Source organism: Artibeus jamaicensis, unplaced genomic scaffold (genome assembly GCF_021234435.1).
Source record: "Artibeus jamaicensis isolate MK-2021 breed Jamaican fruit bat unplaced genomic scaffold, CSHL_Jam_final contig_718, whole genome shotgun sequence".
NCBI classification, from domain to species: domain Eukaryota; kingdom Metazoa; phylum Chordata; class Mammalia; order Chiroptera; family Phyllostomidae; genus Artibeus; species Artibeus jamaicensis.
Window position 1 is genome coordinate 5,928,850 of NW_026521936.1, and position 63,754 is coordinate 5,992,603.

At 59.0% G+C, this 63,754-nt stretch overlaps 2 protein-coding genes and 1 long non-coding RNA gene across 7 annotated transcripts; 2 read left to right on the forward strand and 1 right to left on the reverse strand.

Annotated features, from left to right (window-relative positions):
• The first annotated feature begins 8,535 nt into the window (after positions 1 to 8,535).
• On the forward strand, positions 8,536 to 22,898 carry NOM1 (nucleolar protein with MIF4G domain 1). Of its 2 annotated transcripts, none has more exons than XM_037131950.2 (11): positions 8,536 to 9,605; positions 11,455 to 11,582; positions 12,647 to 12,842; positions 14,411 to 14,734; positions 16,200 to 16,310; positions 16,445 to 16,612; positions 16,743 to 16,864; positions 17,804 to 17,936; positions 18,365 to 18,496; positions 19,844 to 19,953; positions 20,242 to 22,898. In XM_037131950.2, exons 1-11 carry the CDS (start codon positions 8,553 to 8,555, stop codon positions 20,414 to 20,416), a joined length of 2,652 nt encoding a protein of 883 aa, XP_036987845.2. In that variant the 5' UTR covers positions 8,536 to 8,552; the 3' UTR covers positions 20,417 to 22,898. The 2 variants fall into 2 exon arrangements, with proteins under 2 accessions (XP_036987845.2, XP_053527880.1); XM_053671905.1 differs by having other exon boundaries at positions 11,458 to 11,582.
• Positions 22,899 to 36,324: 13,426 nt separating this feature from the next.
• Positions 36,325 to 41,257, reverse strand: MNX1 (motor neuron and pancreas homeobox 1). Its single transcript, XM_037131983.2, has 3 exons — positions 40,606 to 41,257; positions 37,694 to 37,854; positions 36,325 to 37,180 (listed from the first exon to the last, which is right to left on the reverse strand). The coding sequence occupies exons 1-3, from the start codon at positions 41,255 to 41,257 to the stop codon at positions 36,827 to 36,829; spliced, it is 1,167 nt and encodes a 388-aa protein (XP_036987878.2). The 3' UTR covers positions 36,325 to 36,826.
• A 260-nt stretch (positions 41,258 to 41,517) lies between these two features.
• Positions 41,518 to 47,359, forward strand: LOC119039286 (uncharacterized). 4 transcript variants are annotated; one of them, XR_008392767.1, is made up of 5 exons: positions 41,518 to 42,498; positions 44,131 to 44,222; positions 44,670 to 44,805; positions 46,118 to 46,216; positions 46,314 to 47,359. It is a non-coding gene; the product is annotated as an uncharacterized LOC119039286 (long non-coding RNA). The 4 variants fall into 4 exon arrangements; XR_008392765.1 differs by having other exon boundaries at positions 41,518 to 42,105; positions 42,345 to 44,222; XR_008392766.1 differs by having other exon boundaries at positions 41,518 to 42,077; positions 42,345 to 44,222.
• Positions 47,360 to 63,754: the final 16,395 nt, after the last annotated feature.

A 63,754-nucleotide genomic window follows, 5' to 3' on the forward strand; every position in this document is an offset into this window, starting at 1 on the left:
CATGATACTGAGTATTTAAAAATTAGTTGTGCCCTGGCCGGGTGGTTCAGTCGGTTGGAGCGGCGTCCTAATGGGCCAAGGTTGCAGGTTCGATCCCCGGTCAGGGCACATACCAGAAACAACCAACAAATGCATAAATAAGTGGAACAACAAATTGTGTTTCTCTCTCTCTCTCTCTCTGCCTTCTTCTCACTCTGAAGATAAATAAGCTTTTTAAAAAAAATTAATCAAGTGTAGATCTCATGTTAAGTGTTCTTACCACCAAGAAAGGGGGACAGGAAGAAACTTTTGGAGCTGATGGAATCACAGTGTACACACACACACACATATGTCCACACTCGTCACTTTGTATACATTAAATATGTGCCTTTTAACATACCATTATACTTCAATAAAGCTGTTAAAACAAAAGTAATAAGGTGACCCTCATCAACTTACTCCAAGTTATTTTTTGAAAAGAGACTCCCATGTTTTAAGTATCAGCATCCCAGGTATTGGTATTCGGGCAGCGAGGGTGAAGTCGTACTTCGGATGGTCAGCGTCCGATTTACCTTCGTCCTCAGGTTGGCCGGCTGCGTCTTCCCACGGGACAGGGTTGCCAAGGCACCAGAGGCGGCTGGAAGGCTGCGGAAATGCCCAGCGAGAGCTGGGTGCAGAGCCAGACAAACAACACTCCTCGACTGTTTTTGGCATGTGCCCCGATTGGGGACAGATGGCACTGACCAAGCAGCAGGGTTCTGTCAGCCTTGAGCCCTGTGAGGGCTTGATGAGGACATTTTCAGGGCATGAAAGGACAGAGGCGAGGCTTCTGGCCCAGCAAATAATCCAGCCAGTCCATCCGTGAGCCATGCCTGCTCCGTGTAATGAAATCAGAGGCCAGAGTTAGCTCGACCAGACGACTCTGTGGGTGTTGGCGTGACTGATGTTTCTGGTTTCTCTTGACACGAGCTGACCAGTGGGTTTAGCTCTTTCTCGAGGCCTCTGGGAACATCCCACCCCTTCTCCCTTCTCAGGATGAGGGAGAACCTCCCCTTTACTTACTATCAGGGGCCTTGCGACCAGCCAGGCGCGCTGGCCAAAACTCTTCCAATGTACAGGCCGAGCGAGACACAGCCATCCTCACGTAATTGCACGCGGAATTTGGTGTCAGGAGGCCATCCCTGCGCACTCCGATTTTGTCTGTGACATTATGATGAAGGCGAAAGGTGCATTAAGAGCCTTGGATCTATATGGAGGCCATAAAATCTCGCCCCGAGACAGTTCCTGTCTAGGGCTCCTGCGCCAGAAATGGATCGATAGTCGCTGTGAAAATCCTGCCGAGCTTCCGACCAGCGGCCTCCTCCGCACCAGGGGGCGCGCACCGGCGGGACACTCTAGCGCCCCCCGCCCTCGGCCAGCGCCAAGTGCCCAGTTTACCCAGGGAAGGGGATCTGTTTTCCTGTTGTTTTCTTGGGAAAATCAACTGAGAAATATTAAGTTTGTTCAGTCTTCCGGGGCAAAGGTCTGACCATAGCTACCAGTCTACACCAACCGCGGACCGGCGCCCTCCCTGACCACGGCCCCACCCCCGCCGAGGCTGAGACTTGACGTCACACTTTAGTGATGGCACACTTTGTCATCAGAGAAATGTGGCAGAAGCCAGCTATTGCCAACTGACCAGACAGGAGAAACAAGCAAACGTGACAGGTTTCCGTGGTGAGCACACAGGTGGCAGACACGCGGATGTTCACGAGTCCCCAGGTGAGGGGACTTTTTGGAATCACGCCCCATCTCTCCACCAGGGGGCATCATTGTTCGGCAGCAGGAAGTTTAATCACACATTTCACAGGAGACTTGGAGGACGGTGGTATGGCTCCTTGATTTACAATGGCCTTCTGATTTACCACTGTAAGTGTACTGTAAAAGATTTTATTTATATATTTATTTATTTATTTTTAGAGAAAGGGGAAGGGAGGCAGAAAGAGAGGGAAACACCAGTGTTGTAGTTGCCTGTTGTGTGTCCCCTGCTAGGGACCTAGCCTGTAACCCAGGCATGTGCCCTGACTGGGAATTGAACTGGCAACCCTTTGGTTTGCAGCCTGTGCTCAATCCACTGAGTTACACCAGCCAGGACCCACTGTATATTTTTATTTTATTATTATTATTTTAAAGATTTTATTTGTTTATCTTTAGAGGGGAAGGGAAGGAGAGAGGGAGAGAAACATCAATGTATGGTTGCCTTTTGTGCGTCCCCTGCTGGGAACTGGCCTGCAACCCAGGCATGTGCCCTGACTGGGAATCGAACCGCGATTATCTGATTCGCAGGCCCGCGCTCAATCCACTGAGCTACACCAGCCAGTCCCACTGTATATTTTTAAACCACATTATGGAAAACACAGCTCATTTAAAGCTAGTGTTTAAGCACCTTTTGATTGTTGTTAAAGAGTCCTCTGGGCTAATAAGGAAGTTGTCTACATTATCCCAGGCCATGGTCCAACCTCCAATAAGACTGCTTATCGGGTGAAAGACACTGGCTTTCTTCTGGGTAGTTTCTTAACTAGAAATGTAGCTTAAATGCTACAGAAGCAACATAGGAAAGCTAGTTTGCAGCCCTGGCTGGTGTGGCTCAGTGGATTGAGCAATGGCCTGTGAACCAAAGGGTCACTGGTTCAATTCCCAGTCAGGGCACATGCCTGGGTTGTGCGCCAGGTCCTCAGCAGAGGGCATGTGAGAGTCAACCACACATGGATGTTTCCCCCTCTCTCTCCTTCCCTTCCCCTCTCTCTAAAAATAAATTAAGTATTTTTTTAAAAGAAAGCTAGTTTGATGGATGAACGTGAAGGACAAGTAGCCTTAAAGTGGTTAAAGGCGTCCTTTCTGCTTCAACAGCCCGGTCAGGTCGACCTGGAGCCGGCAAGGCAGGTTCGGCCAACACCGTCCTTTGGTGGGCGGTACACAGACTGGCGCCCTACCCCACCCCTTCCACCGCCGCCCGCATCAGATGAATTGATATTCTACAAAAAGCTTAGAAGAGGGGCGGATTCATGGCAAACATATCCTCCTTATGATGAACACAGACAACTAACTTGTACCCAAGGCCATTGCACTGAGTAGCATTAGCACAGGACTGCAGCACAGGCATCTTTGCAAGGACCGGTGAAAACGAGGCTGCCGTGTGACTAACTGAAACCATCAACATGCTTTCCCAGAGCAGCCTCGAGATCCCAGAGGCGGGACCAGGGACCACCGGCCCTGCTGCTGGGCACCCTAAAAGCACCTCCCCTTCAAGTAGCCGAGGGCACACAGACCCGTTTCCGAAGCCTCGTGCAGCCCTGCAGGGGCACGAAACTGCCCGGCAGCAAAGCCTCTCACAAGAACAGTGAAACAAAGACAGTAAGAGAAGTCCTCCCTGACTAACGCAAAGGGCTCGGCTTTGATCAAGAAAGTGAGTGTGCCGCTGTCAAAATGTAACTACTAAAAAAGAAAAGTAACTACCAGCCCTGACTTGCGGGAGTGTAGGTGACCCCCTCGGCCAACAGGGGGCAGCCTCTCCACATATGGGACAAATATTCTGCTCGGGACAGAGAACAGGAAGGGCTCAGGAAATTCAACATGCAGCTGAGGTGGGGCCAGGACAGCCGACTCTGCATCGGTGGGACGCGTGAGAGCTGCCGGGCGAGCGGCACCCGGAACGAAGGGTTTGCAGGGGCTTTGGTCATCGGGAAACAGATTGATAGCCATAACGGAAGCCACGCCGTTAATAAAAAGGGGACCGATGACACAGACAAATATATTTACAGATCATTGCCTCAACTCGGGGCCCGCCAAGGCTCAGACGCATCACCGCTTTCACATTTATTTATAGATCAGCGTCCTACTGTGATAAACAGTCGGCTCCTAACCTAAAAATACTGAAGATCGCAACATGGAACTGAGACTTTTTTTACTTGTCTTCACCGGGCCAGAGACGTCAGCAGAGGTCTGTGACCCAGCACCCTCTCCTTAGTCATCTACGTACAATAAACTACAAGCACCAGGCGCCGGTAACAAGCTCAGCGCACAGCCAGGCTTCGTTGAGAGCCTCCCCCAGGACATATCCTTCTCCGGGCCTCAGCAGACAGGTGGCCGCAGGTGAGAGCCATCCGAGCCTCACCTGGGCCTCATGGCTCTGGGCAGAGCTGCCCAGCAGGTAATCACACACTGGAAGGAGCAGACTAAGGGGTGGCGCTGGAAGTTCATTTCTGCCCAACATGATCTCGGTCACTCATCTGCTCCCTCGTTTCTTTGCCCATCAAACGCCTGAGCGCCTACTGGGCACCAGGAACTGGGCCCTGGGGGCCGAAATACACTGCAGGAAGTAGAAGGGACCGAATTGGTGCTCGCTCTGGGGAGACGGCTGATCACAGACTCCCCATTGCTTGAGGGTGACTAGGGGGAGGCCCACTGCCTTGGGGACCCAGGGGAACTGTGTCTGAGCAAAGCAGGGTGGGCCACCACTCAGGGAGCATGAGCGGCATCTGTCCCGCCACATCCCGGGTCCCTGGGGGGGCCCAGGCAGAAACGCATGTGAAGAGCACTTGTGTTCCGAACAAGGTTGCGTGCTTGGCTCTGTAGCCACCGGGAGCCACAGAAACATCTGTGGCAGGGGACGGCGTGGAGAGGTGCAGGTTCGAGTGGGCGCTCCCACGGCTGCCGTGTGGGCTGGAGAGGACCCAGGGTGGGCTGCACAGGGGCTGTGGTCAGAAGGATGGGAGAAAACAGACTGGGCAGTGCCCAGGGTCTGACCGAATATTCTCCATCAGGGAGAACCGGGCTTGGCTCGGTGGCTGGCTGGCAAAGGAAGCTGAGGAAGGTAGTTGGGTGACCCTGTGCCCCAACCTCCCTGCCCCCCAGTGGAGGGCTGACCTTTCACCCGCAGATGGGCAAAGACAAATACCTGAGAGGAGTCCACGAAGGAGGGTGGGCGTGGGGGACAGAAGACTCAGTGTGAGTTTAAGCTGGCACAGGGAGGGGTCGGGGACGGAAATTTGGAGTTGTCTGTTCACTAAAAAAAGCACATTTACACACTTTCCCTAAGCAGTTTCTAGGATGCCAGCCAGTAAAACACCGGCATGATTCCGCACGCGCGCGCACACACACACACACACACACGCACGTTAATAGGGGAAAAATGTGTTTTTTAAAGAAAACAAAAACTAACCATTAGCAGGTTGGTTACATAAATTATGCCTGTAAAGCCCCTGGACAGAGGGACTGATCCAGACTCAGGGATGCTGCTCTGTCCTCAACGTGCCCGACTTACAGTGGGGGGTGGGGGGCTGTCACACGCGGATCCTGAGTCGGGTCTGGGGAGGGCCCCGAATGCCGAGTCCCTAACAGGCCAGCAGCAAGGCTGCTGCAGGACGAGACTACAGACCAGGCGGACACGAAACAGCCCTAAGCCCTCCCTCCCAGAGCAATGCATCCCTGTCGGGAAGAAGTCGCTGTTTTGAGGTCCTTGTCCGCCTGCGTGTCCCGAAGCCAAGTTTGCACGGGAGCTGAGGGAGGGGCCTCCTTTCCGAGTTACGCCGACAACTGTCATCTCTCTGCGGATTATGATGAGCAGAGCTAGTTTAGGATAAGAAAAAAAAACTAAATAATCAGTAAATTGATGCATTGAAATGAAAAAAGTTTGTAGCCCTGGCTGTTGTGGCTCAGTGGACTGAGTGCTGGCCTGCAAACCAGGGGTCCCTGGTTCAATTCCCAGTTGGAGCACACGCCTGGGTGGGGGGTCAGGTTCCAGGGGGGGGGGGTGAAAGGCAACCACACACTGATGTTTCTCTCCCTCTCTTTCTCCCTTCCTTTTCCTCTCTCTAAAAATAAACAAAATTTTAAAAAGAAAAGATGTTTGTAAACCTAAATGCTATGGGCTGAACGCTTGTGCCCCCAAAGTCTCATGCTGAATCTTAACCTGCATAGTGGGGGTGTTAGGGGTCGGACTTAGGAAGGTGTCATGAGGGGGGAGCCATTGTGAATGGGGGTTAATGCCCGTGTAACAGGGACCCCGGAAAGCTGCTTTTGTCCTCCCAGTGTGTGAGGACGCAGCAAGAAGACGCCGGCTGTGAACAGAGATGAGGGTCCGCACCAGACACAGAATCTTCCAGGGCCTGGACCTCGGCCTCCAGCCTCCAGACAGTGAGAAATGGATGTCCACAATTTGCGGCATCTGTTACAGCATCCTGGCCAGGCAGAGGCACTGAGTGCAAGGTCGCACTTTAAATTGTATATTCTATATTACATTACTCTTAATAGATCATTCATGCTATTATTTCTAAAGAGCCATCAGGCAAAGCCCCAACCCACATTTTTTTCCCCAAGCTGAGGGGACCAGTGTCTGATATGACAGTTTTTGCTCTGCTGCTCAGTTCTGACCCGCTTGGGTCAGACCTGCGAGCAGCCGGGCCTTCTTTTCCAAAGGCTGATCGATGGAGGTCACTGCCCCCCACCCCCCACTCCTACCCACGTCTCCACTTACAACACTTCCGGGTGCTCCCAGAACAAACACAACACCCAGCACGCATCACCAGCCCATCTCTTTCATGGACAGACACATGCAGGAAAGCACACTTATGCACACACACACATGCGTACATACCAGCACCCTGGCCTTACCACTTGCTGTATTCCACATGCATCCACCCATGAGTCATTAATGGACTTTTATGTTTGCAAACAGCCCCTTCTTGGGGGCCAGAGAAACAGGACTTCCTGTCCACCAACTGCCCTGACTGCCTCAGGAAGCCTTGGAGGGGGGGTCCTGGGTGGTGGTTCTGGGGAGGGGACAGTGTGCAGGCTGGGAAGTGTGTAGCTCCTCCAGTTGAGAAGCAGCCGGAGTAACGCCCAGAGGCCGCCTCCACATTAGGATCTGCAGGCTCAAAAATATTCCCCAAGATTTGCCCTCATCCGTTCCCCACAGAGTCTGACCGGTCCCGGCTTCGGGGCAGAGAAAGCCCTGCCCTGGGCAGCAACCAGGGCTCGGAGGAAGGTTCATGGAAGCCAGCTGAGAGGGAGGGTGCTGCCGTTTACTGAACATCTACTGGGTGCCAGACCCCTTCTGAGCCCTCAGCATGAGTAGTGGATTTAATTCATTGGGGTCCCGTTCAATGAGGCAGCAGCCAGAGCGGCGGACTCCCCTGCCCCAGTTAGCACCAGAGACATCATTGAATGAGGGAGAAGCATAGGCTCCAGGAGAGACCTGCAGAGGCGTGGGTGGGGGCCCCGGAGGGGTGCTGCTTGCATGCTGTGCTGGGGTGGGGACAGGCAGAAGACAGCTCCGCAAGGCCTGCTTGGGCCTCTTCCTTGCACAGCCCTTCAAACTCAGCCCCAGGCCCTGCGGGAGGGCAGAAATTAGCCTTGGGCCCACCAGCCAAGGTTGGGAATAGGAGGTACCCAGGGAGGCAGGGATGGGTGCCACTGACTTCCAGACTGGGGGCTGCAGCTGGGAGCCTCTTCCTCCCTGTTGCTTCTCTCCAAGAACTGCGGAGGCAGCGGTGTGGACAGGCGGGCGGCCGGGGGAGCCCTCCACACTGAAGCAACTTTTGGGGCCTGCAGAGTTCCCACCGCAGCCTAGGAAATTTTCGCTCCTCGAAGCCAAGGTGTGGCCAGAGCTGGACAAAGGAATCGGTCCAGGTCTCTCCCAGCTTTTGGTGGTGGCCAGCTGGCCTCGGGTCCTCCCCACCCCCCACCACTGTGTCCCAGGTCACATGGCCTTCTCGCTCGCTGTGGGTGAGTTCCATTTCTCTCTTGCAAGAGCACCCCGCATTGCAGTCAGGGCCCCCTGAGCCCAAGACCTCCTCTGAACCTGATTATACCTGCAAAGGCCCTATTCCCGAGCAAGGAATAGGTCACGGATTTGGAGGGCAGGGACTTGGCGACAACGATTCACCTCACCCTGGTCTGTCAACAGAGGAACAAATCAGAAGCATTACAGCACTCTGAGACATTGAAGCCTGAGGGTGAATGAGTGTGAAGTGTGAGTGTATTCACCCACACATACTTGTGAATATATGCAGAAACCACAGGACACACTTTCCCCTGGGGTGTGTTCACACCCAGGTAAATGCACCCATACGTGAAAAGAAAATATTCACGCCCTGCTGCCAGGCGCGGTTCCTTCCTTCCCTCCCTTCCTTCTGTGGCAGGTGGTACAGAGGCCTCTTGGCCTTGATCTGTAGGGTGTTTATGTATTTGCCATGTATAATGTGCATTTTTTTGCCCAAATTTTTAGGGAAACATAAGGATGTGCATTATACATGGGCTTTAAATGATTACACTACATACCATGAGTACGATAATGGACGTAATAGTCATCCTTTGGTTTATTTACAACAATATGGTGCACAGTATACACGACAAAACACGATTCGGGAGAAGGTACGTCTGCACTCCTGCAAGTAGGAGACACCTGGTGGCTGTGCGGTTCCCTGAGCTGCCACCCTCCGGCAGGCAGGGGGCGCAGCCCGCCCCACGCAGCGCTCCGCTCTCCGCCCGGAAGCCCCGCCTCTTCCGGAAGTCAACACCAGTGCGCCCGGAAGATGGCGGCGTCCACGAGTGCGGAGTCGCGGGGCCCAGGCGGCTGCCGGCGACGCGTGGGTCGCGGGAAGCGTCCGGGCAGGCGCGGGCCTGGGGGCGACGGGGCCGGAACCCTGAAGCGGCTAAAGGTAGCAGTGGAGGAGTTCGTGCAGGCGGCCTCCGAGGGCCAGCCCCCAGGCGGCCGCGAGGGGCCCCGGGCGGAGCGGAGTGCGCCGCCGGGCGGCAAGAAGAAGCGCAAGGAGCTGAGAAAAGAAAAGCGACGACTGAAGAAGGCGCGCCGGCTGCAGAGGACTGGTGGCCCCGCGCAGGGTCCGGGCGGCGGGGCCGGGACTGCGAGCGGGCACCAGGTGGAGGGCGCTAAGGGGCAGGGCGGCCTGCCGTCCCCGCCGCGTCGGGCCCCACGGCAGCCACAGGCCCCGCCGCCTCTCCCGGCCCCAGCGAAGATAAAGACCGCCAAGGTAAAGACCGCCCCGGCCAAGGCCAAGGCCGCTTCAGCCAGGGCCGCCCCCGGGGACACCCGGCCCTCGGCCGCCGCCAACGCCGCCCGGAAACGGGCGCTCCTTGCGGCCAACGAAGAGGAGGACCGAGAGATCCGGAAACTGGAGCGCTGTCTGGGCTTAAACAAGCGCAGGAGGAAGGATGACTCCAGCTCTGTGCCTCTCAGCTTCGCCCGCGACGGGCTCGACTACATTTTGGGAGCCCTGGGGTCCGGGGACGGCAGTGGCTTGTATGACAGCAGCAGTGAGGAGGAGGGGGACCCCGGACAGACTTCCCGCGAGAGCAAGGGAGAGAGTGTTGCCGGGAGCGAGAGCGACACCAGGGATGGGAGCGACCAGGAGAGCATCTCCGGGGATGAGAGCGACAACGACAGCGACTCCGGGGACTGGAGTGGGGAACAAGAGGACGAGCAGGAGCAGGAGGAGGACGTACAGAAGGAAAAGCGAAAAAAAGTAGAAGGGAGCGCGAAGGGGAAATGCGGGACGAAGACGGTCCGCTTTGCGGAGGATGAAGTCAGGCATGAAAATCCCCCGGAGGATGTTGACACGGCACAGCAGGTATCGTGGGAACAGGTTCAGCCCCTGGGACTCCCCTCAAAATCATGATGGGGACAGAGCGTGGGACACAGGGGCACAATTTGTGTTTGAGCTGAGTGTGGGGAAATCTGCTAATCTACTTCTATGTTTGTAAATTCCCATCGTGAAGAGTTAAGGGAGAAAACCTCTCAGGGCCTTTTATCCCAGGGACTAAAAGGCCATTGGCACCGCTTGTCCTGAGGGACATCCCCATTCCCGGTTTCCTGCCTCGCTCTCCAAACCAGACTGTGACCACCTCCCCCTTGCTTTGCCCCTCGCCCCCTCTTCCTTCACCTAGGTCTTTTCCTTTCCTACCACTGCAGGAGTCTTCATAAAACACTAAACTGATCTATAACACTTGCTTCAGCAGTCTCACAGTGGAGATCAAATTCACAGGCCTGAACAGGCCTGCCTGGGCTTCCCTGCCTGTTAAACCAGCTTCACCCCACAAGCGCCTTGAAGGCAGCCAGTGGAATTGTTGTTGCCTTAACCAGCGCCCCCCATCCACAGGTTTGCTTCCTTTGCATTCGGTTACTTGCTGTCCACTGTGGTCCGAAGATAATTCAGTGAAAAGTTACAGAAAGAAACAACTCATGAGCTTTGAACTGGGAGGTGTCCTGAAAAGTGTGATGAAACCTCATGCTGTCCTGCTCAGTCCAGGGTTGTCCCTTTGTCCTGCACATCGAGGTTTTGTTTGCCACCCACCCTCAAGTCACCTAGCAGCCCCAATGTCTGAGTGTTCAGGTGGTTTGTCACAGTGTTGTGTTGCTTGTGTCCAAATAACCGTCATTTCACTTAATGTCCCCGAAGCATAGGCGTAGTGGTGCTGGCAATTTGGATTTGCCAACAAGGAGCCATAAAGTGCTTCCTTCAGGTGGAAAGGTCTGTATGTTGAAGTTAGCACTGTCTGCGGTCTCAGGTGTCTTCATGGGCGTGGGACAGAACCCCCGCAGACAAAAGGGGGGCTGCCTCCCTGTCACTCCCACTGGCAAGGCTTCCCTGTTTATCTGCTCATGTCAGGTGTCGCTGGGACGATCCCCATCTCCGGTGGACGAGCTGTCTCAGCCCCTCTCCCTGGTGCCTTTGCACCCGCACTCCACTCAGCTCCTAAGCACTGCAGCTCCTGTCGCAGAGCCTCGTTTCTGGCGGCTCCTGGCTCTCCTGCCCAGCTGGGGTAGGCAGGGCCGACACCATGTGCACCGGGGTCATCACAGAGCAGCCATGTCCGTGCACGCCAGTGTGTTTTCTCCAGAGTGTGAGCTCCCTGACAGCAAGGGTCATCCTCACAGGTGTTTCCTAAGGGCTGCCACTTAGGAGCCAGGGTGTGATGGCCCGTGATCACGATTTTCGACTCCCTCAATTGACAGTCTAGGAGAGTGAACAGTGGATTGGTTTTGATTTTATCGTGAAATTTAGATACTAGTTTTTGACAAGTTCGAAATTACCTTAGACCACTTTGCCTGCAAAGCTGGCCGTGCATTTGGTGTGTGCGTGCTGCTGCGCCGTGCCCCTGTAAGTTACACCTGGGCGGAGTGTGGACAGTCAGTGCTGCCGGCAGATCCCCAGGGGTCCAGCCGGGTCTGAGGAACTGCAGAGGGAACCAGGGCGGGGAAGTGCACTTCTGTCTGCACAGAGGGTGAGCCCATACCCTGAGGAGCGCTCACTGGGGCTGTTCCGGAGCTCGATGCCTGTCTGACACTGGTTCGCAGCTGTGGTCAATGGGCACAGCTTCTGCCAGGTCCTGGGAATTTAACACCCAAGTGTGAAAAGCGAAGGGGGGAGTGGGATCTGTTCAGTGTAGGTTTTTGTCATGTGTTTCTCTCCTTTTCAGCAGCATCGTAGTAACAATGGTGAGAAGTACATCCCCCCGCACGTGCGGAGGGCAGAGGAGGTCGTGGACGCCCAGAAAAGGGAGGAGAGACAGAGGCTCCAGAAGCAGGTGCAAGGCTTGATCAACAGGTAACCTCTCGACGTCCTCACACTGTCACTGAGAAGAGCCATTTGTTCCTGTTCTCTGAAAACGCAGACACTGTCCCGGGAATTGGAAGGTGGTGAGGGGCAGGACTGCTGCTACTGATCGGCTCCCTTCCGCCCCCGCCCCCATGCAGGCAGACCCCAGTGGGGAGCCGGGGTGCCCACCTGTTCTTTTCGGTGCTCATCAGAGCTGGAGAGCCACACAGGTGCCTGGGGGCTGTCCAGAGAAGTCCCAGGGACGAGCGACAGCACCGGCCGTCCCCCTGCAGAGGCAAGGTCACAGCCTGTGTTGGCCTCCCGGTCGGAAGCAAGGTCCTCCAGCCCAGGGCCCGCCCCCCCCCCCAACGTGTGTGAGCTCTGCAGCGTCACCCCGTGGCAAGCACACAGGTGACGCATCGAAGGGCCGTGCACCTGAAACCTGCATCATTTTGTCAACCGGTCTCACCCCAATAAGTTCAATTGAAAACAAAACTGTCCCGGCACCCCCAGCTCTCCTGCTACCCCTTAAGGTCACACCCTCATTGCTTTTTAAAATATTTCTTTTTAATGGAGACAAAACACTATCTCCATGGCACACCTGGAATTGCACCAGATGAGCTGTTTCAATGTTCTGTATGAACACGGGGTGTGTCCCTCGCCCCTGGCACCCTAGGAAGCAGGGTGACCTTTTTTCAGTGTCTAGCAACTCGAGATTTCCATGTCAGCTGAAAAATGGGAAGTTGTTGCTAGCAGCATGTGCTGGTGTGTGGGGCAGGTTCCCTGGGGACATGGGGCCAGGGCAGCGCATGTAGCGCCCTCAGGGGTCTTACGGGGGTCCTGGGTGCCCCGCGCTGTGGCTGCGTGTCAGCGGGAAGGCAGCAGCCGCGTGGCTGCAGGGTGCTGGAGGGCTGGGTTCCAGGGCCGGGGGAAGGCTCTTGGTGGGGCAGCGTGCACCTGAAACGTGGTCTGCACGTCGGGAGCAGAGGGCTTTATCTTTGGTTCCTAAAAGACATGGGAAGTAATTCCTGACAACTGCACCCCTGCTGCTCTCTCCTCACGCGTGTGTGCAGGCTGAGTGAGCCCAACCTGCCCTCCATCAGTGGGCAGCTGGAGGAGCTGTACATGGGCCACAGCCGGAAGGACATGAGCGACACACTGACCGGGGTCATCCTGAGCGCCTGTGCCCCAGACTGGCCTGCACCCAGCCGGCTGGTGATGGAGCACGTCCTCCTGGTCAGCGTCCTGCACTGCACAGTGGGCATCGAGGTAGGCCAGGCCTGGGGAGCGCGGCAGCGCACGCATCATGGTCTCAGCCACAGCCCACAGGTGCTGGGTGCTGGTCAGCTGTGGCCTTTGTGTTGGGCCATTCTTACCTGTCTTTGGTGTCAGTTAGTTTATCTTCCTTAGGGCCGACATGGCCTGGCCTTCAGTTTTCTCGGGGTCCCTCCAGGAGTCTTACTGAGGGATGGTCGTTCTGGTGCCCCCCTCCCAAGAGCAGGCCTGGCTGTAGAGCCCGGGGCCCCGTGTCCTCACCACAAGGTCCTCACAGCCTCCGGCAGGAGGAGTCAGAGTTGGACGGAGCCCCACTGCACAAGTGCAGCAGAGCCTGGGGAGCAGCGTGACAGCCCCAGACCACAGGCCTGTGTTCGGCTCCTGGCCCAGTATGTGTCCCGCCATCCCAGTCTGCCAGACGCTTCGTCATTCTAGAGCAGGGGTGTCAGACTCCTCTTTACCAGGGGCTGCGGCAGCCTCACGGTGGCTCCAAAGGGCCGGGTGTAATGTTAGGACTATGTCAGTGTAACTGTTCCTTACCTAGGAGCAAGGAGCTCAGCACTGCCGCCGGGTGGAAACAAGGTGCCGGGTGGATAAAATAAGGTGGAGGGTGGAGGTAACTCCATTCTGTCCTCCAGCCACCACCTGGGGTCCCCAGCTGCCATCGTTGCCTCTGCAGAAGGTCTAGCAAGTTTCACAAGTAGGGATCATCCCTGGGAGCCTGGGTGGATACGTGCTCGTTCCGGGTAACCAGGTGACTTCTGCCTGGACTGGGGACAGGGACAAAGGACGGACACTGGCTCTGAGTCCTCAGGGCTTTGGGACTCCCCTGCTCCGCAAGCCCCAGCTGCTTGGGGTCTGTCTTCCAAAGTTTTATCTCTAAGAGCTCTCCCTGTCCCACATACGACACCAAGTGGCACTGTCCGCAGCAGAGTGTGGCTGAGCCCCGGGTGCCGCTCCCAGTGCCTGGAGTTGCTCAGTTTGGCACTGTCGGGGGGGCTCTGCTGGTGCCCACGGCCCCCTGCAGCTGGGCAGCTGGCCCCAAATCTGGCAATTTCAGCTCAGAGGGAACTTCATGTGGCTGCAGTGAGAGCTGTGACCCCTGACCACCTGCAGCGTGTCAGGTCCTCCCTGGACCTGGAAGCCGCTGGTGTGTGTCTCCCAGACCCTTTGCTGAAGGTACAAAGGACACCAGGCATGACTCATGTTGGGGAGGTCGTAGGGACCTCCCACTGAGTGGGGGCTGGGGCTGTGAGCTCTCCTACCGCTGTGCCCACCGAGTCCAGAGTGTCAGAGCCCAAGGCAGCAATGGCTGCACCGCTCTGGAGCCTCTTAAAAATCAGAAATCCGATCTCTGTAGGTTTGTGTTAAAGTTCAAAGTCAGAATCAACTCACACACTTGAGTAACTTGAGCGACGTGAACCGTATTTCTACTTTTAAACGCTATGCTGAGTCACATTTCAATCCGAGACGTTCAGTAAATTGAGAGTTTTGACGTGTGATACCATTTAAGAACCGCATTCACGTGTTGCACACACGGTGCCGGTCTGTGTCCCGTCCAGGTCGGAGCTCACTTCCTGGAGGCCGTGGTGCGGAGGTTCGACGGCGCGTACAGAGCAGGCTGCAAGGGCAGGGAGTGCGACAACCTGCTCACCATCGTCGCCCACCTGTATGGCTTCCGCGTGGTGCAGTCTCTGCTCGTCCTCGACCTGCTGAGGAGGCTCGTCGGGACTTTCACGGAGAGAGACGTCGAGCTGGTCCTGCTGCTGCTGAGAAACGTGGGCTTCGCACTGAGGAAAGACGACGCCCTGGCCCTCAAGGAGCTGATCGCGGAGGCCCAGGCCAAAGCCCGCGAGGCGGGCAGCAGGTTCCAGGACCAGACCCGGGTACGGTGCGCCCGTGGCCTTCTTGCCCAAACGTTCAGACACTGGCCAGCACTTGGAAATGAGTGTGTGTGGTAAACACTACATTCCTTTTCCTCACAGTCTATTATCCTTTGATTTCATGGCTTTATCTTTGATGAATGAGTGAGCTTTAGCTCTTTACTAAGAACTGGGGTGTTCTGCGGGTTTAAGAAACAATTTTTTTCACACTCCTCCATTCACAGAGTGTTTGCTAAGAAAGGCCATGTGACTCGGGGCTCAGGGTCGGCCCCCCTAGAGTTCTGCTCTGGCCACTGGACAGCAATGTGCCCTGAGTCTTCTAAGCCTTGGTTTCCTGTCTAGAAAATGGGGCTGATCATGGTTCCTGCCTCCTTTCTGGTTCTGCAGATTGAGAGGGACGGGGGACTGGGGAACCCCTATGGGATGTCCATGTGGGGCCCACAGGGGATCAGGGTGGAGGCCGTTGCAAGGACTAGGCTTCTGTCCTGGAGGCACCTGGGGGGTTCTGAGCAGAATGATCTGGGAGTGTTGGTGCTCAGGGTCACTGTGGCTACAATGCAGGGGAGGGAGGTGGTCTGGCAGGACGAGCCCCTGCGGGGCCCGAGCCAGTGGCGGGGAGGGTTAGCCCAGTTGCAGTAGATGTGCGTGTAGGAGTTAGGATTGACCAGACGTGGGGGAGAGGGACAGGGGGGCGGGTTTGGCGCAGCCTCTCCACTCGGGCCTTCAGTGGGCAGCAGCAGCATGTGCGGGGGGGGGGGGGGGCACAGGCCCATAAGGGAAGGCCGGCCCAGCCTTGAAGTTCCGAAATGACAGTCCCTGGGGGCACCGGCGGGGGAGAGTATGGTCTGTGCCCTGTGAGGTGGGGCTCCGGGGTCGAGCAGGGCCGACTCTCAGACACTGGACTGACACAGGCACCAGGCTGGGGTGTCCCAGAGGAGCCACCTGGTGTTGAATCCCCAGAGGTCAAGTTTAAAACACAAGTCCGCAGAGATGAGAAGTACACCGTGGTTGCCTGGGACAGGGTTGGTGGGAATGGGCGTGGCTGTTAATGTGTTGGAAGCTGCTTTTGGTGGGGATGATGAACTCATCTAAACTTGTGGATAGTTGCGCTGCCCTGAACATACTGCGTGTGCACTTTAAGTGGGTGAGGAAACCTCAGGAAAGGCGTCTGGGGGTCTCTGTACTGCTCTTGCAGCTCTATTTACTAGTCTGTATGTCTGGCTTTATTTTCTACTTAAGAGTCAAAGAAGGAAAAAGGCTAGGAGTGGGGATGGTGTCACCAGCGGGAGAGAGCAGGGGTGGCTCAGACTGTGGGGCCATGAGGGAGCTCGCGTACACTCCAGGGGCAGGCAAGTGGAGACCCGCCTGAGGCCGCCTGCACTGAGCTGGCTTGTTTCTCCCCACGTCGGAGGGGCGGCTGTTTAGACTGTTTGAAATGACGGTGTTCACTTTCTGTTTGTATGTTAAGGTGCGGTTTATGCTGGAGACGATGCTGGCACTGAGGAACAACGACATGCGGAAGATCCCGGGCTACGACCCCGAGCCTGCGGAGCGGCTGAGGAAGCTGCAGAGGACCTTGGTAAACCGTCCAGACTGCCGTGGCTCGTCACGGTGGGCCCTCAGCAGAGGCGCCATCGTCAGGGACAGAAGGCGGGGGTGGTGGACAGCCTGGACCGGCCCAAGCGTTTCACCTGCTCCTTTTCCTTCCATCAGGTGCGTGGTGCTGCCTCGGGCACAGAAACACAGCTGCGAGTGTCCTGGGACAACGTCCTGAACGCCCAGCAGACCGGACGCTGGTGGATCGTGGGGTCCGCCTGGAGCGGGACCCCAATGATCGACAGCAGTCAGCAGAAGGCCCTGCAGAAGCCGCTGGCTGGCACGGTGCGTGGTCGGGCCGCAGAAGCGCGTGCGCTGTGTCAGAGCCCTGACCACAGTGGCTCCAGCCACACCGGAGCAGCAGAGCATGCTGACACTGGCGAGTGACCCATGCTCCCGTCGTCCCTCTTCTCAGGTCAGTGCCAAGATGCTGGAGCTCGCCCGAAAGCAGAGGATGAACACTGATGTCAGGAGAAACATCTTCTGTACGATTATGACCAGTGAAGACTTCTTGGATGCATTCGAAAAGCTTCTAAAGTAAGTATTTGTGTGAGCTCTGCACCCAGACGAGTGGGCATTAGGCAAGGGGGCTGCGTCTGGGCCAGGCCGTGGGCCGGGCCTGCCCCTCGGCCACTGGTGGTTCCAGGCTGTAGTACGTTCTCCTGAAAGCTACTAAGGGACCAGCTGGCATTTCTCAGTGGTTGTTCTGAATTGCTTAAAGTCTCCAGGTTGAAGGTGTCTTTGTAATAGTAAATTTAGAACTGCCTCGTATGGTTTCTGTAAATAGTTGCAATATGATTTTTAAAAGTACCTGGGTGATGTTTACAAGGAGCTACTAAATGTATCCAGCCATTTTTCTTCCTTGCTTCAAATTTGGAATGAGAGAGAGGGCCATGTCACAGGACTGGACACTTGCCCAAACTCGGCCCTGTACCGGGCAGGAGCTTGTCACTGTGGACAGTCAGCGCCGGCTCGGGCCTGGCCCTGAGGGCCGTCAGCCAAATGTCAGTCCTGCTTCCTGTCACTTGGGAACTAGTCACAGGCCTTTGTCACCAGCATAGGACTCGGGTCGGTGTCCCTCTGGGGACAGGACTGGGCCTGTCGCTCCTGTCTTGTTACTGCCACCCCCTCTGCTCAGCTCCCTTTTATCCAAACTGCAAGGCGGCGTGATCCTCTGAAAGGTTTTGCCTTAAACCTGTTCAGGCTTTTTTTTTTTTTTTTTTAAGAGAGAGGGGAAAGGAGGGATAAAGGAAGAGAAACGTCAATGTACGAGAAATACATCGATTGGTTGCCTCTTGCACACGCACCAACTGGGGACCTGGCCCGCAACCCAGGCCTGTGCCCTGACTGGGAATCGAACCAGCGACCTTTCGGTTCGCAGGCCAGTGCTCAGTCCACTGAGCCACACCAGCCAGGGCGACCTGTTTAGATCTGGTGGGGTGAGGCCTCTTCATTGCTGCCGCATGTGTTCTGCAGGCTTGGACTCAAGGACCAGCAGGAAAGGGAGGTGGTGCACGTGCTGGTGGACTGCTGCCTGCAGGAGAAGAGCTACAACCCTTTCTACGCCTTCCTGGCCGGCAAGCTCTGCGGCTACGAGAGGAGGTTCCAGGTGACTGGTCCGCATGCCAGCAGGTCCCTGCGCTGCACTTTCCTCTCCAGGTGTCCTGTCATCTGGGCCACCTCTGGTGGGCGTCCTACATCAGGCCACAGGGAGAGCAGCCGGGACAGCCCATGCCATGTCCTCCGAGCCACCTGTCCGGTCCCAGGCGAGGGGCTGTCCCTGCCTGCAGCTGGTGGAGTGTTTCTGGTCCGACACCACACCATCCTTGTCTGAGGCTGCCACAGGCATGAGGGACGCATTGTGCCCCTGTCCCCGCAGGCCGCCGCACTTCAGGGAGGGCAGTGCAGGGTCCTCAGAGTCCCAGTTCACCGGGCACTGTGACTTCATGGCTGCGCAGGGCCCCTTCAGATGAGGTTCTCAGAGAGTCAGTCTAGCAGTTCGCTGCATTTCAACTTCTTTTTTCATTCTTACCTTAGATGACTTTTCAGTTCAGCATATGGGACAAATTTCGGGACTTGGAGAATTTGCCAGCCACTAATTTCTCCAATCTGGTTCATCTGGTGGCCCACTTGTTGAAGACAAAATCACTTCCCCTTTCCATCCTCAAGGTTTGTGTGACGAGGGACATTACTAAAGGCGATGAGAACGATGACAGGTGTTTGTGCAGTCAAGGCCCTGAGCCGTGGTTTGCTTGCAGAGCGGGTCTGAGCCAGGGGCTCCCATGGGTGGGGCCTGATTTCGGGTTCTGTGTGGCCACTGCCACGCTGGGAGTCAGGGGAGCACGGGGTCACGGCCACTTCCCCTGCCACAGGGCAAGTTACATACAGTACAGGCGCTGCCTCGCCGGCCCCCTTCCCACGGGGCGTCACGCCTGTGAAAGGCAGGTGCCCAGGTGCAGGTCTGCACTGGACGGTGAAGCCTGGGTGCAGGAGAGGGGGTTCCAGGCAGCCCGCTGGGCTGGGGCTGTGGGGCCACGTGTCCTGCAAACTTGAACCGTGGGAGAGCCTGAGGGTCCGAGGGGGGTTGGGCCTGGATCCCCGTGCCGTCTCCTCCCTGCCTGACAGACCCGGCAGCACTATGGTTTTCTGCACGTCCACTTACGGGTTGACCTTGGTCTCTCTGGGGTGTGCCGTTTCGGCCACGGACTGAAGATGAGGGCCAGGCTGCACACGGCGGCCAACCCCCTTACCCGCGGGGGATCACTCCAGGACCCCTCGTGGACGCCTGCAGCCACAGACGGTGCCGAACCCCCATGCGCTGTGCTTCCTCCCACACACGCGTGCCTGCGCTGAGGTCAGCCTGTGGGTCCAGCTCTCCCAGAGGTGCACGGCTTCAGCTCCTCATGTGGCAGAATAGGCACAGCGATGTCGGGGGGTGGGGGGGGCTGTAGCAGCAGTCCTGTGGCTGTGGTCTCTAGCGCCTTGCTGTCCTGTGTCGCCCTCCCTCGTGTGACGAGGTGAGGTGACAGGGAGTGAGGCCAGTGACGCAGCGTCAGGCTGCTGTGGGCTGCGTGACTGTGTGGCAGGAGGAGGACCCTCTGCTCTGGGTCATCGAGCCCTGGTGACGTCAGAGGTTAGAGAAACTGACTATTTTGGACCACAGTTAGCCACGCACGGCGACTGAAAGCATGGCGGATGCAGCCGAGGGTGGGGGGTGGTGCTGGGCCGCCTCCTGAAGGCGGACCTGGGATGGAGCGGGTCAAGCCTGCCCATCACTGGAGCGGACCTCGTCCTCAGTGCGCTCAGCTCCAGAGATGAAGTGCCCGGCTGTGCAGCGGACACCCCAGTAGCTGTGTGGAGGGGCTCCCGCGGCCCCGCAGACATGGTCACTGCGTGTGCCTGGACATGGCTTCACTTAAGGGCAGCGTGGCTCACCCTGAGTGGATCCAGGACCTATCGGAGAGCATCAGCCCGATCAACGCAACTTTATTTCTCTCTGCATCCTGACTCTTTCAGGTGGTCGAGTTCAGTGAACTAGACAAACCCAGAGTCCACTTTTTACGGAGAGTGTTGTACATGCTGTTGATGGAAACAGAAGTTGAAGACCTGGGTGTGATCTTTGCCAGGTAGGTGCCGGCCTGTTCGGACGCAGTGTGCGGAGGAGCCGCAGGGGCCGGGCTCACTCCCGCAAGTCGGGGCCGCAGGTCACTGTGCAGCCTCAGTCCCTGTAGTTCTCAGCTAGCGTCTCACCCGGTGGATTGTGGGCACTGGAAGCCTGTCCAGTAGTGAACTGACACTGACTCCTGACAGGCGGGGGTCAGCTGGCCCCTCAAGAAGTCTCCCTTTAAATGAAACCAGGTTCCGTCTCCCTGTCCGAGACAGCTGTGCTGACGGCCGGCACGGTTCCTTTCCAGGGTGTCCGACAACCCGAAGCTGGGTGTGCTGCGCGAAGGCCTGAAGCTCTTCATCAGCCACTTCCTGCTGAAGGGCACACAGGTGCCCCGCAGTGCCGAGGAGGCCGGCACACTGCGGGAAAGAGCGGAGCTCACCACCCGGGCCCTGCAGGGCAGGACTGCACTGAGGATGTAGGGCGCTTGGGCGCCTGCGTGCGGCCCAGCTGACTGGAGGAGCGCGGAGAGCCACGGCCTGGCCTGCTGCACCTCAGATGCTGTATTCTGGGTATTTTTTGATCCAAGGCTCTGCGTGTGTTGTAGACACTTGTGTGCATGTGGGAGGCGCGGGCCGACACTGGACAGGGCTCTGTGACCAGACAGGTGGAGTGCGGTGTGTGCACATGTGTGCCTCTCCTGTGTGCGTGTACAGACGAGGCGGGCCACTAGGGGCAATTACAAAGATGTGGGCTCGGTTTTCACCTCGCCTGTCAGTGCAGAGTTCAGAATCCGTCAGTGACACGTGGCGCCTGCTTCTCGGTTGATTTTCAGGTACTGGGGACGCTCACGTCCGGGACTGTCAGCGGCAGCCAGGCTCGGTGCTTTGCGTGTGCAGGCCATGTGACTTGGTGAGGCGCGTCCCTCCTGTGTGTGTGGGCTGCTCACACCCACCTAGTGGCCCTGGGCTGTTGAGCACTGCCCTAAACCCCTTTGCAGGGCTTCCAGGGGCTGGTGCTGGGCTGCGGCTGGGGAGCAGCGTCCGGGGTTCAGAGGACATGTGCCCAGTGAGGCGCGTGCCGCCTGTTGACAGCAGACTTAGCCTGTGGTGCACCTGCCACCACCAAGACAAGTGTCATAGTTTTCAGCCCTCAAGAGTGTGCGTCCCTCCCAGGTACTGTAGGCCTGATGTAAACGTCACCTTCCGTGGGTGCAGAAAGTTGCCGCGTGTGCCACACGCACACAAACCCCACAGCGTTCTGCCCTCCACTGGAGCCTCGTGGGCAGCTGCCCCGCCTGAGGGAGCGCCCCAGTCGGGCCCCCTCCACACACACTTACACACAGCACCAATGCGACCCTGCGGCAGCTTGGGGCCGGAACCTGATGTGTGTCCCAAGGTCTGTGGGCGCCTGAGCTGGTGGGCCAGTCTGACCGTGCGGGAGACTTGGGGAACCTGGAGCCGGGCCCCCATGGGCTCTGGGCTTGGACGGTGAGAGGGCCGAGGGGTCAAGTGCGCCCGAGTCTCCACCTCCTCCCTGGGTTTTCACAAGGAGCCTCTGCTGGCTGGTGACTGGGTGTGAGGACCGCGCCACCTGAGGGGCCAGGGCCAGGATGTCCCTCCCCCTGCTCCCTTTGTGGAGAAGAAAGGCTGTCACCCCTGCACAAGCTCCTGTGTTCTTACAGGTGACTTGTGGGTGACTGTTCACACTGACAGAGATGTAGGACCCAGAACTCAGCCAGGTGGCTCTGTGACTTGCCTGTGCCTGTAAATGAAGAGGCCGGGGCAGGGGGGCATCTGGGAAGCTTCCAAGGACCAGGCACCCTCGTCCAGGTCAGGATCCGGCTCCATGGAGCCTGCGGAGGTTGGGATTGGGCCTGAGGACCCTGGTGGAGAGGGGAGGGTGAGGAAGGGGGTGCGCACAGAGCGGGGCAGCTTGACTCACAGAGCCCTACCCGAGGGGCTGGAACAGGCGTGCGCCTGGGCTGGGAGTTAACAGACTGGGACACGGCGCAGGCCCAGCAGCCCTGGGGCAGGCGGAGGTGTGGGCAGTGTCCACTGAGGCCTCTGAAGAAACTCCTGACCAAGCACAAGGGGAGACCCAGACAGGACCTGAGTGACGCGGATACAGGGCATCCTGGGAGACCGGGTGGGCCAGTTTCTTGGGGACGTGACGGGGCCTGGGAACGGGAGCTTTGCCTTTTCTCACTCTGTGTCCTGCTCCGAGAGCTGCCCATCGGGGCTGGCAGGAGGGGTGGGGTCACGCGGTGCCATTTATCTTGCGGCGAGCTAGATAGAGGATGAAAAATGAAGCTGGCGTGATAAGGTGATGAAAGGGAGGTGGGGGCCAGCTTGAAACACTGCGGTGACTTCAGGGCCCTGCGGGCCATGTGTGTTTGGGAGACAAAGCCTCGTGTGTCTGGCCCCAGAGCTGGCAGTTTGGCCTTGAGCACATCCAGAGGGGACAGGTGGGCCTGTGACCTCCCGCAGCTTGTCAGGCGGCCACCTTCCCACCCACTGCCCCAGGGGAGTGAGGTCTCCTGCCCCAGGAGCCAGCTCTAGACTTCTCTCTTCGTCCCTGGGGCTCCCGTCTGACCCCAGCCCCTCACTGGGCCAAGCGAAGTCCAGACCTGGAGATCGATGGCTCTGGCCTGAGTGAAGCAGGCCTGGCTGGTTACGTGTATTTAAAAACTGTCCTACCCTGGCTGGTATGGCTCAGGGGACTGAGCACTGGCCTGCAAAATTGAAGGGTCACTGGTTTGATTCCCAGTCAGGGCACAGGCCTGTGTTGTGGGCCAGGTCCCCAGTAGCAGGCATGGAAGAAGCAACAGATCCATGTTCCCCTCTCTCTAAAAGCTAAATAAAGCGTTTTTAAAAAAATTGTCCTCCATAGAAAGTCACCTATACGGCCCACTCGTTTCATTTTGTCAGAGAAGAGAGTTTCCGGAGAAGGAGGGAAGGTTCTTCCCCTTTTTTTGTGGCTGGCCCCTGGCTGACCGCCCCGCTTGCTCGCTCTCTCGTTCATACGGGGTGGGCAGGGGCAGGGGCAGGTGTCCAGCTGCGAGCACACGGAACACAGTCTGTTGTGTTACTGTCACTGTTCTGCAGACACACAGCAGCACACGTGAGGTTCGGGGGGGTCGTTGGGAGGCCCAGACACAGTGATGCTCAGCTCCTGAACCCCCGCCTGTGTCCCCTGAGTCAGGATGCCCTCCCATGCCGGTGGTGCCACCATCACACCCAAGTTCACGCAGCCTCGTCCAGCTGACAGGCCAGGTGTGACACCGCCTGCCATTCCAAAGTCAAGTTTCCACCACTGTGTCTGTCCTGGAGAGAGAGCAGCCATGGCTCAGGCGTGTCTGCAGCACAGGACACAGCAGCCTGTCACTTCCCGACGTGTCTCATGCAGGCTCCTGAAGCGCGCTGGCGGCTGTGCTCACGTGTCGCTCGGGTGCAAGCGAGCCTCCGCACAGGCATGTGCGGGAGGTGCTCCCTTCAGCGCCCGTCACGGCTGCTGACCTGTTAACTTTGTCATTCTTCTCTTGTTAAGGGTTTTTAATTTGTATTTAATGATTTCTAGAGAGAGGAAGGGGGGAGAGACTGATTTGTTATTCCCCTTACTGATGCATCAATGGTTCATTCTTGTACGTGCCCTGACCAGGGATTGAACCTGCAACCTTGGCTTGTCAGGACGATGCTCCAGCCAATGGGAACTACCTGGCCAGCCTGCCTCTGTTCTTCTGAAGGGGAGTTAGTCACCCAAAGGTCAGGACATTTTACCAGAAAACATGTGACAACATGTGGGTCAGGCCACCCTGACGATCCCGCCAGAATCGGGCTCTGCCTGGGGCTGCCGAGGGCGCATTTTCTGTCCTGCCACTGCCCCTGTGTCGGCAGCTGGCACCTCCCTGCCTGGGCCGGGCCACGCAGCCGGCTGCAGCGGCGTCCTGTGCACGGAAGGGCCGAGGGCTCCACCCTGTATGGGGACGTGGACGTGTGCAGGAGGCAGCCTGTCTGTCTCTCCCTCCCTTCCCCTTTCTCTAGAATCAACAAGCAAATCCTCAGGTGAGGACTTTTTCTATGTACTTTCCTGTACTCCTTTCCGCTTTTCCCGGAGAAGACCCAAGTGGCCGCGCAGAGACTGCGGCAGCGGCGCTGTGGGCGTCAGAGACGTCCTCACTCGCTGCGGCGGGTGCAGGGTGTGTCCGCAGTAGAAGACCCCAGGTGGGGTGGGTGCCCTGCCAGGCCGGCAGCCTGGTCTCCCACCTGCCTTGGCACGGCCCCGCCCCACCCTGCCCAGGTGTGCTTACCAGGGGCCCCTGGCTCCCAGCAGCAGGGCCTGACCTCCAGCGCAGCTGCCCCTCATGGCCCAGTGTCCAGGACTGGGGCAGTTTCTGGTTACACTGTCAGCACCTGGTGTCACCTTGTCTGTGGGCCGTTTCAAAAGACATCGGGCACCGGCCTGTGCGGTCCTGTTTCTACTAGGTGACACGCACCACCTGCCGGCTTACCAGCTGGCCTGCTAGCTGTGAGGCGCAGGGGGACCGAGAGCACCCAACCTGCCAGCTTCAGACACCAGCCTGGTGTGGATGGCCAGGCCCAGTGGCCACCCCGTGCAATACCACACCATGAAGTGTGTGTGGCCCTGATGTCTCCTGCAGCTGTGCCAGGGGGTCAGCAAATGCCCAGAGTGACAGCAGGTATCTTCCCGGCAAGCAGACTGTGGGGCCACACCGCACGCTCTCCTTCACGCCTGTCTGCAGTTCTGCCCACTGAGAAGACGGGCAAGGTGGCCGGCCAACCTGGCTGGTCAGGGACTGGGGATTCCCTTCGGGAGCCAGGCTTTTGCCGGTCAGACTGGGAAGGTCCTAGGGAACCGTGTGGTTAGGCCCTGGGGACAGCGTACAGTCTCAAGCGCGGTGTCTGGTGAGACCCTCGGGGATCAGACAGGCTGGGTCCGGGAGCCAGCTGGTGACACCTGGCGGCCCTGGAGGCACCTGTGCCAGACGGTTCTAGAGCCACTCCGCGCCATCCCTGTGCCCAGCGTCCTCAGCAGGAACATGGCCGAAGAGACCGAAGGCCTGCTTACCCAGGCGGAGGGCCCCTGATGTCGGCAGCAGGGGGCGGCCCTGAGTCTGACTTTACAACCCCCAGCGAGTTCCGTGTCCTTCAGAGGACAGTGCGGCGCTGGTCCCCAGGCAGGGTCCCGCCCCGTGCACAGTTGCAGGGGGTGGCGGGTGCGGAGAGATCTCCGCGCCCATCTCCTTGCACAGGCCCCAGCAGGCTGGGAGCCTCTTCCTGAGGGACTGGTGGTGTCGCCTGCGTCATAAAGACGCTTGTGGATCCTGCAGGTCGTGTTTTGTGTCTCTGAGGAGATTACCATCCACGAAAGCAGAGGGAAGTCTGCAAAAACCCGAGCCCGAGGCCCCCCAGGCCAGGCACGCTCCCGCCCTTCCGGTCAAGAGCAGGGGCAGTGAGGGCTGGGGGCCACGGGCGTGTCTCCTGGTGGTGTCACTGCTCCCAGCCCAGGCCCAGCCTCCGCCTCTGATCCCCAGAGTAGACCCCCAGCAGGGTGCCCCGGGGGTGCACCATCGGACAAGATGCAGAAATGGTGCTCGTCGCCTCGGGTCTCCGAGTAAGCGCTTTTCCAGGGTTCACTGAGCACAGAGTCACAAGTTCAAGTGTTCGGGGCATAAAACACACTCATTTCCCGCATCAAAAATACAACGTGATTATTTGAGATTTATTCGATCCTTGCCCTCCGAGTTTTGATTAGCGGAGAAAGTACACTCCCTTGCCGCCACAGGACGGCCAGCGAGGCCCAGGCCGCAACCATTAGCACCCTTGCACGTTTGGCTCAGGTAGACAACCCAGTTTTCCAGCCCCCTCTGTTTCCTGCATCAGAGTTAATGGGGCAGACGGCATCTGCTTCACTTCAGCAGCTGTGGGACCAACAGGCGGCAGAGGCCTGCACAGGGGCTGGGGCCTGGGACCCGGGATCCTCACGTGCCACCGAAAGCCCTCCCAGACTGTGAAGCAGAGCATCCCACAGAACAGGTGGGCTGGGAGCCGGGCCCGTGTGGGCCTGAGCGCCCTCCTGCTGACGCAGCTCTCTGAGGGCAGGGGCCATCCCTTCCCAAGAGTGTGGCATCTGCCAGCCCAGCACACTCTGAGTCTGCACCATGCTCCCGGGTAGCGTGGCAGGAGGGGCCCTTCCCTGCCATCCCCGCTTTGTGGAACTGGCCTTGCCCCTGGTGGGCTGGTTTACTGTGTGACCCAGAGGACCCCACAGCTCCCTGCCCAGGACTGGGGGCCACACGGTCCCAGAGAGAGCATCCCCGCACCTCCTGGGGCCTCCGGTTGCCGGCTGCCTGGCTGAGCTGCTGAGAAAGATGCAGAGGAGGAACAAGCCACTGGGGAGTGGGGGCCTGTGACCGTGACGGCAGCAGATCTCACGACAGAGTCAGCAGAGAAGGCCCTCGCTGCTCCCCCAGAGATGAGACTGGCCAGGCCCCGTGGGCAGAGAGAGGGTCCCCGTCTCACACTGTGCCTGCTCAGTCAGGACTTGGGGAAGGCTCTGGGTGCTCGGGGGACCCCAAGGGGCCACGGGCAGGAAGCCCTGTTTTTTGCACCTACCACCTGAGAGCTTGCCCTTGGCGGACGCCTCAGTGGGAAGGGCAGGCCAGCCTGTGGGCCCCCTACCTGCCTGGCGGAATAATAAAGCACTCTGTCACCTGCGAGCAAGAGGCCTGATAAAAGCAGAATATTATCACGGGCTCCTTGATTAGGAGGCAGCTGGGCACTGGAGGCTTGGTAACATTTATGAGCAAACATAATTTATTTCTGTTCTCTGATTACGAAGGTCGAGGTGGTTCGACCCTGCCGGGAAGGCCTCACACACATTATCTGCGCAAGCGGGGCTGGGAACGAAAACACCGGCGCTCATTAAAAGCGAATTACTTTGTTTTGTGAAGATAGGAGATAGGAGGCCTGCTGGAGGGGGCCCGGGGCCCCAGGGGCTGAGGGCCAGGCCGGACCGGGAGGAACCCTGCCGCTCACCTGCAGACAGCAGCACTGAGGGCCGTCTTGGAGATTTGGGCAATTTGGAAAACCCTCAGGGGGGTTTAAGCAGTTTTGAAAGCCAAGATCAGGTGTGTGACTTACGGTGTCTTCCCTGCCTGTGAAAACAAAGGGGACAGTTTGAGAGCCCCGAAACTGGCCCGTATTTCTGGCTTTCAGCTTAGCAGAGGCCCCAACACTTTGCATGTGCTGCCTTCACTGTTTGAAGCAGCAGTACTGGCCGGCCTCTCTGTTCACTCCCGCCCCCAGGGCCCCCTGGGCCTGTCCCACCTCGACTCACGTGTCTGAGCTGCACTGAGAAACACAAGCACCTGGAACAGAGCCAACGAGCTCAGTCCTTCCCCTTGCTGGACTCTTGACTGTGACGACTCGAAGCCAGGTATGGGCAGGTCACCAGCTGCTGCAAATGGACTGTTGGCCACAGATAGGGAGTGGCCAGGTAGGAGAGTGGTCAGGGGAGAGACGGCAGGGGCCGGAGCCAGTGGACCAGCATGGGTGTGTCTGGGGCAGACCCAGCTCGCAGTGGGTCGTGAAGACAGGACTGAGGTGACTCTGGGTCGCCCATCGGCTGAGACACCTGGATGGATGGTGATACCTTTGCCGAAATGGGGAGGCTATCAATTGACCAGGCCCTTTTTCCGTGTTCTTCTCTACACTGGACACAGTGGGAAGTTTTTTTTTAAGCCAAACACAGCTAGAATGGCAAATTCAGAGAGAAGAGGTGTATGGAGCTAGGGGAGAGGTGGGGAGTGTCCCGTGGGGACAGGGAGCTGGAGGTGGAGTGTGACTGCACTCACACCTCACAAGAGGTTCCAGCGGTCGGTCGTATGGTATGTGTATCTCACCACAAGGAACAGCCCTGGCTGGCGTGGCCCAGTGGACTGAGCACAGGCCTGCAAACCAAAGGGTTGCCGGTTCAATTCCCAGTCAGAGCACAGGCCTGGGCTGCAGGCTGAGTCCCCAGCAGAGGGCGCACAAAAGGCATCCACACATTGACATTTCTCTCCCTGTCTTTCTCCCTCCCCCTTGCTCTATAAATAAATAAATAAATAAACAAGTAAATAGATAAACAAATAGATAAACAAATAAATAAAAACAGAGCCCAGCCCCACAGCGTGTTAGTTGTTTTGCACCGTCCATTCCCCCATTCTCCCTCAGAACAGAACCCTGTCCTGAGCTCAGCTCATGGCCGAAGGCAGTGCTCCCTGCTGCTCCCCGAGTGACCCTGTGCCGCTGGTTGCGGCCCTGCTGACAGTTCCTGCTCGTTGCCCTGACTGGTGGGACTCGGTTCCTGGGGTGTTGTCCCAGAAAGCGAAGGGTTGTTAGTTCAATCCCCGGTGGGGCAGCAGGCCTGGGTTGCAGGTTCGGTCCCTGGTCGGGGCGTGTACAAGAGGCAACCGATTGATGCTTCTCTCTCAGCACCCATGTTTCTCTCTCTTCCCCTCTCTCTAAAAATATATAAAAACTAAAAAAAAAAAAAGATTTCTGGCCAATCAAATGGATGTGACAATGCCACTTTCTGAACTGGGAAGGGTGCACACTTATTTTTCCTTTGTCCCTGTTTAAAAACGGGGACCTCAGGCTGCAGTCCTGAGCCACGGAGGGGAGGGCCTGGGTCCCGGGTGCCTGGCGGTGGAGGGGGGCAGGTAGAGCAGCCCTGGGCAGCCTGGGTTTACGGGAGAGAGATGGGCTTCTGCCTGAGAAAGCTGCGGTGGCTTTGTCTCTCCTGTCCCCTGAGCCCACCCTAACCCTGACTGATGGAGTAGCTCGGTGTCGGGGGGATGACACACTGGACCGTTGTCTTGAAGAGGATGTAGTTATGCACAGGACGGCGGCCACGCAGACTTCTCCAGAGTGCTGCCTGCTCCGCCACCCTCCCGGGCCGTCAGCCTGCAACCTGCCACACTCGGGGCCCGCAGCACAGGGCATGGCTCTGCGGCCCTCTGCTCTCTGTCCAGTGCTTGACAAGCAGGGCTCCTCCATGATGATCCCCGAATCAGGACGGCGGAGCTTACAGCTTGGGGGGGGCCAGAGCTCAGTAATGCTCTGGAGCAGGCGGCTCATGACAGTGAGCCGTGCTGGGGGTGCGCGTGGGGTGAGCACTTTTCCTGGGCTGCTGGCCACCCAGAGGGCAGTGACCTAAACAACAGTCCTGATGAGTCTCCTGTGGGGGGAGGGGGGTGGACAGTGCAGAGGGGGGCACTCAGAGGACTCTGGTGGCTGCAGGTCTCCATGTGACAACTGTCTCACAGGCATTTACAAGGCTCCGGGCAAGTCCCATCTGTGAATGTCCCATGGGTCGAACAGGAGACGTGTCCCCGTGGGAGGCATGGAGTTGGGGACAGCAGCAGGCACCAGAGCTGGGCCCTGCTCCCCGCCTCACCTCCACCATAGGAGTCCCCTGGAGAAGCTGTCACAGCTGTGGGTGGTCACAGGAGCCGACCTGTCCCGGGAGGGCAGTCTGTGCAGAAAGGAGACCAGCAGGCCCCTGGGGAAGGAGGGCTCGGGCCTCCTGGGGGCCCAGCAGGAGGAGCTGCTGCAGGGCTGTGTCCCTGTCACCGTGCCTGTGCTTCTGCACAGCCAGCCCACAGGACAGCGCTGCCGGACCCCACCCAGCGAGGGTGGTCCTGGACCCCTGGCTGGATCCGGGGTTTCACTCCCACTGCTGCCTCCTGGCTCCTGTCCTGGTCCCAAGGAATCATAAACCCCCCCCCCCCCCGTCTGCCCCCTCTCCTTCCCAGAGCAGCGGGAGCTCCGACTGCAGGGACCCTCGCCCCAGCAGGGGGCGCTCTGAGCGGCACTCAGGTCTGGGGGCCAGGGCCTGGACGGGCACCTGCCCTACATTTGTGGGATCGTCCCAGGGGCCACGCGGCCCCCAGCACATGACCAACCTCCTGTGTGTGAGCCGGGAACCGAGAGTCCCCATCCCACAGCCGGGGACACGGGGCACAGGTGGCTCAAAGGATCTGTCTCGGCCACACACCGTCCCAGGTGTCCAGGCCCCAGGGTCTCATCCTTCTCCCCAGCCCTCTGCTCCGGCCACAGGAAGTTCACCAGGGTGACAGGCTTGCAGCCTGTCTGGAAGGGACGAGGGACAGTGAGGACGGCAAGTGCCCAGATGTAGACACACTGCCCGCAGGGGCTGTGAGGGGCCCCCAGTGTCACCGGGAGGTCGGAGAGCGAGTGCCGTCCATGTCCTCGGCGCAGGGGTGCCCGAGCCCCTCCTTCCAGAGGTCTCCCCGAGTCTCTAAAGAGAGTGTGCGTCTTTTTAGGTGTAAATTTCGTTGTTCTCTTTTATTTTCCAGGGTGGTCTTAGAATGTGCCTAGTAATTATTAAGATTAAGAAGCCATACACCTAATACTAATCCAATGTTATATGTGAATTATATCTGAATAAATCAGACACGTGATCTCTTTCTGTCTCAAAGTTCCACTCCCGCTCCACAAACATGCCTGTGTCTTCTCTCTGCTGGGATATTCACCCACCGTAACAGGTAGGAACATTGATAAATAGTCATGTGCACTCAGGGTAAATATCCCCTACAATTCTTTTTTTAAAGGTTTTATGTCATTATTTTAGAGAGAGGGGAAGGGAGGAAGAAAGAGAGGGAGAGAAAACATTGATATTTAGTTGCCTTTCATGTGCCCCCTACTGGGGACCTGGCCCGCAACCCAGGCCTGTGTCCTGACTGGGAATCGAACCAGCAGCCTTTCTGCTAACCCACTGAGACACACCAGTCAAAGCTCCTGAGGTCCCCAGTGCCTCTCACCCTCTCTCCCTCTCACCCTTGAAAGCAGGCAGCCCGCTCTACCACCCGATTTCTCACGGTCCCGTCACTCCGTACAGCAGCAGACTCCTGCCTGGTGGCAGAGAGAGTGGCAGCTACGTGGGTGACGGCTGTGCTCAGTGCCTCAGGTTCCGTCCCCCCTTGGTTCTGCTTCACCGCGACCCCCGTCCTGCACACGACCTATGAGCCCTGTCACACCATGGAACTCAGGGGCCTATTCCGGTTCTTCACACCTTCTCTTCCTGCTACAGCTCCCGGGGGCGGTCTCTGTCTGTTTCATTCACAATGTATCCCTGTGCTTAAACAGTAGCAGCTGTTCCAAGGGGACTGGCTGAGGGAGGGAGTGTGTGGATGGACTTCCCAGTTTGCTACTGCGGTCTATTTTGAGGGCGAAGAGGCTGCAGGGTCACACAGGTCCCCAGTCCCAGGACACATGGGAACCTGGCGGCAGCCTGTGGAAGAAACTCATCAGGAGAAATCCACCAGGTGATGAGAGATGAGAAAGAAGTAGGTGTCACAGACCTGGGAAGGAACACGATTTGCGTTGCCTTCACAGATTTCTCCGTTTATGTCACCTGCGGGTTTCCTGTCATGGTGCTGGCTGCTCCAGCCTTGCCCTGGAGCCTCTGCGGGGGGTGGCCCCGGCCGTGGTTAGCAGGGCACACCTACGCCCTCACCTGCTGGCCTGCCTGCGCCCCCCAGCCCACCACCGGCCCCAGAACCACCCCGACTGCCTTTGTCTTTCCTTCTTCTGCAGGGCAGCAGAGAGGACAGCGTTGTATGGAGGGAGAAAGGGTATTAACCAGGTGCACCACTGTATTGAAAAGAGACAAACGAAAACCAGAGGGTTAACAGCAACGGGGTCGCTCTGACCACGGCAGGTGAGCACCCACCCCAGTGCTCTGACCACACACACCCCAACTTCCCAGAGCTGCTCAGGTGCCCCTCCAAGTGCCGGGTGTCGGGGTCCCACCTGGCCAGGTGGGGACGCCCCTGAGCAGCAGGGAGCTGACAGGTCGCTGCATCCGGGGGACAGCGGAGGGGCCCCAGTGCAGCGCCCCTGGCCTGACCCCACGCCCTGCCCGCCCCAGATAAGGCGGCTGCCTTTGTTCCTCCCCAGCTGGGTAAACCGCGCCCCCAGCCCATCGCGGCGGCACCCTTTGTGCGGCCCTGCACCGTGGACAATGGCCAGAGCAGCCGCACCGAGCCCGACACCTTGCTTGTGTACACTTGGGGGGCGGGGGGCGACCAGGTGCAGGGGCCTCGGAATGCAGGGTCGACGCGGGGCCGGCGGGAGGGGGCTCCCGCCTTCTCTGGAGGGGGTGCGGGGATAGCAGGGGTGGGGGTCTCCCGTCCTGGGAGGTGGAGACCCATCCTGGTCTGCCTGCACCAGGACCCCATACCAGGGACCCCGGTGGCCGGAAAGGGCTGGCCGGGGGTGGGGGTGGGGGTGGGGTGGGGTGGGGAGCCGGGGGCTGTTTCTGGTTGGCGTCCCGCGTGGGACACACCTGGAAGGTCGTAAAGTGATTTACGAAGTGAAAGTGTTGAACGAGGCCACCAGCTGGAGGCCCGGCCCGGCAATGCGGGTTTTATTAGGTGCCCTATTACGGAAAATAAACTGTAATCCGACCATAAAAACCAAATCTGAAAAACATATTTGCCCTCGTGGCCTGCAACGGGCTGCATTCCTGCTGGAGGTCCCGCCTCCGGGGGGATTAGTTTTATTGAGGGAGACACTGAGCGAGCAGGACTTTGACACGGGGTGGGGGCACCTGGGGCCGGCCACCCCAGGACACTGCCCCCCCCCAGGGCCCTACCCCCCCAGGGCCCCTCCCAGCGGCGTCCCCTCCGCCAGCCCCACCGCCCTGCACCTGGGGGCCTCTCTCACCCTGAGTGCAACTCCGAACTGCCCTCCACCCCCGGGGGAGGGGTCACAAGGGAGGCCCCGGGGTGGGGGATCCGTGAACCCGCAAACCTGGGAGGTGCTCCAGGGCCCCATGCTCTCAGGACCGACTCAGGCGGTGGGGACTAGGGGCCAGGTCCTCCCTTCCTGGGCCTTGTCTGTGGTCAGGATTTTCCCGAGCAAGCCTGCCCTATCTTTAGTGGGGAGGGGGAGGGAGAGAGGGAGGAGGTGGAGCAAGGGAGGGAGGAGGAAGAGGGAGGGAGGAAGGTCTGCCTTTGTTGTGACCACCTTAAGCATTTCACACCGAGTGTCCGGTCCAGTCCTGTTAACGGGATACATTTCGTTGGCAACCGATCTCTGGGACTGGTTCCTCGGGCAACACCCAAACTTTCGCCCCCGTTTGACAGCCCCCCTTTCCCTCCTCCCTGCCCCTGGCAACCACCCTTCCACTCTCCGTCCCTCGGAGTTTGACTGTGTCCGATTCGGAGTAAGGAGAGCGGTGCAGCATTTCCGTGGCTGGCTTGCTCTGCTCAGCACAGCCTCCTCCAGGCTCACGGGCCGGGCCGCGGCGTTTAGAAGGGGTCCTTCCTGTGTGGGGCTGGATAACATTCCATTCCACGTCCTCGGCCCATTTCCTCGGTCCATCCATCCATCCATCCATCCATCCATCCCGGGACCGGCCCCCCGGGCTGCTTCCACCCCTTGGCCGTCGAGTCTCGATACAGCGGCCACGGGGACCAACGTCTCTCCCAGGTCCTGCCTTTAATTCTTTCTGGACACACACCCAGAAGCAGGTTGCTAGCTCATGAGATACTTGTAGTGTGTATTTGATTCTTTCCTTTTTTTTTTTTTTGGTAGGGACGTCCAGGCTGTTTCGATAGTGGCTGTGTGCACTGTTTTACGCTGCTACTACCCGTGCGCAGGGTCCCAACTTCTCCCGTCCTTGCCGACATTGCTTCCTGTCTTGTTTCGTGTCTGTGACAGCCGTCCTAGACGGAGATGCGGCCTGCGCTTCCCCGAGAAGCAGGGGTGTTGCGAGCCTTCCTCGTGCTGTGTGGGCCACTCAGGGTGTCTTCCTCCTCAGAGAAACGTCCTTTCCAGTCCTTTGTCTGTGTTTACACTGGATTTTCGTCGTGGTCGCTGCACGGCATGGGTCCCCCCCCCCCCCGCCCGCTGTGGATGTTGGGCCCTTAGCAGGGATACGGTTTGCAAATGTTCTCTCACTGCCAGGGCACCTTTTCACTCCGTCGCTGGGCTCCTTTACTGCACAGAAGTGTTGACGGTTAAGTTCTTCTATTCTTGTTTCTGTTGTCTGTGCTTTTGGCGTGGTGGACAGTCTCCGAGCTGACTGTGCCCAGTGGCCTCCATCTGGGGACAAGGTAGGGAAAGCCCAGGGCGGGGGACACAGGCCCGCTGGGGTTGGTTCTGGCCACATATGCACTTGTCACACTCGGTTCGGACCCTGGGCGCCTGCAGGACTGGGCAGGACACCCGTGGGCTGTTGGCTGGGGAGGGGAGGTGTAGATTGGTTTCTCTGTTGCGAACAGGATTCCTTCCCATCCTTTCAGTTCTGCTGGGGACGTTGCACAGGCCACAAACAACCTGCTGGGGGAACAAAGGGGGGACCTGGCCAGGGTGGGCACCTCGGGTGGGACCCTTCAGAGGGTGGTCGGGGCAGCCCTGTGGCACCAGGGAGGGCTCCAGGCCAGAGGCCCACCGGCCCGCCAGGAAGCCTGGGCTTGTCTGGAACCCATGGCTGGTCGTCTTTGAGCCGGGCCTCGGTGCCCTGGTGCTGGGAACCACCCTCCGGGCGCAGGGGGCCTGCAGGACCAGGGCTGCGCCGGCGGGCGGGGCTCATTACGCGGGATGAATTGTTCGCTGTGCACGGAGTGGGCAAGGACGAGCCAGTGATTGTATTTAAATTTGCTATAATTGATTTGGGGAAGAGCTACTGTGACAAGAACGAATTGATCATTAAATTTATTAGTGAGATAAATTCCGCCGCGATTAAGAAGCTGGCTGGAGCGCCGGGGCCGAGGGCCGTGAGCGCTGCCTTCCCAGCCGCCAAGTCCCCACGCCAAGCCCCGGCTGGCTCGTCCGGGGCGGGGGCGGGACCATAATAATGATGTCCCTCAGTGCCCCCTTCCCCTTGTCGTGGAGGGAGCGGGTCTGTCCCCCAGGGCGAAGGGACAGAGCCACGCTGAGGACTGAAGCCTGACTCCAGGGCGGCTGCCCAGCGTTGCGGTGGGGGCGCCGATACTGGGCCACCGAGCAGGGGACGCGGGAATAAACTCCAGATGTGGAGCCAGCCCGGAAAGTGATCGCTGCAGGCTGAACTCACCGAGGTATTCGAAATTAAAACGAGATACACACAGCTTGCAGATTGCTTTTAACCTAAAGGCACGTTCCCTCCTCTCCTACCCACCCCTCCCTTCGCTTCCCCACCAGTTGCAACCCCAGTCCCGTCCCCAAAGCACCTTTGGACTCCGAGGCGGCCAGGCCCGCGCCCAACCGCTGCTCCCGCCGGGCTCCCGCGGTCGCGCCCGGGCCTTGGCTGGGGTTGAATTTTATGGAAGGAGCCCGGGGTGATAATGAGCTGCCAGAGAGGATATTAATCTCACCCGGGCCTCGAGGCAGAGGAGTGGCCCCGCTGGCCTGCGCGTAATCACCCGAATGAAACGCCAGGCCCTTCTGAACTCATTTATCAGCCGGGAGCCCGGGGAGCGCTGGGGGAGGGGGCGGAGGAGCTCACCCCGCGCCCAGGCGCCGGGTGGGAGAAAGAAGGAGAAAGGCACGAAGGAGGGAGAAAGAGGGGTAGTGTCCCTGTCTCGGAAATCCTCCAGGCCCCGGAGAGGCCCCGCTCAGCGGGCGGCGGGGGCCGGGGAGCCGGCCGGGCGCACGCGGCGGGCATGTGCGGCACACATGCGCGGGCCGGCGGGTGATTGATGGCGCGTTGCGGAGGTTTGTTAGCCCGGAGCAGGCCGGGCGCGAAGCCTTTCTGTCGCCTACTCCGTCAGCGCGGACGTTTGCACGCAGATCCGAGAAAACTGGGCCGGGCCGGCGCTCGGGGGGGTCCCTCGCTGGGGAAGGAGAAGCGCGGCCCTCCGCGACCCCGTAGGGGATATGCGCGCTAGCGGGCGCCCTGGCCACACCGACCCCCAGAGCCAGTCCGGCTTCTTTTCTGAAACATTCAGAGGGTGTCTCCATTTCGGGAGCGCCAGGGAAGCAAGAAAACAAACACAGGTCCAGAGTCGCTCTCCTGGGTTTCGGCATCCGGGACAGATGCAAGGCAGGCATCTGGACCCGCGCACACCTGGCCTCAGGTGCTTTCCCCGGCACTTCGCACCTGCGACTCGCCAGCAGCAGAATCCAGTTCCCCGCCCGCTCAGGGCGCAGAAGGAGGCGGTCCTCACACCCGGCTGCGAACCGAGATCCATATTCTCACCTCCAGCTGGGAATTGCCCCAGGGAGGGTGGGGGGACCACCATCCCTCAACAACAAAAATGGTAAAGCTGGTGCCCTAACGCCCCCGCAAGAGATCTGCACGCTAATCCAGTAAAAAACCAATTTATTTTACATTCCATCGCGGGCGATGGGAGAAGCTAAATAATTTAGCATGCATAAGTAGACGTTTCTTTTTTATATATAAATACAATGTACAAAAATAAAGACAGTACAGTTTTGAGATTTCCAGCAGTCTGCACGCCCATGACATAGTTTTCCCCGCTAAGATACATAAGCACAAAACATTTTTTTCTTTTTTTCAAGACTCAGAAGAATGGCGTTTCCAGAGAAGGGTTCAAGTTTCCAGGTCGTTTAACACTGTAGGTTTCTGCCTTCTCCATTCCGGGCGGGGAAGCTGGGAGGCCGCCCCTGGTGGCTGTGGCTCTTCTCGCAGATACCGCTCCCCGACACTACCCGAAATTAAATTGATAAGAACAAGAGTTCAAGTTCGAACCCGCTGGGCCTGCCTCTCTGTCCATGGAAGGGCAGAGAGGGGCTGTGGCCCACGCGGGCAGCCCCCAGGACGCCTCGGGAACTGGAGGTCCGGCGGTGGTGGCCGCGAAAGGCGCGAGGCCTCAGCGTCCAGGCATCCCTGCGTCCCTGTCGCAGGCCCGGGTCCTACTGGGGCGGGGGCTGGTGCCCGGGCCTGGGGGGCGGGGAGTCGGCCCCGGAGGAGCAGTCGGAAGAGGCGGCGTGCGTGCTGGCGCCGTTGCTGTAGGGGAAATGGTCTTCGTCCTCGTCTTCCTCGTCGTCCTCGGGGTCACTGTCCCTCAAGTCCCGCAGGCGCCGCGCGCTGCCCTTGTCCGCAGGCGCCGGCGGCCCCAGCAGCCCCTCATCGCCCTGGTCCTCCGCGGCGCCGCCTCTGCCCGCCGCCCCGCCGCCCCTCTGCTTCTCCGCCTCCTGCGCCGCCTGCTCTTTCGCCTTTTTGCTGCGTTTCCACTTCATCCGCCTGTTCTGGAACCAGATCTTCACCTGGGGGCACAAGGGGGTCAGACGCTGCCCTTTCCACCCGCTTCCATACCAAGTCCCCGCCGCGAGTGGGGTTCAGGTCGCAGGACTCAAACTCCAGGGTCCGCTGTGTCCCTACCCAGAGCCGGGATGGGGCTAGAACCGCGACTCCGCCGGCGGAGCACCCCATTTCTGCGGAGGAAGGTCAGGGCAGCTCCGCGAGCCTGCGAATCTCAAGATGTCCCCTCCGCTCTTTCTGGAACAGCTCGTCTCTGGCAGTGGCCTGGGGCTGGCCGCTTCAGGACCCGGCAGGGCAGGGGCGTGGACTCGCAGCTCCCTGGGCCTCGCCCCAACCCACTGAGTAAGACCTCTGGGCGCAGAATCTGAGTCCTGGCCTGGCGGGCGCACTGCACTCTCCCCGCACCCAATGGTGGGAAGGAAGCAGCCCCGGGGGCTCGGGCCGCAGGGTGGAGTGCAGAGAGGTGACAGTGTCCCCAGAGCCCAGGAGGCGCTGGGGAGCTGGGGCGGGCAGCTCACCTGGGTCTCCGTGAGCATCAACGACGTGGCCACCTCGAAGCGCTTGGGCCGAGACAGGTACTTGTTGAGCTTGAACTGGTGCTCCAGCTCCAGCAGCTGCTGGCTGGTGAAGGCGGTGCGCGGCCGCCGGCACTTCCCCAGGAGGTTGGACTGGGCCTGGGCTGCAGGGGCCAGCGGAGAGGGACCCCGCGTGAGGCGCAGCCTGGCTGTGCTCCCACTCTCAGGGCCCCCCACCCTGGACACCCTTTCCGTCAATGTCAACGGCCCCTCCCCAGGGGGCTGGTCAGCTGGAGCCCGGGCTCGAGGCTGGGTGGAAGCAGATGATTCAGGTTTGATGGGGCCAGATCTTTTTGGGCCTGGGTGTCCGATTCAAAAGAGCCTATTACCCAGGTGCGCCCTTTCCACCTGCGGGGAGGGGGCCGCTGGCAGGAGGGAAGGGTGGCAAAGGCCAGACACAGAGGCCTGAAGGGTGCGCCACCCCCACCTCTCACTCGCCTGCCTCAACTCAGGCCCAGATCCAAGCGCCCCCCCGGGAATCACTGCTTCTTCCCCAGCCGGGGGCTGTGCAGGCTTTTTAAGTACAAAGGGGGGAGGAGAAAGGGAAAAACTCGGAGGAAGGGGGGGAGGAAGGACTAACTCTGGCCCTACACGGGAGTGCTAACCAGAGACCTTCCCTCATTGAAAATGTTTTCTTCACAACCTGCCCCCCAGGCGTGGAGGGACTGGACGGAGGAGCCTGGAATTCTTTTCCGGACGATGCTCATTATGCAAATGAAAGACCAGGGCAGGGGGGACTCTGCTTTCCGGGCACTGAAGGGGGTCCCGCACTTTATTTACACAATTTCACGCGGTTCCAGCACAGGGAACTTTATGACTTCAAAACGAGACTTCCCTTGATTTCCCAGGGGCCTGACAAGCGTCAGACAATAAAAGGAAAGAAAGAAGAAAAGAGGCCGGCCTGCCGAGGAGCAGCGGCTCCCCTGGGAAGGGCAATTTGCTTTATGGGAGGCCCCCGCCCCCTGCTTTAAGCTAAACAAGGCCCGAATTCCCACCTCGACAATGCAGGACAACTTTAATTAAAACCCCGGCTCCGAAGGGACCATTTGGGAAATGCCCTGTGCAACAGCACAGACGGCCGATTAAAGGAGCAGAACGGGTCTTCCGGCGACCAGAGAGGCACCCGGACACATTCCACACCCTGGCCGGCTCCTAACCGCCCTTCAGGGCTCCTGTCCGCATTCCTTCCTGGACTGAGAGCTGCCTGGGTGTCCAGTCAGCTGCCTCCGGGTCAAAATTTGGAGCCAGAGATGGGCAAAGTGCGTTGGCAAAGGGACGTGGCTCTAAGCAGTTTCCCGGGTGACCTTGGGCTCCATGAAGGCCAGAGACAGTGGCTGGGTGGCTGCAGAAGCCAGCACCCAGGGGGGCCAGTGGGGAAACCGAGACTCCCCCACAGTGGGAGGCTGCGCGTCCCGGGCTCTGGGGAAAGGCGGGTCAGAAGGAGAACTCCAGAAGGGGTGTGCTGGTCACCGGGACCCCGAGGGTGTCCTGGGTTTGGCTGACCGGAGACCACCTGTGTCTTCCCCGCTGAGAAGTGAGAGTGAGTTCTCTCTTTCCTTTGTGGGGGCTCACAAGGGAGAGACTCCCCAATGGGAAGGGGCGGGAGCAGAGCTGAGCAAAAGGACCAGGGCGGCCACAGGCGAACAGTGCCTTCGCTGGGGTTTTCGCACGGGGCCGCGACTTCTGCAGCCCTCCGGGGCCCTAGCTTTTCTCTGTTTAGTCACAGCCACGGCCTCTAACAGAGGGATCTGAATGCTGGCAAGTGTTTATTTCTGTTTTCTTTTTGGCTTTTTCCCTGTCCCATGTCTGCATCTCCTCAGTCTAAACAAACCCAGTCAGACAGAAACAATGGGGTCTCTTTGTTTGGGTGTTGGGCGCTGGAAGCACGGAGCCTTGTGCATCTTCCTCTGAGCCTGGCGGGTGGGGCCTCGGGGAGACCCCCGGACTCTCCACAGTGCGCAGCCCCCCAAGCCCGGAAAGCCAGGCCGGGCCTCCGAGGGCTGTCCTACTCGGGGGATGGCGGACACCCGGCTCTCAGTCCACCGGTTGTCTGTGTTGGAGGTAGCCAGCCCTCCCTCTCTCCTACCTAGGGGAGGGGGTTTGCTTCTGTGTTGGGCACCCCCAATTCAAAACGGGCACCTGCCACATACAGTCCCTGCGGTGGGGTCCCTAAAGGAGGGCGCATCTCCCCGCCCACACGGGCCCATGCGCCACCGCTGGGGTCAGGTCAGCCCAGCCGCCTTCTGGGCTTCGCACTGTGGACTCAGCGCGCCCTTCCACGGGCAGGCAGAGCGCGGGGAAGGATGGGAAGCCCTGGTGTCTCTGGGCCCGTTTATCTCCGGCTGCTCCCTCCCTCTCTCTCTCTCTCTCTCTCTCTCTCTCTCTCTCCTGGGAGGGCAGGGGGGTCTCTCCGGACCCCAGAATGTGGGGCAAAGTCACGCCTGGTTCCCCGGATCGGAGCGCCTGGTTCCCGACCCCCAGGCCTGCCAGAATCAGGACGCTGCCAGCCGCTCCTTGCCCAGCCACTTCCTTCTTCCCCGGGTGCCGGTTAATCATTAGATTTTAGCCTCACTCCCCCAGCGGCCTCTGACCGTAGAAAGAGAGAGAAGGCAAGGTCCGCGCGTGGCCATTTTAATAATTTGCTGCCGACCCTGCACCGCGTAGCCCGCACGGTCCTCGCAGGCGCCGGGCAGAGCGGGGCGGCATCGCTGCGTGGGCAGAGCTACCTCGGAGCAGAGAGCCAGAGGAGGGCGGTGCCCGGTGGAGGCGGATGGATGCGCGAGAGAACCGCCTGTTCGGAGTCCCTACCCCGAGTTTTCCTCCCTCCCGGGGCCCGAGGGCTGCGCGGCACTCACAGTTAAAGTCGGGCATCTTGGGCAGGATCATGCCCGCGGTGGACGCGCGCAGCCACTGGTCCAGCTGGAAGGTGCCGGCACCCAGCTTGATGGGGTCGACGGGGTGCGCAGGGTGCGCGCCCTGCACCTGCGGGTACGAGTAGGAGAGCGCCGGGTGCTGGCCCGCTAGGACCGCCGCCGCCGCCGCTGCGGAGTAGCCGTAGACTGGGTGGCCGTAGAGCGCGGCTTGCGCCGGGAGCCCCGCGCCACCCTGCGCGCTCCCCGGGTGCAGCCCCAGCGCCAGGCTCCCCGCGGCGGCGGCAGCAGCGGCGGCGGCGCCTGGGTGTGCGTGGTGGTGCGGAGCCCCGGGCCCGCCGCCTGCGCCGCCCGCGCCCAGGAAGCCTGGCTTGGGCAGCAGCGCGCTGTGCGCGGACAGCAGGCGCGGCGGCGAGGGGCTCTCGGCTCGCAGGCGGTCGGCTGGCGCCGTAGGCGGCTCCGAGGACGTGGGGCTGCAGCCGCCGCTTGTCCCACTGCTCGCCCCGCCGCCGCCCGGGCCAGAAGCGGCAGCCGCGAGCGAGGTGACCAGGGCCAGCGGCGCGGACTGCGCCGAGGCCGCTCGCGGGGGGTCCACTGCCAGCAGCGCGTCGATGCGGAAATTTTTGGATTTTTCCATCGGCTCGTGAGGGGCTGGCGATCCGGGCCGGGTGGCGGGTGATACGACCGTGTGCGGAGGCGCGGAGTCTGCGTGGCGTGGCAAGCCCGAGGGCTCGGTATTGTTACGATGATTATTTGCCAATAATCAAAGTCGCCGCCGGAAACTCAGCCGAGAGTGACCATGTCCAGAGCCTCCTCCGCGAGGGCCCCGCCCCGGCCGCGCTCCCACGCGCTCGCACAAACTCCACGCGAGTGCTGGGGCGCCGGGCGGAGGCCGCTGGCGCCGTGCTGGGGACCCGCGCCCCTGCGCGCACTTGAAGCGCAGCGCGGCCGCGGATTGGCGCGCGTGGGGGGGCCCGGGGAGGGGCGCAGGCCTGGCCATTGGTCGCAGGGCGCACCTGTCACCGTCGCGGCCGCCCGCCGCCCCGCCCCTGCGCCGCGGGGTCCTAAACAGCCCGGGGTGTCGAGCTGGGGTGGCAGGGAGGGGACAGCTACCAGGGTTGGAAAGCTGTGAGGAGCAACCTAGGGTCTCTGCTCACTTTCCTTGGGGTGCTGAGCAGGGCGGCAGGCACTGGCGACCCCGGGTGACCGGGGGTGGCCCCCATGGCTGCCAAACTCCAGACTCCCAGACACTGGTTCCCGCTCTGAGCCCGTGTCCCCCAGGGCCAGCAGAGCGCGTCCTCTCCCGCCGCCTCACCAGCGGGAGAGTTCGTCCACTTCTGCATTGGGGCACCCATGCTGCTTCCAGCGCCAGCCGCCCTGCCCAGTGGTTGCAGCGCAGAGAAGACCGACACCGGCCCCCAGGCCTCGCTCCCAGGTCTCCGCGGCGCGCAGGAGCGGTTCGTGTCTGTCGCCAGCCCTCTGCAGGTGGAACCTTCCCACCTCTTCTGGAGAGTGCTATGCGCTTCAAGGGTCGTGTGTGGGGCTCGTTCTTGCGCGTGTGCGCGCCAGTTTGCGGTCCACAGAGGTCGCCACGGCCCCCGCCCGGCCCCAGCGCCGAGGGCAGCGTCTGCGTGCCTGCGGCCTGCAGACTGGGGCGGCCTGGAGACCAGTCTGCCTCGCGTGCAGCAGGTCCGCGGTGGCAGCCCTTTCTTTCTCTCTGCCAGGGATCCCCTTGGGCTCACAGGACACTGTGCCCGCCTCCACCTCCGGGGCAGGCGTTGCCCCGAGGCTGGCCGCACTGACCCAGTTCGGACGACGCTGTGGGTGCCCCACTCCGGCCTGCAGCGCCCAGGAAAATCGGCCGGAAGGCTGAGTAAGGTAGTGGCGTGAGAATCCAGGCCCGTCTCTCCCACCCATCCCCCATGCCTCAAATATTCACAGTAAAAACACTTACAAGGGCTTTTCTACTCGGAGAGAGTCACCGCACAGGTAACCCCAACACCAGTCTTCTTCGTCAGTAGCGCCATTAGAGCTCGTTACTTCCCCGGACAGGTGTGGGAAGGTGGGGGGTGGAGGAAGAGGGTAGTTTCAGGTTCTAGAAGCCCGGCTTCTCCCGCAGCCGAGAGGCCAACACAGGGCAGGCAGGGGCCTGGGGAGGGGCGGAGGGCGGGACACACTCGCGCCAGGAACGCTCTGAAATTAGCAGGTTCGGTTGCCACGGGAGGGAGTTTTTCCCAAAGGTAAATACTGTGTAGGGACCGTGTCGTTTTTCCTCAAAAGGCCTTTTACCTCTGTGAGAGTTGGTTGCAGGGGGTCTGTTGTGGGGTCGCGTTTCTTTGTCCTTGCCACCGGGTAGTTCCGGGAGACGCACAGGAGTAGCCGGAGACTGGGAGGGCGCCCTGGGCCACCTCGACCTGTAGTGAATGTTCGGCAGCCTTGCAAAACCCAGCATCGACTGGCAAGTAGGAAGGACCTCATTTACAGGGGGGTGGTTCTGCCTTCCGGTGACATCTTTCTGAGGAAATAAAAATGCAGCCCTGCTTCTAAGTAGCAAGCAGGGGACACACCCATGTCCATGTGCCCGTGAGCTTTCTAGAATTATCTCCCTCAACCTCCATTTTATAAAGGGCAGGGTCAGCGAGGTTGAGACTGTTCTCCCCAGCTAACTGTTCAGCCGCAGAACTGGGACTGACCAGATGTGGCTGCCGGGGCCACCCCCTCCCTCCTCAGCCCTCCAGTGTCCCACCCCTGTGTCCCCTTTGCCCCTGCCTGGTGCCCCGGGGGAAGGGGGGCTGTGCAGAGGCCTGAGGTGCTGAGAGCTACCTGTTCTGGGCAGAAAACCCTTCACCCTTCTCAGAAGGGAGTCATGGGTGTCATCTGCCTCCCTAAGATAGAGAGCAATTGTGACCGTCCCCCGCCTCCTCCCACACACACGGAGGGCTGAGCTCCTAGGCTGACAGGCCTTTCTGGGTCTCGTCACCTCTCCCTCTGTCTGTCTGCTGGGACAGGTAGCTGGTCCCGAGGGTTCCCACCCATCGACTAGACCGGGGAGGCTGGGGGCGAGAGTGACTGCCACCTGAATTCCCTGGGATCAGCTGGATGCCCTCTCTCCCACCCAGAACAGCCACTGCCAGGGCCCCAGGGCCCTTTCAGCTGGGGACCAGTCAGCAGGCTAGACTTACCAAACACCCCCTTCCCTCAACAACAACCTTGTGTTTTGTAAGTCCCAGAGGGCTTCCTCCACGGCCCACAGTAAGTGTGCTGTCAAATTACAAAAAAACCTACCTCCCCCGTGTGCCCCCTCCCCAGTCAAGCTTCGAGCACTTCCTGGTGCACAGGCCGAAAGCCCGGGCCCAGGTTCACCTGGTTTAGCCCCCACCCGCACCAGCGGGGCCCAGGGAGGTGACCGCAGAGGCCCACGACTGCCGGTCCTGGCTGCCCCTCCAACTGCAGTGCCTCCCCGGATGTCCACACTCCTGTATTTTGGTGAATTTCTATTTCTTTGTCTAGAAAAGCCCGCATTAGACCCAATGGACTCCATGGCACTAAAGGGCTTTCCAGGGACCACGGACATGTTAAGAATGAGTGGACACACGTTAGAGGTAGGTTCTGTGCACCTGTGTGCAGATGAGGCAGTCTGGAAAGCTGGGGCCTTTGTGGGGGTTACTGCCTGGGAAGAGCTCAGGAGTGGGGTGGGCCCTTCCTGTTTCCAGTGTCCAGCCTCTGTGTTGGCCCAGCCCAGCTGCCTTTGAAGATGGGGAGGCAGGCCGGAGCCGGGCGGGCTGCGGTGGGAGATCCCAGGTCTGCTCCGGCAGGAGGCCCGTCCAGGGTCTCCGGTCGCTCCTCTCGCCCTTGGCCCGGGGCAGCCTCCAGCCAGCCCCACGGGCCTGGTGTGACTTCCGACGGCCCAGCTCCCACCCCAACCCTTTCTCTTCCAGATGGCCTTCCTCCAGGGTTCAGAATGCTTCTCCCTTCGCCCTTTCCCCCACTGCCCAGAGATGAGAATCGGGGATTTACACAACCATTTTCATGCCTGTTCCCTGCTGCAGATGCACGTGTTTGTTAAAAGGTCAGGGGAATGTGCTGCCACATCCAAATGCCCCAAATCCATCACCCCGAGGGCCTCCTGTGTTTGGAAACTTCTTCCAGATAAACGCACGGAGGGGTATGCTGACGGGTTCAGAGGTAGGACACGCGTATCGGCTTTGCCGAGCCTCGTTGCTCCCTTGGGTGTGAAGTGGGGCAGGTGCACCGAGCGGGGAACCGGCGGGCGTCGAGGCAGGCGCGGGTGGCTGGACCCTGAGCCGAGAACCCTTGGCGCCACCCGCCTGTTTCGGAGCCGAGGTTCCCACGCCGCACACCCTGGGCCGCACACAGTGCCCTCGGCCTGACCTGCTGAACTCGTGCTCTGGGTGGCGGTGCCCTTTCCTTAAACTGCGGCTTAACCTCTCAGGGTTTCCTTCGGGAAACGGGCCCAGGGGCGCTACGCCACCCGCCCCGGGTCAGGGCCTAAGCTCCGGCGGCGGCGGTGGTGCTCGACCCCAGGCGGCCGCGTCCCTAGCGAAGGTGCTGGCTGCGGGCAGTGCGAGCCTGCGGGTCGCGAGCAGCCCTGTCCCAGCGGAGAGCCGGCGCGGGGAACTGTGCGGAGGAGGCCCCGCGCCGCGAGCAGGGACCTGCGCGCCCGCCGGGGTCACCGGAAGGCAAGCCCAGGGGCGGGGGATCCGCGCGGGCGTCTCCGCCCCCAGCAGAGCGCCAGGGGTCTAAGATGTCCCACCGTTAGCCCTTGTGCTTTGATCTGCTAACCTGCTCCCTGACCCCTGCGCCCGCCTTTAAGGCGTCAGGGAAGGGTGGGAGCCCGCAGAGCAGAGCCTTGGCTCCGGCCAGAGGTCCCCTTCCTCTCCGCGCGCCCCCGCCTCAGGTCCCGCTGGGTGCCTTTCCTCTCGGCCCCTCCCTGTCGGCCTCGCCTTTTACGCTTGGATCCGGTGTCTGGGGCCTGTCCCCTCGGCCCGGGCCCAGCCCTGGCTGCGGACCATCTGCCCACACGGGGGCTCTCTGCTGGGCCTGGTAAAGGCCAGGGGACGCTGCAGGATTTCAAAAATGCGTAAAAAACCGGCAACCGACAGGCCGCTTATTTTTAGAAAATTCCTCCAGACACAAAATGTTTTTGCTTGATGCTCAGACCCTGGGCAGTCTGGTCTCCCTGCTTCCCCCGACTTGCCGGGAGTCTGGGCCTGGTGTGGGGGCCTCACGGCCGGGCCCCTGCGGACAGGGAGCTGAGCTGATCAGTTCTGCAGCTCCCATTCCCACGGGCACCCCGAAGCCTTTCCAGCTAGGTTGCGGGGGACAACTCCGCCCCCACCCCAAGGATTCAGGCAGCAAGGGGCAGCTTGTCCCAGCCCTTCAGGCACACAGTGGGGCAACTACCCTCAACAGGGAGAGAAAACACCTCTGTGTTTTTGCTGAAGGGGTTCAATGGAATTTAATTTTGTTATTGCAGGTCCCTCCTGTCGTGGGAAACAAGGTTTATAACGCCCGCCCAGGGGCGGCTTTTTCAGCAGCTGCAACCCGAGGACCCTCTCGGAACCAGCGGTTCCCGGTGAGTGAGACTCGCCCCCCACCCCAGGCCGAGGTGGGGGGAGGGTCTTATTTTAAGACCGACACCCATGAGCACCGGAAACTGTCTCCTCATCCAGGACGCGCTTTCTAAGGGCTGCAAGTAGCTGTTCAGGTGGCGTCTGCCCCAGGCCGTGCGGGCGCCTTCTCGGTCCCCCGCCCCCAGCCCAGGCAGCGGGCGGCGAGGGTCACCCGGCCGCCGACCCCAGCCGGGGCGCGTCCTCGAGGAAGAGACACAAATAACAACAGACACGGCGCAGACGCCTCAGCGCTTCGCCGCGTGAACTTTTTAGTGCCTTCGGACGCGAAATTATGGCTGAATAGTCGCGCTAATGTACAACTCCACGGCGGGTAATGGCAGGAAGTCGTCACTAATTGGTCTATTTAGCAGTTGCTGAGGTGGCAGAAGCTGTGGCTGCCGGCGGGAGGGGGAGGGGAGGGGGAGAGAGAGAGACAGAGAGCGAGCAGAGGAGTGAGCCCGCGTCTCCTCCGCAGATGGGCAAATGGTGCCTTCGGTCAAGTTCACCTCCTTCAACCCTGCCCCCGCCTCTTCCCACAGGTGTGCGTTCCAGGCCCAGGGACAGAGCTCAGGCCTGGGGCGGACTTGGGGCTGGGGTCCTGTGTGCAAATCTTGGCTGTTTTGCTGGGGCCCTTGTTCCCTCTGGGGGGGGGGGGGTCTGCGGGGAGAGGGCAGCAGGTGCGTTAGGAGCCCCGCCCACCCTGCCATTTGAATGGGGGCTCCTTCCTCCCAGAGGAATCGGAGACCCTGCATGCCCACGCTGACATGCACAGCGGCCCCAGCGCCCCCCAGGATGTCCCAAGCTGGTCACCGTGTTTGGTGGCCCTTCCGTGCAGCGGCCCTGATGGCTGTGAGAAGCATGCTGGTCTCCCCTCTGGCAGAAGGACACACTTGGGCCCTGAGGAGCCAAGGCGCTGTGCCTCCCAACCCTCGGCCGAAGGCCCCTCTCTGACTTAGGTCTGCCACTAAGTCCCGGTCCCCTCCACGTTCTCTGAGCCTGCTGGGTTCCTCCCCCGGAGCTGCAGGTGGCGGGCAGGTGGGCTGCGTGACGGCTGCGTCCAGGGCTCCCTCTTCCTGCACACCGTCCCTCCCAAGTTGGGGGCTGAGAGGGTGGAGGTGATGGGGTGGGGTGGGGTGGGGGCAGGGAAGACCCGGTAACCCGTCCTGGCCCCCTCCCTCTCCAGGCCCGCTGCCTCAGCCATATCATTTGGCTAATGGACTCGTTAGAGGGCCCCTGGTGACCCGGCCGGGCCTCCCCTCAGCCCGTCTGGGAAATCCCACCAAAAGGCTGCAGAGGCTGCGGCAGCCGCCGTCTGTCGCTACAGGAGTTCGAGGACCCGGTGCCGGGTCTTTACATTACACTAATTACCGCTGAACAGGTGGCCGGATCCCCGCAGCCTCGCGCATCTGGGCCTCAGAGCCCGGGCCACCAGGGGAGGACAGCAGTCGCCCAGGAGAGGGAAGGTCAGGCCCCCGCCCACTGAGCCGGGAGGGTGGAGAGAGGCCTTCTGGGCAGAGGGCTGTCCCCTGAGGCCTGGACGGTGCCCAGCGAGACCAGATGCCCTGCGTGGAGCAGAGCTGAGTGGACTGCATGCAGATGCTGGAGCTCCTGGGAGGGGGAGGGGCGCCGGGGAGAACCTCGAACTCCCAACCGGTAGGCTGTGATGGTCGGAGCAAATCCTGACACTGGGCCCCTTGCCAGGGCCACTCGAGGGAGGGAGGGAGCTGGGGCGTGAGCGCTGTGGGACGGTGAGAGTCTTGCATGTGAGCCTGTGTGTGTGTGTGTGTTGGCTCCCAATCGTCCCAGCCCAGCACCTGGGAAGCGTCCTCCAGCCAGGGCCCTTAGCCGCCCCCATTCCCGGGCCGGGGTTGGGGGCAAAGGAGGCAGGAGGCCCCCACCCTGCCGCTACAAAGAGCCGCAGCCCAGGCGCCTGGCCAAGCCTATTGCCAAAAACACATATTACACTGCGACATTCTGTAAATGAGATAATGATACATAAACCCGGATGATAGATGTGACATGCCTGGGGTGTCTTCTCTAAATTAAGCTTCTCGCATCGACTGCTAATAATGGTGAGTTTATGAAAGCAATTTCAGCGCGAAACGCGGGAGGGTCTTCTCACTCTAATCAGCCTGCCGCAGCTAATGGATGAGTGGGTCAGGCTGAGAATTATTGACACGCCCGCGCCCTTAACCTGTTTCCCAATAAAGCTGATTAGTTTTCGTCAATTCATCAGCTAACCACTCGGGCTGGAACTGCATCAAAGCCTTATTTGCTCAGGGGAAATCAACAAGTCACAAGATCAGCTCCATTAAGGGGCTGCGGGGCCAGGACAGTCCTGCGGCCTGGGGTTGCCCCAGGGACACCCCAGGGACCTCACGCGCTCCCCAAACTGCGATGGGATTGGATGTGGCAAAGCTTCTGGGTCTGAAGACATCCCCGCTTTCTCCGAGGACCAAGGAGTGGCCTCAGCAGCCCAGGCTCCAGGGTGATTGTCCTGCGTCCTGGTGGTCCCAGTTTGCTCCCAGCCACCTTCAAGGTGAGGTGAACTCAGGACAGAGAGCCGAGTGGGATGTTGCAGGGCCCAGAGGGTGCAGCGAGGGCTCTGGGGAGTCCACAAAGTGTCTGTCCCAGGCCCCATGTTCTCTGCATGTCCCCGCCAGGCCACAGAGGGGAGAGGAACGAATGCAGGCCCCGACTCCCCTCTGGGCAGCTAGGGCTTGAGTGTTGACCACAGGCAGAACTGCACCTGCGCCCAGGTGACCTGACCTTGAGTGACCTCAGCAAGCCGTGGGAGAGGGCACAGGGCCACCCTGGACTGGGGCTCTGGAGCTGCCACCTCCGCTGGTGCAGCCAGGCCTTGGACTCCCAAAGGCAGGAGCTGCGGCAGAGGTGACCTGGCTGCCGGCCCTCCGCAGGGGGGGGCACTGTGTGCACTGTCCCTTTAAGCCCCGGCCACCGCCACCTCCCGGCCCCATCCCCCCTCAATTTAATTTCATTAAAACAGAGCATGAATATTTCTATTAAACCTAAAATGAAATATGAAGCCATTTAGACTCTGCCTGCACCAATCACCCAGATTTATGACTTTTATTCATCACATCAAGAGCTTGGAAAAATGAATTTTCTTCACCCAGGAAGGAAATAAAACCTCAGGCTTGGTCATTTCCAGAAAGCTGTTAATTTGACCATGTGGTAATTACTTTCACAATTAACTAAAATACAAATCAAATTGACAAATTGGGCTAGTTTATATATTAATTAGCCCGCTTAAATTTATTCATTATGAAAAGACAATTTAAGGGGACCTGCGGTGTCTGTTTTATTGCAATAAATTATTGTTAGGAAATGGGTCTAATAAAATATCTTAATATTTAAGGATATTGTATCTGCGGGGGGGTGTTACTTTATTGACAATTTCATTTTCCAATTAGTGATTTTGTTGTAATATATCTGTGGACCCCCGGGGTGCGGGCCGCGGCCGGGCTGAGCGGATGGGCAGGGGGACGGCCAGTTCTGGGGACCCGCGCCAGGCTGGCCAGTGTCGCCCAGGCTGCCGGACCCTGCGGCCGCCTCCTCCTCCACCCGGGGCCCCGGGGCTGATTTAATAGCATGTCGATAGAATCATTCGATGCCTTTTAGCTTGTGATCTTTATAAATGTCCCTCTATTAAATTAGAAAATGATTCTGTTCTCGTTTAATTGTATTCTTTCGTTTCTTATTTCCAATTAATTAGTCCCATCGACGTTGCCATATTTTAAGTGACTCCAGTCCGTTTCCAGGTAGGATATATGGGTCAGCACATGCAATTTTATACCCGACAGAACTATATAATGTGGGTTTTAACTACTGGTTCTCATCCGTCTTCAACTTCGGGCCGGCATGCGCCGCCCGGTGCGGGGGGCACCACCGGGGCCCTGTCCCAGGGTCCCTTCCACCACCCCGGCCTGTATTTATAGAGCCTCCCTGTTTAAAATCGGGTCCCCGCAGGGGGCTCTGGGTCAGCAGACCCCTCTGAGGAGCCCAGCGAGGTGCTGCCCCGGGAGATCAGAGGGTGTGACCCCCAGGTCTCCCGCTGGAGGTCATTGTCCCCCCCTCAGGTGGGGCGCAGTGGCCCAGGGGATGCAAGGGAGGGAGGGCGTCTGCCACGGCTGTGCACTCGCCTGCCTCTGGCCTTGCCCCTGCGACGCGGTTCAGTCACTTCTCAGAAAGGGAAGGGGCTGCACCCAGAGTCCCCCTCCCCTGCACTTTGGAGGCGGCGGGGTGGACACCGGTTTCCCCATAACCCTGGGCCCGGAGTCCAGCTTAACCGGGGTTGGACCCTCTTTTCCTTAATTAATTGACACGTTAACTAATTCCTTCCCGGAAGATTTATGGGGCTGCTGCATTGGGCCTGCACCCCCACCCCAGCCCCTTGAGGGAGCCCGCCTCGCCCCCGCCCCTGCCTGTGGGCCCCACCTCCTGCTCGCCCCGCCCCCAGCTGGTTCTGGTGCCCCTCTGTCCCACCTCCCCCACCTGCAGAGCGACAGGTTGGGGCGGGGAACCGGGCGCGGGGAGGTGGGGATGGAGGTGGGATCCATGCCCTTTCCAGTCCCTTGGTCTGGGGTCCCTGCTCCACTGCCCCGCTCATTTGCCCCAAGGGCCGGAGGCTGAGCCCTGCTGGCTAAGGTGGCGGGTGGGCAGTCAGAACCTGACGGGTAATTCACTTCTGACCCTTCCCTGCGTTTGGAGAGGTGAGCGGTGCCCTCCTCCCACCGGCCTGCCCCTCGGGCCACCCACTAGGCTCACAGGTGGCTGTTCCCGGAAGCCGCAGGTCTCCCTTCCGCCTAGAGTCCCCGGAGCCCCTGCCTCCCAAGGGCCGAAGGGATGAATCTCTTCTGCGCGTCTCTGCGCCGCTGACGCTTCCCTCCCCATATCTCCCCGGTGGAAAGGCCTCCCCCAAACAGTCCCTCCCAGGCACCAGGGATGGCTGAGGCCCTGTGTGCGGCGCCCTCTCCCTGTCCTCGGCCGCAGGTCCCCTCGCTGATGCCGACCCGAGGCTGCTTTGGGGAGGACTGGGAAGCGTTAGCATTTGAAGCCTGGACCTTTGAGGCCCTGGGAAGCTGGGGGAGGGTGGGAGGGCCTTGCCCACGGGCCCGGGAGAGCCTGCTGGCCGGCTCCCAGCCAGGGCGCCAGGGCTTCTGAGCAGAGAACACCTGCGTGACACCTGCTCCCGGGAGAGCCAGCAGCTGGGTAGGTGGGGTGTCCGTGCAATGGCAGACTCAAGGGGAGAGGATTTCAGGTCAGTGAAGGGGCAGCCCCTTCTTTCTGCACCGTGCCTGCCTGGGAGGAACGACCAAGCGCCTTCTGAAAATCGAGCCTGGCCCCGCCCCGGAGGTTCAGTGGGTGGGAGTGTCGTGCCTGCATGGGAAGGCTGAGGGTTCAATCCCCAGTCAGGGCACATACCTACGGTGCGGGTTCAAGCCCAGGCTGGGGTTCGTACAGGAGGCAACCAATCGACGTTTCTCTCTCTCCTCCTTCCTCTCTCTCTAGAAGCAATAGACATAACCTCAGGTGAAGATTAAAAATAATAATCATACGCAAGTCCTTGAGACTGACCATAACCCTTTGCAGGGAATGTAAAAGATAGGCCGGCTCCTTACTTACCCCAGCCCCTCTGCTGGGTGCAATCCAGCTGTCTCACCTCCTCTCTCTGGCTGAGTGAGGCTTGTCTCAAGGCAGGTGACAGGGAGGGTCCTCAGCAGCGTGCACCCTGCGGACTGCAGTGAAATGGACGCACTTTCTTTCCACCTCCAATGCGCCGTCTGCACGTGCTCAGAGTGCTGGCCCGAGACAGGCCGGCCACGGGCCCCAGGGCCTCCAGCAGTGGGCTGTCAGCCAGAGGCATGAGTGACAGGTCCCTGAAACACCCTGTGGGAGCCTGTCCCCTGTGGCTAGAGAGGAGAACTCAGCGCCCTGTCCTCTGCTCAGGGTGACACATGCCCATCTTCTGGTCTCCTGGTCCCAAACAGTCTGTTTCGCCGGATCCCAGTCAGCAAGCCCTTACTAAGCCGCTTTGCAGGATATGGAAGGGAAAAGGAAGCACTTAAAAGGCCTTTCTGTGCTCCTGGATCTCAATTCCTTCTTGGGGTGGGGACATGCACACGTGGAGCAGAACGCATTGTCCGACCGTGCACACTCGGGTGCAGGGAGGAGGGTGAGGCAACTCTTGGTGGGGGCCAGACGTGCAGCCTCCCTGAACTTGGCCTGGGTTCCCAGAGTCTGGGGACAGTGTACCAGGCTCCCCGCAAACAGGGTCAGGACCCTGCTGTCCTCTGTCACGGGACCCAGTGCGGCTCCAGCCCTGCTCTGCATGTCCTTCACTGTGACCTGGATCAATGGATTCATTTCCCGGGGTCTCAATGCCATCACCTGTGAAAATTTTATTTTGCTCTCCTGACAGAGTAATTATGAGGATGGAAAGGTACTCTGACATAGGGATTTTAAAATTTGGGAGTTGTTTTAGGTGGTGGAAGCTCAGGGGACAAAGGACCCCCTCAATCATCGGAGAACCTGGTGCAGCTGGCTGTCAACTGCGATCTCGTGCCCATTTTGCAGATGAGGAAACAGAGGCTTGGGGAGTTTGGTTGGTTTGCCCATAAATCACACATGCAGCAAGTGGAAAATTCAGGATTTGAACCCAGAACTCTTCATGTGTCCCAAGAGTCTCCACGTCACCATTATTCCTGCAGCAGCCGGCTGGCAGGCCTCAGACGAAATGCCTCTGTGACAGAAGACCAAATTCTGTCCTATGAACTCACGGATGTCCTGTCGGCAGGACAAAGGTTCCTACTTCTGATCACCACCCAGCGCCCCTGCTCCGTCGGCCCGTTTCTTAGTCACCGAAGAGATGGGGTTCAAGCACCCCCACACCCAGGGCACCCCACCAGGCACCAAGCCTGTGGGAATTGGAACATGAAGAGAGGGCCACCGTGAGGCAAACCAGTGATGACTTGGGGAGAAACACAGCGGAGGGCCAGGGCCATCGGGGCTGACGAAGGGGCAGGAAGAAGCACGTGGGTGGCCAGCGAGGAGGCAGATGGAAAGAAAAGGAGAGAAGATTGGAAACTCTCCGAGCAGTTCTGAAAATGGTTCCCAGTACCAGTGGGTACAGGACGTGGTTTGCTCGGGAAGAGCCCAGCCATCGTCAGTATAAAGAGAACAGTTTGTGCCACATCGAATGTGACCTGGCAGCCAAGGAGTGTGGACTGGGATGCGCATGTATGAACAATGACGACTTCACTGTACTAGTCAGTGGGGATGACAGAAACTGTTGAGTGAGCAGGTGCACTGTGTGGCCGTCACAATCAAAATGACTGAGCAAGTAGAACAACGAATTTGCCTTAAATTTTGTGTTAAGCTTGAACATTCCTCCGTGGAAACTATTTGGATGCTTCAGAAGGCCACAGCTGCGGGCAACTGGTGTTTGGCAGCTTCATCACGCCTGTTCATGCGTCACATCTCGTGCAGAGTTTTTTGGCGAAACATCCAATCACCCAGGTGACTCAGCCCCCTTACAGCCCAGATTCGGCACCCTGTGACCTGTGGCTTTTCCCCAAACTAAAATCACCTTTGAAAGGGAAGAGACTTCAGACAGTTGATGAGATTTAGGAAAATATGACAGGACAGCTGATGGCAACTGGGAGAACTGTGTGAGGTCCCAAGGTGCCAGCTTTGAAGGGACCTGAGGCATCATTGTCCTATGTACAGTGTTTCTTGTATCTTGTATCTTCTTCAATAAATGTCTCTATTTTTCATAGCACGTGGCTGGACTCCTTCTGGACAGCCTTTGTATATTAACCATAAAGACAATTAAAGGTAACATTTAAAAAGCCAACATAAAAACTACGCACATATGACCAGGAGAAAACCACAGCCAATCACGGGGAAAAAACAGGTATAGTAAGATCTTCAAAGTCCTCCTCTGGCCATGCCTCAGATGGACCCCAAGTGGGGGCAGGTGGTTGCGGGTTCCAGCCTGTCCGTTCCCCACTCGGGGCATTTTTCCTCTCCAGGGTCCCTCCAAGCTGTCGGGAGGTTGTGACCCTGTGAGAAGAGCAGGCACATAGGAATTGAGTTAGACAAGAGCTAGTAAAATCTGAGGGGGGGCTGGGTGTCCAGCAGCAGGGGGAAGGAGAGGGGAGGCGGGGGCCCCGGGAATTGTGGAATGCTGCCTGAGGCGTGAGGAGGAGCAGCCACGGAACAGGCCGTGAATCATTGACGAGAAGCCAAACAGTGCTGGGTCTATACGGCAATTTGAACCCATATTGCTCCAAGTAAAATCAAATTAGAAGCCTCGCCTCAATTAGATTATGCAAACTCGGACACGGAGCATAGACCTCGCGGGGGGCTGTCCTGCTCCGGGGCTGTGTCAACACTGCCCCTGTAGATAATGAAGACAACTCGCCTCGCGCGCTGCTTTTAATTGCATCGATAAACCGGGATTAACCCCCAAGTCAGTCTCCGCTATTGCAATTAAATGTCCTCAAATAAATGGTTTCCTCAATAAACAAATGGAAGGAGGTCTGTTTGCTCTGAATAATAACAGGTGTAATATTTTACTGGCTACAGTTAACTATTAAGTGGAATCACTCGCCGGCCCTGATTTATTTTCCGAGATCGGAAAGTCATTTTTCATCCGCCGCGGTCCTGTGTAAACAGCGAACAATGCACGAAGTCAGCCTGGCGTGACCTTGCCTCTTGCCCAAGGCCACCAGGCCTCACCAGCCTGGCGTGCAGGCTTCGTGAGCGAGCCAGAGGCTCAGAGCTGCGCTGGGAAGGCAGCCCGGGAGCTGCTTGGGGGTTTGTCTTGAGCGTGTAGGACTCCACATCCCAAAATAGGTGAAAACCTACTGAGCCACGGAACAGTCCAGCAGCTCCAGCCAGCGGCTCCCTGTGGACCTGTGTTCATTTAGATTTCTGCTTGTTGCAGAATGAGCTAGAAGGTTTATTCAGGGGCGGTAATCACAGGCCGATGGGCTTGGCATCTGTGCCAAGGGGGACCACCTCCCATGGCCTGAGTTCTCACTGGTGAAACTGCTAGAAAAACCTGGAAGCTGTTAGGTCTCCTTCGTCACGGAATGCCCAGCTCGTTTCTGATGTGCCGGGAGACCCGGCACAGGGCCCAAAGGTGAATGTCCGCCTCTCTGTGTCTCCTCTTATTTGTAAGTGAGCCAGGAAGGCAGAAGATGGTCACAGATCTGGGAGCCTGGGAGTGAGGTTGTGTTAGTTCTCCAGTGCCAGGAGCCCATCTTCTAGAACAGAGCGATTTGTCTTGTCTCTAACGGAACGGAGAGCGATGCTTCGTTAGAACAGGGACTGCCCCTCTGGACCAGCTACTGGCCGTCCTGGTATTTGTTTTTTGGGAATGTGTGTTTCTTTCCTCAGGTTCCCTAACCAAATCCCTGCTAACGAGAATTTGTAATCCGAGCATTTTGGTGGTGTTCATCAGCAATCTGGTTTCATGGATTTGTGTGTATATAATCTTCCTCTTTAGGAAGACTAAATCTTCCTTGTTTAGTCTTTCGCTTCTCCTTCTTTCCTCTTCTTTTTTTAAAAATTCTCACCTGAGGATATGTTTGTTGGTGTCCAGGGACCAAACCCACATCCTAGGCATGTGCTGTGACTGGGAATTGAACCCGTAACCTTTTGGCCTACAGGAAGAGACTCCAGCCAACGGAGCCACCCGGCCAGGACTAGTCTATTGCTTCTTGAACTTTGCCACATGAGCGCTCCGGCTCATCTTTCCCCATAAACCTCAGGCTTGCATACCACACGGTATTTAAAACAACACCCTGCTTTTCCTTCCAGTTTTCAAGTGCAGAGTGAGCTTTCTGGGCCACAGGAGTGTGACAATGAGCCGAGAGAGGCGGCTCCCACCACAGTGCGCAAGCCTTTACTCGAGGTGGCCACGTGGGGAGGAAAGGCCAGCTTTCTGTTAAACTCCTGCTGTGACAAAATGGTCAGAAAGGCATGCCCTGCTCTCCTGGCAGCTCCCTCCTTGGATGCCTGGACACCTGGAGAATTCCAGGCTGCGATTTACTGATGTCACCAGAGAGCAGTTGAAGGCTCACCATGTTGATATTCCCATCATCACATTGCCATCAGCCTAACCTTTTCCATTTCCCCCGCATCCTTCAAAATGATCAGCCAGCCACACCCACACCCTGGCAGGGGCACAGGGGCAAACACCTGCTTGGGCTCCCACACAGAAAAAACGTGCACAGGAATGATGGCCTACCTGAAACATATGAACATAACCACCCCGGCTGGTGTGGCTCAGTGGGTTGAGCACTGGCCTGCAAGCCAAACTAGTCTCTGGTTCAATTCCCGTTCAGAACACATGCCTGGGTTGTGGGCCAGGTCCCCAGTAGGGGGCGCATGAGACAGGCCACCACACATGGATGTTTCTCTCTTTCTCTTTTTCTCTCCCTCCTCCTGTCTCTAAAAATAAGTAAATAAAATCTTTGATAAAAAATAAAAAATATATATATATATATATACTAAAAATAGCCTTCTGCCGAACCGGAGCCCTGTGGCTAAGAGGTAGAGGCCATGGTCTCCCAAATGGTTATGAAACCCTTTCAGAGATGGAGGCTCTCGGACGCGGAGGATGAAACGCTCAGCACGCAGGACCCCACTCAGAGCACGAATCTGCCAGTGGATAATTGCAGGCTCCCAGGAAGACGTGATGGGAAATATATTGATAATGCAATTTTTCTTTTGAAAGGGGTTGTAATGATTGCAAAGTTGGTTAAATAATTAAATGAATAAGAACGATTTGATTCAAACGTGGGCCTTTTAACGATACGCAGGGCTAATAATATCTGTCTCGCCAAGTAAAGAGGTTTTAAAAGAGCGTATGGGGCCGCCTACCTGCCCTTTATTAATGCGGCAGTGACCTTCAGATGCAGATGTGTTTGGAGGTCATCCCTGAAAATACGGAACACACAACAAATGGGAAATAGTCCCTAACAGTGTCCTTATGTTACTGGCTGTAGATAAACCTTGTCATGTAATTGGCCATGGAATAGGGCTTTTCTACTTTTTTTTAAAAGATTTTATTCATTTATCTTTAGAGGGGAAGGGAAGGAGAGAGGGAGAGAAATATCAATGTGTGGTTGCCTCTCGTGCATCCCCTGCTGGAAACTGGCCCACAACCCAGGCATGTGCCCTGACTGGGAATCAAACCGTGGTTGTTTGGTTTGCAGGCCCGTGCTCAATCCACTGAGCTACACCGGCCAGGGCGGGCTTTTCCACATTTTAGAAGTCTGTGGCAAAATAGGGAGACAAGGCCCAGATCCGTGCTAAAGCGTTTCAGAGCAAGGTGCCACAGCCAGTGACATGTAAGTTCAGGAGTCCTGTCTGGAAACCTCACATGTGGTGAGTGTGCGTGGCTGTCGGTGCCGGGGAGGTGGGCGGTCCACTCGGAGGGGCCTGGCTTCGGGGCGTCTCTCCCCCTGTGCATTGTGGGACCGTCACTCAGTTGGCCACAGCTTCCTCAGCTTATTGGCAACCTGGGGCCGAGGACACCTGTCAGTTCTGACGAGGACGCTGGGAATGTTGGTGACAGGGCACCAGAGAGGCTGTGGTGCACAGTAGGCTCTGCGTGGCCTGTGCTGGTCCCCTGGGATGTGTGATGTTTGACACCGACTAACGTGGCCTGTGGTGCTGGGGGAATTTGCGTGGCTGCGTGAGCCTGTCGTGGACTGGGTGTCCCTGTGTCCCCAATTCCCCTGTTGGAAACCTAAGCCTGGTGTGATGTGATGGAGGGAGCCTTTGGGAGGTGGGTTAAGCCTCCCAGGGGAGCGAGCATCAGAGGTCTGGGCTGACTTTGGATGGTAGCAGGTGCCCTGGGGGAGTGGGGGGGAGGAGACAGCTCTGGGGTGCGACTGAGCCTCACCTTCCTCTGTCTGGCCACTCTCATGTGACTTCAAGGTGACCTTGCATCTCTGTCCTCATCAGGGTCGTGGGGTCCTTTCAGGGACTCCAGATGCTGGGGCAGTGTCTCTTTAGGAAGCAAACCACGGGTCATGACCTTTCACCCCCAGTGAGTGGCATGGGGGCTGACTCATCCAGGCCACAGGGCTGCTGAGTGGCAGGGCCGGCATGAGAGTGGGCCCTGCAGCACAGCCTTCTGGGTCCCAGGCAGGGCCCCCAGGGTGGCGTGGGGAGCAAGTGCTGAATCGGGGTGTCCGAGCCCCGGCTGCAAGGACAGCCGACGCCCAGGGAGGGCTCACTGTCTGGGAGGCGGTTTCAAGCGCTCGAAAATGCCCACAGCCTCTTGGTACTCAGGGTCCTTCCCATCCCTGCTTTTTGGAAGCGCAAACCTAGAACTCGCCCAAAGTAGCAGAGTCGGCAGGTGGCCCAGTGGGGTCGCACTGGGGTGGGTCCCACCGGTGAGTGCCCATGGCTCTGATCCCAGCTGATCCAGGCTGGGGACCCTGGATGTGACTTGGGCGGCTGGGACCCTCTGGGCCTTAGGGGTCCAGGCGGGTGCTGGGTTTAGGGCAGCAAGACTTGTTCCGGGTCCCTCTGGCCAGGGCAGGGCTTCGAATGTCCTCTGGACCGTGTCACTCTGGCCTGGCCGGATGGAATCTGAGTTAACAGATACAGGATGTGTTAACCACAAACAAAGGCGACCCGGAGCTCTGAACTGGGCCTCCCTCCGCGTGCCCGCTGGGGTCCCACCCTTGCTCCGTCTTGCTCATCCAGGGTGACTCCTGGCACTCTGTGCAGTTGTCCGGGGATGTGCCACCCCGTGCCGACTGGATGAGGACTTGACAACGGGGTGTGGCTGTGCAGAGCTGTGGCCGTGCAGAGCCAGGGAAGGAGGGGACAGCAGGGGGCCAGCAGGGGGCCAGCGTGTGTGGGTCTGGTTGCTTCTTCCCCAGGGCTCCGGGGCACCAAGGGGCAGGTGGAGGACTTTCCGGGCACCTGCTGATGCCCCGGGGCTCAGCCTGGGCTGGGGGAACCCCTGAGGGTCGTCTGAGGGTGACGACACCCTGTGTGGTTTGAAGCAGCCAGAGGAGGGCTCGCATGGCTTGGGGGGGGTGGCGGCTCAGGGACCCCCCAGGCATCACGATGCTGCGTCTCGGGACCCTGCTGCCTTTGGAGGACTTCCTAACACTGAATGCAATTTATTAAAAAGTATTTTGTAAAATATTAATTTCCCAAGAGGTTTCCCTATATTACTCTAATTGCTTTCCCTTGACTGGCTAATTTTTTAAGTAGCAGTTTTACAAAGCGAAGACCCAGCGCCCCCAGACGAGACGCCTGTCCGGGGGAGCCCGGCGTTCGGAGACATTGGTGGTCTTTCCATCTGGGCTTATATATAACCTTGCTATTGACACCAGTTTTTGATTAATACTGTGTATAACATTCCTTAATGCATCAGCAGAATTAATTATGCAGAAACATTCAGGCCGCGCAGACGCGATATTGATGAAATGACGTTTTATTGACAAAATGACAGTTTAATACCGAGCTTTCCCAAAGCCGCGGAGCTGATCGATGGCCTCGATTCTGTGAACAAACCCACCCGGGGAGGATGGGGCCTATCCGTCCGGGCCCCGGGCTGTCTTCAGAGGCCGGCCAGGGTCCGAGGCCTGCCCGGCACATTTCTAGACAATGCGGAGTCGGGTTGGCCTTCGTGTGACACTGTAGCCTGTTCAAGTCCAGCGTGAAATGCATCTGGGTCATACGTGTTGTGTGTCTTCTGTAAAAGCCTGCAATTCGCACCACATACTGGCTCAGGTGTGCTCTGCTCGGGTTTGTGGTTTGCATTGGCATCGATAAAAAGGGATACGCTAAAACCCTGACCCCCGGGACCTCAGGGTGGGATCTTACTTAGAAAGTGGACCCTGGCCTGGTGCAGGTCAGTGGACTGAGCACCAGCCTGTGAACCAAAGGGTCACCGGTTCGATTCCCAGTCAGGGCACATGCCTGGGAATAATAAACTTTTCTGGTTGAAGCCACTCAATTTGGGGCGGTTTATTCCAGCAGCCCTGGAAGATGACCACCCCCGTCTCCAAAGCGTGAGTGTTCTTCTGTTGGTTCACACTTGGAGACCCGGAGTCCAGGGCTGTGTGGGAGGGGTAGCTGCATGGGCTGTGCTGTGGGTGGGCGTCCTGTGACCTGGGCGGCTCCGGCATTCGTGAGCTGAAGGTGCTGGTTCAAGGTGGGGGCTGGGGGTCTGGGCCTGAAGGGTCACATCTGAGGCCATGGGGGCCAGGCCTGGGCCTTCCCAGGAGGTCCCCAGTTGCACACCCACCCCTGCCCCGGGGGCACCTCCTTGCACACTTGCCAGGAGGGAGACTGGGGTAAGTGACTGCCAGGTGCTGAAATGCCTGCCCTGCCGCCCGCCCGTGCGGCCGGGCCAGCGTGGATGTGAGCGAGCCTGGCAGTCACGGTGCAGCCCCACGCTGCTCCTCGGGGTCAGGAGCAGGTCAGTAGCTGCTCCGCACTGGCATCTGGCTGGACACACCGGTCCCCGGCCGTGCTGGGAGCCAGCGGCCAAGCACGGCTCCCAGGAGCACTCTGCTGATTGACGATCTCAGCAGAGAGGCCTCGGAGTGGGTGGGGGCCAGTCTGCGCTCCGGCCACGTCCGCCCCGGGCCACGAGCATCTATCGGACGGGCCTCTCGCATGTTCACCATTATTAGTGGGGCTGCCAAACGGAGCCCCGATCATTTCTCCATTGTCGATGGCTGTGCTGGCCAGTCATCGGTGCCTTGGCCTCGGTCTGCTCCTCCCAGCTCCCAGCAGAGCTCCCGGCCTGGCACCTGCCCCTCTGCTCCCACAGGTGTGCCCCGGACCCTCCGTGCAGAGCCAGGCCTTCTGCCCGAGTTAGTTCTAGTCCTGGAAAAATCGCTCAGCTGAGCTGGGACCTTGTCTCAATACCCACGTGACATGGAACAGGGGCTGTGCCTGTGCTGGGACCGGTGTGCTTTAGGAGACGTCTTTGCGTGACGGGAAGTGATAGGTCCACGTCATCCTTGGTGGCAGAGAAGGTGCTAGGCAGTGGTGACCTTTCGTTCCTTGCTTGAGTGGGGGCTGCCCACCTGCTGATTGTTGGTGTCCCCGCGAGTGTCCTCGTTCCCCGTCTGGGTTTCCTGATCCGACGCCGGAGCTCCCCAGGGCGTCCATGATGCCTGCCCCCAGGAGGGGCAGCCAGAGCCCAGCCACCTCTTCCCAACCCCCGGGCCCAGGCTGCTGCAATGGCTGTGTGGAGCCTTGTGCGGGTGGCACAGTGACAAGGGACAGGTCAGAGTGCATCCGCAGAACCGCATCTGCCTGTCGCCACCCCTCCAGCTTCCTGCCAGTTTCCGAGACGATTTGGGAGCCTCCTGCTCATCCCATGGACTGTCTGATGTACTTCCAACCAACCCCTTTGCTGCTCCGTTAACCGAAGTCCCAGTTTCTCATAGTCAAAACCTCCGAGTGCCTGACCGCTGTGTCAGCGAGTCACTCACGGTGGCCACAGACTACGGAGAACACGAGTCGTGTTGGGTTTTTTAATATTTATGTGTAGTTTTTCTATTTATCTCTTATGTATCTTTAATTTTTTATCTTAATCCTCACCCAAGGACATTTTTTTCATTCTTTTGAGAGAGAGAGAAAGAGAGAGAGAAATATCGACTGGCTGCCTCCTGTACACACACCAACCAGGAACCAAACCTGCGACGTTTTGGTCCACAGGACATTGTTCCAACCAACGGAGCCACAGAGGCCAGAGTGAGCTGTGCTTTTAAGGAGCCCAGTGACCCTTGGCAGCTGGACCCTTCGAGCGGTGTCCCTGGGCCGAGGGCGTACGGGAACCCTGAGGCCCTGCTCTCTTTCGGTCTCAGCTGGTGGAAGGGCTGGCCCGGGGCCACCTGGTGAGGGACATGCTCTTCAGGTTCCCCCCACTCTCTGCTTTGACCCTCTTTCCTGGGTCTTTGAGACAGTTAGATCAGGACACTCAATGCATGTCACCTACCTGAGGGTCTAGACGGCTGCAGACACAGGCTGGGGGGGGGTCCCTGAAACTGGCAAAGAAAAATAAACAAAACAAGGAGACGTAGAATTTCGCCACGAAGGTGGTGTTGGAAATTCTGATCCATGAGAAAGAGGGGACACAGTCCCTCTGAGGATGGCAGACAGTTGGCGAGCTAAGGGACATTTCAGCCACCTTCTCCAGAAGCCCCCTCATTGGGGGAACCCCCAGGACCCACCCTGGAGAATCTGACAGTCATGTACTTCTTGTGAGGGCCCCCACCCCAGCACAGGAGGGTGGTCTCCCCTGGGGCCCCATCGCCATCCCTGCTGCCCCCAGATGCTGGGAGACCCTGCTGCCTGTTGCCACTCCTACCTGCACCTCTCTCTCTGCTTGAGGGCTCACCTGTGTCCCTGCAGCCTCCTTCCCTTGGCCCCCCGGGATTCCTCAGAACCAAGGAGCCCAGCCCGCTCCTCGGCCCCTCCCGCCCATCCTTGGTTTCCATGGTCCCCCTGCAGAAAGAAACAGGTTTCTTCCTGCCCCACCTGCAAGCCAGTGCTCGGTCTAGGTTGAAATCGTTTAGGGCGGCCATTGCTCCAGTGACGAAGCCAAGGCCACTTCTGAGGAGAGGGGACCGTGGAGCACCTCACACGCATCAGGTGGTTCCCTCTGGTGACGGTCAGAGCTCAGTTCTGGCTCTTGTTGCTTCCTCTCTGTGGGTCTCCCGGGATGCACAGGGAAAGTGCCCGTGAGACGCAGGGCCCCCTCCTGTGCTGTCGCGGCTGCTCCTAGCTGTATGAGGAGAGCACTCTGCCTGCTTGGAGCCTCCCGTCCTGTCCCCGGAAACGAGCTTTCTGTCCCTGTCCCTTCCTCCTTGGCGTGTGGGGGCACCCACAGCCTTTCATCCAAGGCTGTTTACCTGCCCCGGACGGTGATAACTTCCCCGGACAATGCGGGGAGTTATCAGAGGCCAGATCTGCCTCCGGCTCAGCCACCTGCACGGGGAGGCTGAGCACATTAAAACAGCCATAAATCACGGGACTTGGCCGCCAGCGAGCTGAGAGAGATTCACGACATGTCTCACTCCAGGGGCTGCTGCTTCAGGGCGGGGGGCTCCCACTTTTGGGGCCGTCAAACATCGTGTTACCACCCAGCCTGTCCGCAGAGAGCAATGCATACTTGGGTCCCCCCCCCCCCCCGGAAAGAACCCACCCCACCCCCAACAGGAAAGAGCTTTCTTGTAAAATTTCTTGGGGCCAGCGGGTCACGAAGGAGACTCTATAAACACATTTCAACCCTTGGCAAGATTTCGGCATAATTTGCGGGGCTGCTTATGCAAGGCGGGTGCATCCCCAGGTCTCGGCAGAGTGACAAAGAAGAAAGGAGCGGCCACTTGTACGCACACGTGAACTCACGGCCCCCCAAATGCCACTTTCTGAACTAACCAGCAGGTGCGCCCCCAGACCAGCAGGTGTGCGGGGCCCGG

Bases quoted from the DNA above. Each gene is read 5' to 3' on its own strand.
- NOM1 (XM_037131950.2), top strand. From the start codon at position 8,553: ATGGCGGCGTCCACGAGTGCGGAGTCGCGGGGCCCAGGCGGCTGCCGG. The intron at 12,843-14,410 runs GTAGGCCAGGCC...TGTCCCGTCCAG, and splicing joins ACTGCACAGTGGGCATCGAG to GTCGGAGCTCACTTCCTGGA. The intron at 16,311-16,444 runs GTAAACCGTCCA...TCCTTCCATCAG, and splicing joins GGAAGCTGCAGAGGACCTTG to GTGCGTGGTGCTGCCTCGGG.
- MNX1 (XM_037131983.2), bottom strand. From the start codon at position 41,257: ATGGAAAAATCCAAAAATTTCCGCATCGACGCGCTGCTGGCAGTGGAC. The intron at 37,855-40,605 runs GTGAGTGCCGCG...TGGCCCCTGCAG, and splicing joins CAAGATGCCCGACTTTAACT to CCCAGGCCCAGTCCAACCTC. The intron at 37,181-37,693 runs GTGAGCTGCCCG...TTGTGCCCCCAG, and splicing joins TGATGCTCACGGAGACCCAG to GTGAAGATCTGGTTCCAGAA.